At 31.2% G+C, this 72,089-nt stretch overlaps 3 protein-coding genes across 6 annotated transcripts; all 3 read left to right on the top strand.

Annotated features, from left to right (window-relative positions):
• Positions 1–1,695: 1,695 nt before the first annotated feature.
• On the top strand, positions 1,696–3,754 carry LOC132738549 (uncharacterized). The gene is made up of 2 exons (XM_060726054.1): positions 1,696–2,173; positions 2,971–3,754. Exons 1-2 carry the CDS (start codon positions 1,816–1,818, stop codon positions 3,372–3,374), a joined length of 762 nt encoding a protein of 253 aa, XP_060582037.1. The 5' UTR covers positions 1,696–1,815; the 3' UTR covers positions 3,375–3,754.
• Positions 3,755–8,137: 4,383 nt separating this feature from the next.
• On the top strand, positions 8,138–47,631 carry LOC132738551 (complement C1q-like protein 2). 4 transcript variants are annotated; one of them, XM_060726057.1, is made up of 2 exons: positions 8,138–8,595; positions 11,896–12,521. In XM_060726057.1, exons 1-2 carry the CDS (start codon positions 8,235–8,237, stop codon positions 12,321–12,323), a joined length of 789 nt encoding a protein of 262 aa, XP_060582040.1. In that variant the 5' UTR covers positions 8,138–8,234; the 3' UTR covers positions 12,324–12,521. The 4 variants fall into 4 exon arrangements, with proteins under 4 accessions (XP_060582040.1, XP_060582041.1, XP_060582043.1 ...); XM_060726058.1 differs by lacking the exon at positions 11,896–12,521 and adding an exon at positions 47,070–47,631 and having other exon boundaries at positions 8,139–8,595; XM_060726060.1 differs by lacking the exon at positions 11,896–12,521 and adding an exon at positions 35,440–35,900 and having other exon boundaries at positions 8,142–8,595.
• Positions 47,632–62,679: 15,048 nt separating this feature from the next.
• LOC132738550 (heavy metal-binding protein HIP-like) lies at positions 62,680–66,534 on the top strand. The gene is made up of 2 exons (XM_060726056.1): positions 62,680–63,056; positions 65,212–66,534. The coding sequence occupies exons 1-2, from the start codon at positions 62,741–62,743 to the stop codon at positions 65,634–65,636; spliced, it is 741 nt and encodes a 246-aa protein (XP_060582039.1). The 5' UTR covers positions 62,680–62,740; the 3' UTR covers positions 65,637–66,534.
• Positions 66,535–72,089: the final 5,555 nt, after the last annotated feature.

The raw sequence follows: 72,089 nt of genomic DNA on the forward strand, positions 1-72,089 counted from the left end.
TTTAATACATTATTATGTTTTAAAATATGCATTTGGACTTATTATGTAAAGAAATAAATATATCATAGACAGGACTGATTTTGAGAATTTGGCTCATAGTTTCTTACTCTTTTATCTTTAAGAAATGTATTTGTTACTCTAGGTACATAACCTTGGTTTTTCATTATAAGATCGATCTTCACTTTGTTGTCGCCCTGTTGTCGTTTTATGAAATACTATGTGAACTGTCTGCGAATTCAAAATATGACTAACAATTCAGTATGAAATGTTACTTTAATCGCCATACGGAGTAAAACGATACATATTTCGTTACATTTTTCAGTGATAATTTATACTATAAAAATGGAAGTAATCCGAATATATCAAAAAATTGTACCAAGTCTGACTGATAGACATATTATTTGAGTATCATTTGATACAATTAATATTTAGTCTGAAATAAAATTAAATGTACTAGACTGAAAAAATCTTAAGTTATACTAGTAATTCATACTAGCTAAAATGATATGTTAGAATATAGAATAATGTGGTATGTAATTTACCCAAAGATGGAGAAAAAAGAGACTGTTCCAAACTGTTCATTATATATGACTTATTAAGAAGTCTTGGGCTGGATCCTTAGCCAGATTGTCAATCTTTTAACAATATTGATGGGAAGAGTTTACCAAAAAAGCAAGTCTTCAAATCAACAATTGTGGACCATAATTCACGAAAAAAATCTCTCTTCAATGATTCCTTTGTATCTTGTACTTTGTCTTGAGCTTTATTTATATTGGCATCGTTTCTCGAACTATGCTCTCCATCTTTGTTAGCATGTCCTCAAGAACTGTCTGTCTTATAGATATGTAATTATTTTCTTTTAAAGACCAAACGTAAGTACGATTTAAGACAATAAACGCACTGGCGAGTTTAAATCTTTCATCAGTTACCATCATTGCTACATTTAAAGAAAATGTGTGCAATTTATTTTCATTTAGATGTTTTATTAGTTATCAAAAACTAAACTTTGTAGTTTAAAATATAAGATATATGATTTCTATACTGTTTTGGTGAGCAGAAAACATATTTATCTCGCATACATGGTCCAAGTCAGATTATATTATAATATTGACCATAAGTTCTATTCATTTTTATATTTTAGGCAATTTTAAATTATACCCTGAACATTTTTCAGTGTAAACTATTGGTGAAGTACCAAAATAAAAGTAAAACCTTTTGCAATATAAAGCTCATTTACTTCAACTTGAGAGCAAAATATGAGGTATTATTAAAATTGTCGTTTATGTAACATAATTCTTTTAAGATATATTAACATAAAAAATAAGTGAACTTAAGGTTAACTGTCCGCATATGATAACCTATAAACAGAATTGGCTATGCCTTAGGCTCATATTGAAGTATAGACCTCTATTTCTGAATATATTTAGTTTATAAATAAACATAAACCATATGAAATTCAATTTTAGGGAAATATCATCCGCAAACTTGAACAAGTCACTTTAAGAAGAAGAAAAAAGACAATTTCCTGTCGACATTTGATATGTACAACTGCGTATATATATACAAAGTAGGTATATTGATCAGCTGTGCTGAAACAAGATTTACAAAATACCCTATACTTTAAAGTTGACATGTAATAGATACCTAATTTTAATGTTTAAATTTTCACGGACGACAGAAAAGTACCCATACACAAAGTAATACAAGTTAAGATAATATTCCCTTGACAGCATAATAACATCTTAATATTAATTGATATTTATCAAAATATTTTTATCATTTAGACTTGTATCCCTGGATATTTTAAAATTTAAAATGGTGTTTTGTATAACAATTTTGCTTGTTTTATGTGTCTGTGACTGTTCCTTTGCAAATCAAAAGGCGGATTTGGTTGAGACAGTGACACAACTTGAACATTTAGCTAAGACAGTAAAGCAAGAAATGATTAAAGTGAGAAATAAAGTGGAAAAAAAACTTCAAGATTTGAAAAGTAAAGAATTTGACTGGCTGCAACATTACTTTGGACTAAAGAGAAGAATTCCAAAGGAAAATAAAGTTTTGAAAGAAGCAGAGAGAAAGGTTGGGGAAATGATTCATAAACTAAAAGATGACAGAACGGATATTAGACTCAAGGTTCATAAATATAAAGTGCTGAAAGTAGACATTAATCATGGTAGGTTTTTGTTTTATGATTGTACGTAAAATTCTTCATGAATTTATAAAATTAAGAATATGTTCCTTGTGCGACCTACGCACATCGTTTTGATTAATGTCAATAACCAGTGCCAATGAAGTTACCAGGTCTAGTTACAAAATAAAGTTTAAACATATTTATCTTAGCTCATTTCATATAAAAGCTTGAAGCTTATTAGAAGCACCGTAGATTCCGCTACCTGGAACTAACCTGTATGGGGGATTTATGAAGAAACGAAGTCCTGATCTTAGAAGACATCGAACCTATGAACCCTGGGTTAAGAGGAAGAAACTTTTACCACAAAACCATCGTTTACTAGCTTTATTTGACTGATAACCTTTATCATACTATGAACAGACTAGCTCCGTTGAATTTTCATAATTTTTTCTTCTTATATTCTCAAACCACTTGCCCCTCACCGCTGTGGGTTCGAATCCCGAAAGGGACTTTGGATTCTTTCATGTGAGGAAGCTATCTAGATAGCTTACGGAACGTCGGTGGTTCTACTCAGGTGCCCGTTCGTGCCTGAAATAATGCACGGAGGGGCACATGAGGTCTTCCTCCACCAGTAAAGCTGGAACGTCGCCAAATTACCTATACTGAGTCGGTGTGACGTAAAACCCAAAACAAACAAAACAAAATCTTCTTATATTCAAGTCCATAAATGTATCATGTATAAAATATATCAAACATCATTTTTTAAATATTAAAATAAAACCTTTTGATCGTAAATTTCAGATAGTTTCTTAATATTTACTCTGACTTTTTTACATCAGGTTCATCGAAATCCAAAGACGTTTCCTTTCGGTCTAAAGATCCCTTAAAGACATATCTAGAAGGTGGTGACAAATTCATATTCACAAATACGCCTGTGAACAACGGAAATACGTATGATAACATCACTGGGGTTTTTATTGCTCCAGTTACAGGAACTTACTATTTCGTATTACAGCTATGTCTTGGAGGAAATTATGTTGATTTGTCAATTCGCAAAGGCGAGAATTTATATAGCTGGGCCCGATTCTTCCCATATTATTTGTCGTGTCAGACTGTAGATATGCTGACTCCGTTACAAAAAGGTGACGAAGTGTATGCTTCCAAGACCTCCTCGTGGGATTACGATATAATGCATGTTGGCAATGATCTTTACAACACTTTCTCTGGAGTACTTATTGCTTAAACTGTTTATACTTAAGGATTTCAGAAGATTTCCACTTATCATTATGCAATTACAGGATGCAAGGACTTTCTTTAAGTTGTATTACACAGCCAATATACCGGATTATACTAATTCAAGCTAATGTGTATTAATTATACATGCATACAAATTTAAATGATATCGTAGTATGTATTTCAATTTTAAAGTTAGGGTTTTCTGATGTTTGACATAAATAAAGTTAATTTGACCTTATTATCAAAAGTATATTTGATTAACCAATAAAAACAGTTGAACCAGAATATGACTTTGACATTTTTAATTCAATTGGGATACCTATATTGTCATCTAGGATGCTTTTGATACATTGATTATGGTGAACACTTCAAAGCTATTTACAGTTTTAATCAGGCAAATCATATACGTATGCATTTATATAATTCGTTATTTCTGCTAGAAAGATAATTCATGTTTGTGTTTCATAAAAGGATTTAAGTTTAATTATTGAAAAGGGAAAGGGAAGCAAAGAGACAAATATCATTCAGTTGTTAATACGTTCATGTCTCACTGGTTTCAAGCACAAGAATATGCATTTTCAGTTGTTGTTGTAATTATATGGGTTATCGGTGACGACCAAAACTGTGACACAATTTATTTCTTTGCTAACCCTATTCGTTCTCAATAATCAAACTTTTTACTTTTGATGAAACACAAACTTTTATGTTTGAGAATTAGGTGCATATAATAACAATGAAATATCTTTTAATATTAGATTTGAAATTCCACATTTTAACTTGTCTCTAGATCTCATGCAAATAGATAAGCACAAATATTATCTTGAGATACATCATTTTTATTTTACTCATCCACAATTATATTTGAAGTTAACAGGAGTTGATTAAAAGGGCAATATGCCCTGTAACGCCGCATGGCAAATGTGAACTTTTTTTGACTTTCATCTGTTTATTCACTAAATACTTTTGGATGGGCATTGACCCCAAAGTGCGTTATATAGATACATATGCATTTCTTGACATCAGACAAACAAATGCACTTTGGGGTCATAAAATTCACCTTCTTAACAACATCTAAAGTGTATAAATATTTAAATGAAATTCAAGTCTTATTATGACAGGAATTATTTTCAATCCCGTATATTTTGTTATTTTCGGAAAAAAGATATCACGTCTCATTTCAAAATGGCAGCGGTTTTAGGTGATTCATCAAACAGACACGTTTTTCAAAACCTGAAGTATTACCCAGAATAACATGTAAGTTTATTTTGATTCAAATTATAAACTGTCTCGCGCTGTTTATTTACGTTTTAATCAAATTTTAGTCCTTTCAGTTAATTTGCCGTCTCAGGACGGCGTCCAATATGACCACAAATTAAAAATAAGTCTTTACGGAAATTAGTAGCAGTTACTTTCATAAAATAACATAACTGGTACCTGACAAACGCAAGATTATTCACGTTATCGGATGTATTGTTTTGCAATCCAACTGGAATATTATTGCAATATAGGGGTTTTATTTCAGTAATTTAATCGGATGTTATGATGATAAAATGACAGGTACCTTCTGTGATAAACTTAATTTACTAATTTTCTTTTACCAAGATAATATGTTTACAGATTTACGGGATGAAAATCAAAATTAACAGTAAGGCATTAACTGATGTGCAAAAGGCTTGATGTAACCGTCACGTGACTTCATTCAATTTATGATAAATTTCATTTCCAACTTACTTGTTTCAAGTCATTTAGATAGACATTAAAATGCACTGAGATGACATATTATTCGCATTTTATTACACCCCTTTCATATTACATATAGGGTTCAATATAGCACCAAAAGTCATCTACTAAATGGCTGTCAGACAGAATATTTTTCGAATTTGTAATTTAAGTACTATGGTAGTTTGTTATATAGCCGCAATTTTTAGATATTTACAGTGGTAAAATTAATAAAACAGTTACCACTTTAACATCAAACACATTAATTACTGCTACATCAGCATTTAAATGACACTTTGATGTATATAAGTATTGACCGTCATGTTGAACTCCACCTCAAACATTTCAGTATCGCAGATCGAAAATGAGTCAGTACTCAGAATTTAAGCACCTCCAGAACTCTGAAACCCAAAGTGCGATTCCTTTCGATCAATTTCTCGATTTTGACCCCAAGTTGCGTTTGACCACAAAGTGTGCTGTCAATTTGTATAAAAATCCTATATGACATTAAGAGGTTAAATCAGTACAATTCTGTCATTTTGAGGTTTAAAGTTTAGTCTTTTGCTGTGCTGATTGCTGTTTCATTTTAACATATATCAAAAGAAGAATAACCCCTTATGCATGTCATTTTAAAATAAGTCATTTATATTTCGTATCAGCTGTTTTGAAACACACGACTAAATATGATTTAGGTTTAGTTGGCTCGTAATGTATAAAATTTTATTGAGTTTGTGAAGACTTCTCCTTTGTTTAAAATCATTTAACATAAAATATATTACTCAAACTAAATGTCTTTCTAAAAAGTTTTACTTTTATTTTTTTTTACAAACAAATATTGATTTATTCGTGATTTTCATATTCTAACTGATATCATTATATAGTTCAATTTGTAGTGAAATCCAAAACCAATATGAATGACTTATCAAAATGATCTTCCGTCAAGCTTGATTTTTTAAAATGAATTTTACAAGATGTTAGCGTCAGAAATATTTTATCTAGTTGAACAATAATTCTTATGAGTTTGGAAAACATCTGGTGTGTAACGTGACAATGATTTAATGCTTCTTGCCCTTTAAAAGTAATTAATTGCATTTTCAACTGACACAAAGTGACACAAAATACCGGATTGGTTGTTGACGAGTTAATCCCTGTAAGGTTTGCCTCTTGAAATTGATGACAACGACAAGAAAAACCCCGAAATTGTTTTGTTACTAAGATATAAATTGTCAAACAAGTCAATCTGCTTCTATAGTATAAATAAACACTGTGAGAATCATAAACAAAAAAAATCACTGTCTCCATGTGTTTCAGTATTGCGTTCCATAAAAAATGTTAATCTGCTTCTGTAGAATTAATGAACACTGTGAAAACCATAAACACTCACTGTCTGCACGTGTTTCAATGTTAATATCATTATTTAAACAAGGTCTAAATCAAAGTAAAATGATAAACACTCAAAGACCACAAACATCGTTTCAGATTTCAGTCTAAAACTTAAGGAATACTGTTTGGGCCATCGTGGGATACTTTATAATCCAGAGGGCAACAATGCGACAGTGCAATGACGACAATACGACAGTGCGATGACGACAATACAGTAGTGCGATAGATAATATAATGAATTCTACATCTTACAAAACAATCAAACTACTGATGACCAATTAAAAATCTAATAGAAATTACTAAAGTGAGTTCAGCAGTATTTCTATAGTGAAAAAAGGGTTGACCAGTTAGATTTATTAATGAACATTATTTGGATTTATAGAGAAAACTTATTTACATATGTATTAGAAATAAAATGCGTATTCTTATTTTACGTATTTTCACTGTACAAATTAATTTTTTTATTGCAGTGAAACATATTTGCCGTATTTTTACTTGTGTCTTGCCGGACTACTTTCTTCTAAATTCAGCCAATATATAAAATTTTAGGGAAGGTCTTTCAAATTATAATGTCAAAAAAGAAAAATGTATAAAATAATACCGCAACTCATGAACATTTTATTTTCATACCACTCGACAAAATAAATCCTGTATTTATAGAAGAAAAACTTGAATATCCTCTATGTACAACTGACCAATTATTATTATTATAATAATCTTTTTTTTAATGTGAACCTAAAATCATTTTCATCTGAAATCTTTGAACTTTTTTTAATGTTTCACACAATATATTACCTTTTCCGTGTATATTAGATATAACTCTTTAATTATTTTCCCTTTATTTCGATATAAAATGTTTATTTTTATTAATTTATACTTTTATTTAGACGTTTTCAGTATAAAAAGAGAGACATAAAAAAGAAGAAAGATATATATTTACAAAAGTAAAATTAATTCCCCATATTCTATCATATAAAACACTATATAATCCAGAAGGCCACAATGCGACAGGGCGATGACGACAATACGACAGTGCGATGACGATAATGCGATGGCGACAGTGCGATAACGCGATGATGACAGTACGATAATGCGACAGTGCAATAATGCGATGACGACTTGTGAAAACGCAATGGCGACAGAACGATACCGGGATGGCGACAACGCGAAAGTACTATCGTATATTGTCACCATCGCATTATTACACTGTCGCCATCGCATTCTTGCCATCGCACTATCGCTTTGTCGCATTATCGTACTGGCGTCATCGCGTTATCGCATTACCGTCATCGCACTGTCGGTATCACACTATCGCATTATCGTCATCGCACTGTTGTGTGGGGCGTCCGTGGCCGAGTGGTTAAGGTCGTTGACTTTATACCACTTGCCCCTCACCACTGCGGGTTCGAATCCCGACAGTGACTTTGAATTATTTCATGTGAAGAAACTATCCAGCTAGCTTACGGAAGGTCGGTGGTTCTACTCAGCTAGGTACCCGTTCGTACCTGAAATAATGCATGGAAGGGCACCTGAGGTCTTCCTCCACCATTAAAGCTGGAACGTCGCCATATGAACTATACTGTGTCAGTGTGACGTAAAACCCAATAAAACAAACAAACAAACAAACAATCGCACTGTTGTACTGTCGTCATTGCACTATCGCACTGTCGCATTGTTGCCTCTGGCTTATTAAGTATAACCACGATGGCCGTAACGGTATTCCGTAAAAACTGTATCCAAATCAAAATTGTTTAATGCATAAAATATGGTGATAAGAAGCAAGTCGATTCAGTTGTTTTACGTTACCATCATGAAAACATATTTAATAATACTAATTGTGGTTGTTGTATGTTCCTCGGAGCCACACTGCTCCAAATTTCATTATGAGGAAAAACTGCTAGAAAAGATGATCAGGACAGAAATTCTTGTTGAAAATATGAAGAAACAAATAGATGACATAGAAGCTAGAGTAACCGGGGCAATTGCCAAGCTTAACGAAGATACAGCCAAGTGGAAAGGTGAAATAGAAACAATGCAGGAAAGCAGTAAGGCAAACCTTATCACATTGCAAGAGAAAGCAAAGAGCGAGTTAGACAAAAATATGCAAGCAGTGGAAGACCTTAAAGGTAATTTTTCTTATTAAGTATGCTTTAATTAGTTTGAAGAATAATTAATTTAATTTTTAATAAAAAGTCGAGCTATACAAAGATATGCAAGCAATGAATTAGCTGGAAGGTAATATGTCTTGTTTTACCTTTTAATGATTGTACGTTACTTGATTTAAACTGTTCTTCTATGGACTCAGTGTCACCAATACTGGCCTGTAAAGAATCTCGTTGAAAAAGAATTAAATTGAACAGCAATACTATTGTACATATATTTTTTTGTGTAAAAAGTGCATTGCATCAGCGATCGGTTTAAATATGCATCGATTATCATACTCGTGTAAGATACTAGATAAACTGTATTAATTATCATAACGAACCATAAGGGAATGTAGTACAAGATGTTTGGTCTTTAAAACGACACACGTACTGCATTTCAATGAAAATCAAAGTACTAAATGTAATGATGAACTATGGCCATCGGTTGCTGAGTGTTTGCCAGACAAAGTTAACCTTTTATTCGACATGTTTTAGAACAATAATAGGAATAAAAAATATTCATCTGCAATGGTGCAATGCAACTGAAATGTACAGATACATGTTGATTAAATGATAATGATTGAATGACTTCGTTACACTACCAGTTTGCAGTATAGAAACGAACAACACAAGTAAAGAATATTTTATACGGCATTTTTTTAGAAAACAGAAACTGTACCTTGTTGATAAATGTAGCATATAAAAACTGCTTTAAAATTTGATATGCATGTTAAAAGTTATACCGTAATATCTTTCGTTTGACAATGTTTATTGTCGTAAATCCTGGTAAATGAATGAGTATTGGTATTGGGACTTAATGACTTCGAAAATAAAAGTACTGATACTGAAAGGAAATCTAGTACTGGTACTGCACAAGTTGACAAATACTGGTACTGGTACTAGTACTACACTCCTAGTTCTGATGCATCTCTGACTTTTAAGGTGAATCTTTCTTTGTGTTCTTCAACGTACGGTGTTCCGTTAGGGCAACCGTGATTTTCTATTTCGTCCTTACTAGCGGTGCACGATGGTACGATGGTTAAAGTTCCTGTATGTTGTGATCAAAGTGGATAATATTTTAACACGCTATTTTAATAATAATACAATTTATAGAACTGACGCTTCAATGTTCTCATCTATTTGCTGGAAATGGTAAGACGAACATGATCGATAGGGATAACCGCAAATCCTGTCCCGCAGTACATATTTCAAGCTACTGATATTTAAAATAGATTCTATCGATAAACTACCATAAGTTGTTGAGTGTTGGCGGTAAAAGAAAGTTATGTTGTTTTTTTTTTTTCAAGAAATATTTACCTTTAATAAATATCTGAAGCCGTCAAAATAAGCTTCGAGTAATTAAATGAAAATTGGCTAATTTACTTTTGAAATATGAATAATATTTTCGTGATTTTATTCGAGGTTTGCATCGTAGAGCATGATATTATTACTCATCACAAGTATCTTTATTGATCACAATGCATGTTATATGTAAATATGTGTAATGTTTATGTTCAATAAAAATGTTGCATAAATGTAATTATCATTCAATGATAAATGACATAAAGTATTTATGCCGGCATGATGAACAGTCATAAATATTGTGATAAGGAACCGTCAGTTGTAAAATGGTATTGTGATCTTATAATGAACAGTCTTCATACTTGCTTGTATGTCATTTAATATTGACAGTTTAGGTTCTTCAAAATTTGCATGATTAACAGTCCGAATGTAGACCCTAATAAAAGTTCTGGAATATTGACAAAATGATTAGTCCACCATAATAAGCATATGAATGGATAAACAAGTAAGGATAAATAGCGCAGTGGACAGATCTTCTTATTTTGGTAATAATTGAAATTACAGCACATTTTAAGCAGAAAGAAAAGAAACTTTAAGTCTGACATAGCCTCCCAATCAGTACGTTCAGTGCTTTGGTTTTATTTGTGTTAATATAAAAGTTAAAATGTGAAGCTGGGATATCTTAAACAGGTCTGAATCAGGAGTTTTAGTTTGACATGTGTGTTCACATGTAAGCATGTTCAGGTTTATTTCCTTTATCAATATTTTGTGATTCACATATGATCCGCACCTGAATTGTACAGTCAACAAGTATTTATTTTCATTATACTCATTTTCTGTAAAATGAAATAAATATCTCGCTTTCACATGATAGTAGTATAACTTGTTACATCAAGATTAAGCTATAATGCAGTCATGATATTTTCTTGAAATAACTAGATAAACCGCCTTTGGAATTTGCATTATCCCATATCTGTGCCATATGTTGGTAAAAATCTTGGTTCCGCGCCTGTATTTGAAGTTGAGAAGTATTAAATTTCATCATTTTTTCAAACATTTTTTATGATAACGAGATAAATATTTCGTAACTATAAGAACACTTTCTGGTAATTACGAGATATAATTATAACAGTTAGTGAAGTTTGTAGTTATTACGAGATAGTGCTATATTGTTTGGTTTTATTAACCTGTCAATTACATACTGATTACGCGGTCGATGCACACAGTATGTTAATCTTCGGTAGATGTTCGGTAAGTTCCGTGAGAAGTACGCTGTACGATAGAATTTAATTTAGTGTGTATCTACTCAGCGTTATATAGCGCAATAGGGTAAATCACGAGTTTATAATCTAAGTGCCACACGTGTTTTAAGTTCGAGGCCTCGTTGGTCCATGTTTTTTTTTCTTATTAATACTTTCAACATTATTGAATCTATATATGATTATTTTATGTTGTTCGTTTTGTTTGATTATGTTTTACTTAATTTTGTTATGCATATACTCTTTTTAAATAACATGTTTTTTTTAAGAATTCATGTTTAAAATTAAAACGGATTAAAATCAATAAATGTCATTTCAATGCCGTAAAACACACTACAAATCTGTTCTATTAAAATATACTGCAAAAATAAAGAAAGAGTACTAAAACAATGGCAACAGTAAGAATCGAACCACAGACCTCTCAATTATCAGGCATTCTCTTTACCGACTGTCCTATTGTGAATTAACGAAAACTTTCACATAAAGCTGGCGTGACTTTCAATCGATGACTTATATACTCCACATTAATTCTCGTAAACTACACGGACCAAACCGAAGTGGGATCGAATATTTAAATGAGTCCTATAATGTATTCAAAATTGACAGGTCAATAAAATCAGACTATACCAGAAACACAAGATAATGTTTTGTTGTAACAACATACTTGATCGAATACCGTTATGTATGCGCATGTTATTTTACTTGTATACGCTTATTTCAGATAAAGTTGTGTCACCAAATATTGCCTTTCATGCGAAAAAAGTGAAAAATAAAAATCCAGCTGCTGGCGATACCCTTGTATTCACTGACATTCTCCTTAACCTTGGCGAGAGTTACAATACTAATACTGGAGTATTTACTGTTCCACTTGGAGGCATTTATCTGTTTACAGTTCAGTTATGTATTAGTCAAGGTAACCGTTTTGATTGTGGACTAATCGTTGATAACGTTTATATGGATGTTGCAATATACCAGGACAACTATAATGGCCATACATCCTGCTACAAAGTAACTACAATAGTCTCAGTGAAGTCAGGTAACAAAGTTTGGGTAAAGGTGATATATCGCTCGGGAAGCGGCCAGATTTTATATCACGATGACAGTAATTTTTGGAATTCATTTTCTGGAGTTCTTGTTCAGACAGATTAGTTCTGTATATTCAAATTGAAGTAAACATATTAAGGAATATAACGTTGACAATAAAACGATGACTTAATTATAGTTTAACGTTTGGAATGTATAAATTATAGTGTTTTAACTGAATTTACATCTATTTTGTTTTCGTTGGATTACAGTGCTTATTTTTATATAATACATGAAATATTATAATTAAGTGCAATAATTTAATATATAGTATATTTCCACACAAAAATAATGAACAATTATTTCAATGGACTAATAATTTTGACAGCGCAATAAGAACATTAATCATAAACAAATTGAAATGTCAGCAGGCCATCTCCACTTCATTAAAAGTATTTAATTGTCAACATTATTTTTTGTCCAATCACATTATAGTATTTTTCAATTTTTTTTTTTTTTTGAATTACGGCATTTGTATATCATAAAGGATTTATTTAGTTGTTTTTTTTTGAAAACCGAATATTTTTTGTCAAAACGATTTGAAATCTATTCTCTATTGTATAAATCTAATAAAGATAATGATCAATCGTAAAAATACTAACGTGATACTGAAGGAAAACAAGTGTGCACATTTCATTTCGCCTTTTTCGCAGTGAAATCATTCCTTTGCTTTATAGACAAGTAATTGCACTAAAATACTTCGTTACGTGGTACCAATTAATAAGCATGTATCAACTATGTTACGATCACAAATAGACGATGCGCTAGGTGGCAAGGTTAATGATATGCATGGGCTATTTTTAGATTACCTCACCAAGAAGTTGGATCTAAATATAACTCGATCTTTGAAGACGGAATACTACTACAGACTGCAGTCACCATTCTCTATTGTATAAACTAATACAGACAAAAAACAATTATAAAATAAACTAACTTTTGCGTCTTGAAAAACAATTGAAACGGAACAATTTCGTTTATAATTTATTACGGTTTAAACCGATAAATCAAGTAAAAATAGAAATCCTATTTATATAAACAAACTGGGATTACCGAAGTAACTAAAATAGCTTAGATTTCCGTAATATTACTTCGTCTGATTCCGCAGTATGACGGAATCGCCCGAATTGTCACGATTGCAATCGGAACTACATCGGCTATTATCATTAATCCGAAGAGTGACGGAAAAGGCCGAAAAGTTGCGATTGGCACGATTGCAGCTGGTTTCCTGTTTAATCATGCACCAACAGATGTAAGCAGGAAACCACCTAACCGGAACAAGTTTTCCATATGAAATGGCTTGCAGCCGTGGCTGCAAGCCAAAAAATAAGCGGGGTCAAGTGTTCTAAATGTGAGGATACATTCAATTAAATTATTACATAGATAAAACATGTGGGGCACGCAGAGACAAACTTTTTTATATCCTTTTAACTCTAAGAAAAATGTCTGTTATAAATTGCTGACTGTCGATAGTAACTGCATTAACAATCCTTGATATTACGAATACAGTGTTTACATTTTTGGCTGGAACGGACCCCCTCCACCTGTAAACCTAAATTGACATACAGAAAAGAAGGTCAACTGTTTTTCAAATGAGTAAATCAATAGGGATTTTAAATGTTAGTGAATATCTTGAAGCTAACAACGAATTTTTATTAACTCCATTGTTTTTACCTAATTGCATTTTATTCCTCGCTGTTCTTTTTCAAGATATTTTATAGAAACATGATAGTCTTACTGCAGATAAAGATATAAATTCTGTGACATTTCAGTAAAAAATGTGCCTGATTATTTGTTGAAAAGGCCATTAAGTTTGCTTTTCTAAATGTGACATGTTAGAAACTTGACAAGGTGTAGACATCTTTTAGAGCGAAAGGGTGGAGGTATCGGTGATTTAGAGAAATGCCTTGTTTTAGGTTGAAAAAATAATGTTGATCATTAAATAGGTTAATGTTTGATAATACACATTAACAAAAATAATAGGTCGCCTGCCTCCGGTAGGCTTGACGAATTATTTTGTCAATATGTATTATTAAACACTAACCTTTACGTTAAATGTGAAAAATATATTGCAAACACACACATATGTTTAGATGTAATAATAATTGTCAAATATTATCAAATTATTTTAATTAAACATGTATGTAAAACAATAGAAAACCTATAAGCACGTACCTGTAAAATCAAATTAAACATGTATTTCACTTATGAGCACCAGTAATTATTCATATTTAACACTTAAATTATAATCTTGAACAACAGAAGTTAATTATATGCCACTCATGAGCCCCAGTTGTTACATTTTTAAAAAAATATTGTTTCCGCTGCTCTTTTTTTCTACTTAATTTCTTTAATTTGTAAACCAGTAAAAATATATCCCTGATTCAATAAGGGAAGAGGGGTATGTGTGTTGGTATGATTTGTTACAACATACGAAAAAAAAGCCAAAATAATATTGGCCGTGATTATCAAACTTCAAGAAAAGATAAGTAATTTAACAGTAAACACAGGTAGTGGTCAACAGTAATTATCAATCCTCCCTAGGAAGGTTGATAATTGTAAGAAATATTTTACTGTCTACCATGAACATTATTTCCGGAAGTTCAGCTTGATTACTAAGTTTTTGTATCGTCAGCTTACATAATGAATTACTGAAGTACATTGTATCCTAATTTTACTTAATTAGATTTTGCTGGGTCAGAACCTCAAAAGATTATTATATAAATAACACATGGGTTTGTGGGTAACAGTAAAAATATCATTCCGAGGAAAATACTGTTACCCGAGGCGTAGCCAAGGGTAACAGTATTTTTACGAGGGATGATATTTTTACTGTTACTCACATACCCATGTGTTATTTATTTTATTACCCCGAACAGAAATACTGTGATGATCTAAAATTGTCAAGTAAATCTAACTGTAACAAAAATAAACCAAGAGTAACAATAACTTAAATGTCCTTACCTTTTAAGTTTTAAGTGTACTTTAGGCCTACTTGAGAAGTTTTCTTTTTCTTTTATTCTTTAAGCAAGTGATGATATCTACAAATCATAAACATATAATAAGCTAAGTTTTATTTAGAAAACAAAACTTTAATCCATTTACACGGTTATGATCTGTGAAATCTGATCCTTCTGTTTCTAGAATATTCTTAGCATGGTTTTTGACAAAATAACGATGATATCCTATGTCTGTCCGCCATATCTGTAACGTTTCACTGATTAAAATTGTTAAATAATCCTTTGTTGCATGCTTAAATCGTCTGCATGTTCCAGTTTGACATATAATTATTTACATTGCAATTACAGTACTTCCGTTGAAAACGGATGTTCACTTTTTGACTATTCAACAAAAAGATATTTTATACGCGAAAAGCACATCAGGGTGCGAACAACTAAATTTTATGAGTGTCATAGATACTCCAGAGAAGATTTGATGTCCTATCGGGGTTTAACGTCGAAAATAAGAATGACTCGAGAAAAAAATGGCGGCCCTTTTATTTCATTTTATTTAGAAAAAAGACCACGTGACCAGATTTTATACTGTTAAAAATACTGTTACCTATGTAACAGTACAAAATTCTTAGTCACGTGGTACACTTGCATTAACAGTAAGAATAACTCCCAGAGGCCTATGGGAAATTAGCATTACGAAAAAAGTGAGGGGTAAAAATATAATATACGTTCCTTTAAAACAAAAGGTTATTCTTCTAACTAGTCGTTCCTTTAATACAAAAGTTTATTCTTCTAACTGGTCGTATTTGACTATATGATACATGCATTGGATCAAGGAAAATATGTGGAAGTTATATAATACATTTACTAAACTTGCTAAATTTAAGTTAAGTTTAAGTTAGCTGGATGGCTTATGCGTCTATGTTTCATTAAATTTAACGTAAAGTCTAAAACAGAGGAGCATAAAAAGCTTTTATTAACAAACCATACAAAATTATGTATAAAAATATGAATCATTCAAGCAATAACAGACATACGGATGTAAAAAAATTCAGTTTCTAGTAAAAGATAGTAAAACACTCTTGGAAAAAATTGAATAATTTCAGAAAATGTGACAGCAGTTTTCTTTTTCCACACTTCTTTTCAGAGATGCTATCACGAATTTCAAATACTCAATTTTGGATACGAAATCAGTTATGACAGTTCAATTGGGAACAGAGATGTTTCATACATTTTTATTTAGCAAAATCACCCACACACTTATTCACTCACTCAAAGGATCTTGCACATTTATTATTTTTTTTTAAAACACAGCTGGTAGTTCTTTCACTGGTTATTTTAAAATCTTATATGCATCAACACTTAATATTGAATTTAATTTTAAAGGTTTTTGCCTGTTGGAGATTTATTTAACAATAAAGAATAATTCAGTCTAATGATAGTAATTAATGCCAGTTAAATTATAAATTATAAACATATGTTGTGATGTGTTTTTCGACGTATTTATGAACATATAAACGCTAACATAACATAGCACACACACACATACACGCACGCACGCACGCACGCCCGCACGCACACACGCACAAACTTTGTCTTTAATTCGTGAAGTTCAACGGTTGTTGTGGTTCTTTTCTCAGCTTTTTTTAAACATATTTACCGGTATTTAAGTTCGATTGCGAAACAAGTTCTTGCAACTTTTGTTAATCACTTTTGAGTCCGCTTCCTGAAACAAACCAGTACTGATGTCATATGAAGAAACATCATCGTGACCCGATTATGGTTCGATCCCATGATCCCTGGGTTGAGAGCCAGACACCTTAACCACTAGGCCTACGTTCCCCCTTTTTCAGTTAATGTATGACCACAAGTGCCATTCCTTCGAAACATAAATTAGTTTAAAACGTTTTAATTACCACATCAGCGGGCACAAATTTGGTATGCCTTTCGATAAATCATTTCACGATATATATCAAACTGTATGAATACATACATGTATATATGATTATATGTGATATGCCTCCGAGTAAATTCCGCTTAAGGGAATACATCTTTTAGTTGGTAAAACATTTACTATAATAATCTATAACTTTTTCTTATCCATCATTACAATCAGAAAAAACACAATCTAGAATAAATTGAATCAAATTCTGTTGGAAATCCTAATATAGGCGCATTTGTCAAAGCCTTTTTTTAGTTCATGAAATGACTTTTCACATTGTGTATTAAAAGCATACATTTTGCAGGAAGTGGGTCATGTGATGCAATGTTTTTGATGTCAAATTTCATGTCCTCCCTATACATAAGTTTCTCATTGTTGATGGTCAAAGTCGAATGTTTTAGAGATGAAATTTCTTTACAACTTTCAGTCTGATAAAAGAAAATTATGAACCTAGACCTGATTTCAGTCGAATTGTATTGATCTCCTCGGGGAGGTACTAGAACATTTCAGACGATTCAGAAGATTTCGGATTTTATATTTCATTCTTGTCCATTATAAGTCTCTTTAATAGTGATATGTCATATACGTTTTCTTTTGACAAGTTTTATGAAACGCCAATTAATATACAAATTGTGCCAAATATTGAAGGTTTGATATTTTTTTTGGTCTTTCAATATCATTGATTGAAGCACGTAAGTGATGAAGATAAAATACCACTTAAGCCGGTGCTAGAGGGCGTAATAGATGTTGCATATTTTCATAGTCTCGCATTGCCATCTGGCGTTGTCATCTATAAGTAAATCTTGAAAAGGGAGTTAGCCTGTGTTACTCAACCCACCAAAGCATTAATATTGAAAGGATTTTATTTTTTTGGCAATGTTTGCCTGAGGCATCTAAATGTTCCTTGACCTTTTTTCGGTATTTAGCGGATTCCGGAGTAAAATTTAAATATACCGAATTTTATGCATAGTGCAACGGTATATATTTATAACTTAAAAGAAACAATCTGTCACTTTCTTTACTAGCCTAGGTGACAAGGTGTTAGACTTTCAGTTACTTTCAAATTGAAGACTGTGTGTCCGATTCAAATGATGATTTTTTTTGGTTTAGTTTTTTTTCTTTGTATGAATTTGATTCACAAAATTTGACAATTATGTGTTATTCATGCGAACCACTATGTAAAGTTGTACATATTGATTAAATGAAATGGAAAAATATGTATTTATCAAAATTATGAAATTATGAAAATTAAAATATGCTAAATTTATCAACTCATTGTTCCCTTAATGTATACTATACAAAAGGTTTGTCCAAGATTGGAACTTGCAACTACGTGTTAACACTCGTGAGTCTCAGGTCAATAATGCCATACAATATCAATATAAAGATAAACAATGATATGTTTTATATATTTCTTAAGTTGAGTTGACTCTTATTGTTTTATTATGATTTACACGTATAAACACTATTATAGTACATCAGCTGCTGACATTTCTTGCTTGTGTAAAATAATGTATTATACACGCATTATGCGTGCATTTGTTTATCAAATGAGGTTGTGAGCTGTTTTGTTGTCATTTCAAAAATAAATATCCATGTTTTTTTTCTTTTTATAATCTTATTTATTTCATTCTATCCATCAATTTGTGATGAAATTGAAAAAAGACAAGAAAATAAATAACTTTATTTAAATGATCCTACATTTTATTAAATTTACACGATTGAGTGTCTGAAGGTTATTCTCTAGTTGAGCAATTATTCTGATGAATTCCGGAAGTCTATCTGGTATCCGTTCATTTCATGTATTTTATGAGACAGTGTTATAATGTCCATTGCAATATAAAAGCATTTAATCTCTTTTTATTCAAATAAAGTCATTAAATGAAGGATTTTTTGCGATCATAGCATTAACTCTAACATTTGCCTTTTAAAACCAACAACTTTAATTAGGAAAACAAACAATATTATTTTGTCTGAACACATATTACGGAGATATCAAATGCCAAAATTGTTAAATCGTTCGTATGATTTAGCTTAATAGATTGGCATGAACTCTGTGGCGACCGTAAAATTCTTAATTAAAGTAAATGATAGGCATTCTTAGACCACACGCTTCGGTACATATTTCAGTGTTAATCCGTGTTCAAATCAAAATTAATTAATACTAAGATACTGTGCTGAGAGGCCAATCGATTCAGTATTATTTAGTTGCCATCATGATTACATATTTCCTTTTACTTATAACTGTGATTGCTGCATGCTCCTCGGAGCCACACTGCTCCAAATTTTACTATGAGGAAAAATTGCTGGAAAAGATGATCGGGACATAAATTCTTGTTGAAAATATGAAGAAACAAATAGATGACATAGAAACTAGAGTTACAGGGACATTAGCCAAGCTAAAGGATGATACAACCATTTGGAAAGTTGAAATAGAGGCAATGCAAGAAAACAGTAAGAGAAACCTTATCACGCTACAAGAGAAAGCAAGGAGCGAGCTGGACAAAAATATGCAAGCACAACAAAACCTTAAAGGTAATCTGTCTTGTCTTATCTTATCTTACCGTGATTGCTTTACTGAAATAACGATTAACTTTAATATTAAAGCAAACCTTGAGCTAAACAAAATTATCATATGCAAGCAGTAAGTGGCTTGAAATTTCTTATTTTACCTTATAATGATTGTTTTGCTTAATTCAAACAATAAAGTGCATCCAGATTGTTAAAAACATTGATTTAAAAAATAAAATAAAAGATTATTTTTGCATAAATTGTTTTGTAAGAAGATGCATCAGTCAAGAAATGTAATAAAATTTTACAATATTATTTTTCAACAAGAACAATGTGACGCCATGTTTTGTTATGAACGAAAGATCATCTTGTTATTCAGCTATGATTTAAATCCCCTCAAACTTATAAAATAAATAGAACATTTGTTTCTTTACATGTAAGATCAAAATATATTTAACTCGCAAACACCAGCCTTATGTTTCCACTCTTGGCTACGACACTAACGAACATATACCATCTGGTGTTCACGAATGAAATGTATAGAGGATTATTTAGCTTTTTTTATAAATAAAGGCTATTTTTTTCATTGAGTGGTATGATTTTTTTTTAAATCACGAATGGCGGTAGCTACTTCTAAAATGTGAGGGTTTTCATATTACAATGAAAATATTCATGTATCTGTAGAACAAGACTTGAAATACATGTAGATCTATCTGATTATTCTGTACTTTTTCTTTTTTGTGACCATATAATTCAAACACCTCTCTTTATAAAATTGTGTATTTGCGTAATAAAGAAAAAATAAGTCTGACCAGACACAAATGAAAATACAGCATTCACTGCATTAAAAATATAGTTTTACTATGAAAACACAGAAAATGAAAATACATTTTTGTTCATCAATATTTTTCAATATTTCATTTATATAAGTATATAATAAATTTCGATCTTATATACAAAATAAACAAATATCTTCTGTTTAATTATTAAAACAAACTGTAAAAGAATGAGGTACATGAAATTTCGGGTCTTGAAAATGATGCATTTAAATTAAAATCAAAGTACCGCATATACTAGTAGACCATGGTTATTGGTTGCTTAGTATTCGCCACACAAATTACAGATATCGCTGAAAAATCAGTATTAATTGTTATTTAATATTAAGCAAAGTTTAGTTCGTGGGCTGTAACATATGTTTTGTTGTACAATATATGCATTTTACTATTTGACATAAAACAAACAATACACAATTGAAAAATAACAACAACAATAAAATATCTGTAATGACGAAACCATGAAATTTAATGCTCTCGAAGAAAATTCACAGTATCCTTCGTATATTAGAATGATAAGATAATGCAGCTGTTGTTTCAGATATAAACGATCGTAGTAAATGAATAAGTACTGGTAATGGTACTTTAATTACTTCCAAAATAAATATACTGGTACTGCATCGAAATCTATACTAGTATCGGTACTTGTACTGCACAAATTGGACAATACTGGTACTTGTACTACATCCTATTTCTGACGCATCTCTGACCATTAATGCGACTCGTTATTGTTTCTTGTGTTCTTAAACGCAATATATTTTTTGACTTCACGGTGACAGTCAATAACTGTCATTTACAAATGCTCATAACATTTGTTGAGTCATTTCTCTCATCTTTAAATAGTTGTATTCATCGCGCATCAAATTTTTAATTCAGTTTAACTCACCCATTGCTGGATCGCCCGTTTCTTGCTCGTAGAGTTCATTATTAACATGCATAGGTTTAACATACATGGGAAATTTTATTACTTATATGTACGACAGCATAAAGTATAGAAATAAACAAACCCTAAAGAACGTCCAAAACGGCTCAATAGACAATGTACAGGAAATTCGGTTGAACGAGAACTTCTTAAATAGTAATTGAATGTTAGTTGCCGTCCACGCCTCATAGGACCGACTGAAGCAGAAATCAACATTTTACATGAAAGTATAAAATTTTGAATTCAAAAACATCCATATATATGAGATTTTATGTATTAATTACCTAGGGAGGCTTTCTTATTTCGGATGAAAAGAACTCTATTATTATTTGTCTTACTATAAAAGTGAAATATGTGCTTTTTAACCTAGTATAATTGAAAGAAGTCTTAATCAGGGGTGTAAGCTTGTGTGTTCACATTTAAGCATGTTTAAAACATTGGAAGTAGACTTTATTTCCCTTTTTAATATGTTGTGATCCCCAAAGGAAAAGTCCGTAATCCGCACCTGTATTTTTATAGTCAACAAATATTCATTTTTATTATACTCATTTATTGTTTAAAAAAGAAATAAATTTCTCCATTTCACATGGTAACTACGACATGATAAGTTGTTACTATGAGATTAAACTATAACGTAATAATGAAATTTGCTTGTAATAACTACATAAAAACCCCTTTTGAATTACCCCATCTCGTAAAATCCTGGCTACGCGCGTTAATTTGAAGTCAAAAAGTATTAAATTTTATCATGCATTTTTTCATGATAACGAGATAAATATTTCGTTTCTACAACACAATGCTCTGGTAAATGCGAGATACTTTGTAGTTAATACGAGATGATACTATACCAGAAACACAAGATAATTTTTGTTGCAACTTCATACTTGATCGAAACAATATGTTTACTGTCACTACTTGCATTTTGTGAAAACTATTTTGCTGACCTATGTTTTTTTTACTTGTAAACGCTTATTTCAGATAAAGTTGTGTCACCAAATATTGCATTTCATGCAAAGAACATGAATAACAATCCCACAAATGGCGATACCATTGTATTCACTGACATTATCCTTAACCTTGGCGAGAGTTACAACACTAATACTGGAGTATTTACTGTTCCACTGGGAGGCATTTATCTGTTTACTTTTCAGTTATGTATTGAATTAACTACGGATTGGTTGTTGATGGTGTTTATATGGATATTGCAAGGTATCAAGACAACTATAGCAGTGTTTGCTGCTACAAGTTAACTACAACAATCTCAGTACAGTCAGATAACAAAGTCTAGGTAAAGGTGATATATCGGTCTGGAAGCGGCAAGATTTTATATCACAATGACACAGACTTTTGGACATCATTTTCCGGAGTTCTTATTCATATAGGTTAATTCAGTATTTTTGAATTGACATATTCATAAAGAAATACACGTACAACATTTGTTTGGTAACATTTTCAACACTTTTAGAATGTAAAATTTATTTCAATACTGCCAATTAAAAGTGAATAAAAAGAAGAATTGTCAAATTATACAAAATAGAAAACAATAATATCCATAACAATATCAATATAATACAATATAATCAATACATAAATTGTTACGTGTATTTACATTTAGATATTTTTTTACTTTTCATAGTTAAATTGTAAATTACTGTATCCGTAGCTGAAGTGTTTGGGATTATGCAACAATAACATCATAGATAAACGGTAATTTTTTAGCAGACCACCTTCAATCAATTCGAATGTGACACTTAATTGCAAACACGTCCACATTTGTGTAATTTGCGTTTAACCTTTTACCCCATGAGCATATTGCGAAAAATGGCCTTTTTCATTGAAAAGCCTCCTGTAACAAGTTCAAACTGCTATGAAACTATGAAAAATGCTTCAATGCTGATGAAACTTGGCACAAATGTTGACTAGACCATAGCCTCTGTAACAGCATGCTCAATCGTAAATTTCCTGTTACCATGGCAACGGGGGGACGTCTCAAAATTGCCAAAAATCACTATTTTGCATTGTTTTTTTCCATCAAAACTGATTTCAAAGTGCTGCAACTTCTCAATGAATTGAGATAGAGTAAAAGGCTTTTCAGCGTCGGTTACTAGTTACCCTAAGATCGACCTGAGGCCATTTTTAGCCTGTCACATGTCCAAAATTTTCTTGGCGATGAGGGGGACTTCGCCCCTCTTCAAACCTCCCAAACAGAAGGGGGCACATCCCCCTTCTGGCAACCCCCTGATGAAACATTTTAGATGGGCGACGGCGCCGAAAAAGTGGTCACTTTTTTTAACAACATTTCTCAAACGAAAAACAGTGTTTGGAGCCTAAATAGGGCATTTTTTTACTGTTTGAGACCTCAAAAGGGGGGGGGGGGCAAAAAACCGTCGAAACACGCTTATATAAGGGAAAAGGCTAAAGATAGTAATGATTTTCGACGATCTTTGAAATTATTCATAGCACGTCACTTTACTCTAGTTATTAGATTATTTTCATAATAATTATCTTTCGGTAGATAAATGACATATATGAAAAATTAAAAGAAATACTTGCATGTAAAAAGCATATACATTATTTACTTTCTGTCATTTTATAGTGGAGATTTTATCTGGCAACACTGTTGTATATACAAGCTTCATTAAGAGCATGTACACATTGTAGGAGAGTTTACTGTCCACAAAGATGTTAAATCCGATTTCCAAGTTATAATAGTTTCGTTAGCTTCTGAATGTCTTGATCTGAATAATATATTGGACTTTTATTAAGTAGGTTTTTGCCTGGCCAGAGTCTCATGATATGCGGAATAAAGAAGCTATTTTCTTTCTTGACCATGTGATTCATGCAGTAGATATACCAATATTTTAACAGATATATAATTGTTTACCTTGCTAAATGTAAGTTTATTTCAGGGTATTTGATATCAAATTATAATATGTATCATTAAAACAAATGGCCAGGAATAATATGTGTTTAAAACGCTTTTACAATTAACAAACCATACAACATCATGTTTCAAAATATAATATCAACCATGCAAACAATATTAAAGATTCTAGTGTAAAAAGTGTTGCTGTCAGTAGAAGATATACTCTTGTGAATATCAAAACAGTAAAGAAAATACATAAGTTATCAGAAGGCAGGACAAAAATGATCGGACATCATGAAGAAGAAGGTAGTGTTTTGACTTAATGTAAAACAAAGAAGTGGATTGGAAAAGAAAACCTAACCTTTAGTTTGTGTTCTAAGTTCTTACAATTTAAATGATAAAATGTTTCAAACGAGACAATGGGGCTAAAATCAACTAATGATGATCAAGGACGTTAATGAAATTTTTGGTAAAAAAAACTCCGATGTATATTGTATTTGTCAATGGCACTTCGTCATCTGCAGTCTTCTTCGTTGATTACCAACTTTCAGTTTGTCTGTATTTTGTTGATAAGCTGATCGCTCAGTGGACCTTAAAGATCCTGTATGTTTTGTGATTTATATTTTTACTGTATTTATAACACACTTGCAAAAAATTATATATGTATATAATTATGCAAATAAAACAATTTTCAAACATCAAAGAATATGTAAAATGTGTACCGCAAATATTTGTGCACGTTATATTTAATCAATAAATTATTTGCATTCATTTCTTATTAGAAAATTTGACTTAGAATTTATAGAAAAAAAAATTAATTACCTCCCTTTATTTACATGAAATATTAAATTAGGTAATATCTTTATAAATAATGCTTATTGGAACTTACAATTTTGACAAATCTTAATTTGAGCATCATATTTTATGAAATACCATGCAAAAATGTGTTGCAGGATCTTTAAAATTCATCAAAAGAAAGCATTGCATGTTATTAAAATAATTCCACCTTTCATTGAAACGCTTTTTCAACTTTCACAAGCGACCTTCTTATAATATTTATACTATTTCTAGAATATTTTCAATATAATCTTTTTTAGCAGCATCCTTAGTGCAGATGTTTAGTTTTTGTTAAAATTGTTCAAAACTAGTATGTGAAAATTTAAAACGAGGCACTTTTAAACCAACCTAATAACCGTTCTTGCAGGCGACAAATCACAGACAAAGACACATGGAGTAAAATACTTTAAAATAAACGAAAATTTCTTTTGTTTTCATTTTTCAATCTGCATGTTTAGATTTATGTAAACTCAGGATTCATGATGATGCTATCTATTAATCTAACTGTCGTGTAGAGCGTAATATAAAGAGTACATCACGCACTAAATTTGAAATGTTTATTGTGTGTCGAGTTTGTGTTTAGCATCAAATGATATCATACAAGTACAACAAAGTCAGTTCGTACACTTATTTGGGTTCAAGCAATTAAAGTAATTTGAGGGCTTTGACTTTATTGCAGTTGTCATATTTTGTTTGAATTATTAATAATTTTACTTACCTTAAACCTGTATTTACTTTGGCTTGTAAAATTATATGTATATAATTGTGCATATTGCAGTGCGTTATATAATTCTACAATATTTGTACAAAAAGCAGTATATTTTTTCTTATTTCATAAAGATAATTTAAATATTTGATAATCCAAGTAAATGATAATTTAGTGGAGATTTGCAAACTATATAACTATTCTTTCTTTCCAATGCTTTTCAATTTTATGTAACAATTATAAACATTTAAAATGTAATATATGTAAAATATTGAAAGAAATTAATTAAACCATAAATAGAAACTCGGCCATTTTTTATAATAATCTCGGACTAAATATGGATCGAAAGTAGTTCTACCATGTGGTTTTAGATGTAAACAAAAACAGAGATAATGAATAACGAATACAAATATTTGACGTCCATAGGAAAAAAGTCTATTTCGCTAAAATTATTATCGAAATTATGTCAGACAATCATAAAGAAAAAATTCAAAATGACCATTAATGTACAATTATAAATAAATTCAAATAAATTTCAACAGGTAGACATTTTGTAATTTCGTAATTGATGATGTATAAATTAGGTAATTTTTACTTTTATATCTTTAAATTTACTTAATTTAGGTGGACCTTTACTCGATATACTGGAATAAACGTTGTCAAAAAAACATTTAACTTGGTACGTTTTTGTTTACATGTTTAGTTTGGACCGAAATACCGTGAATACACTTCCGTGCATTCTTAATATTGTGTTCGAGGTCCTTATCCGAACTTGCGGAAATGGTCGAAATGTAGCGATTGCCAAAACATAAGAAAATATCAGTCAAATGAACATTCAAACAGAACAAAGAGTGTGCCACTCAAGTACTATTTTAGACTACGGTCATAGCTAGCCTGCTGACAATGTGAGCTTAACGGTATCGCCAATATTTTAAAACGTATCACTGTCTTGAAAAAAAAGACAAGAGATTCTTTACACAAAATTGGCTTAGTTGTGAGGTCGCAGTCTCCGAAGGGTTTCTTGAATGTGATAAATACACATAATGTAATGCGTTAGTAATTGTTATCATATATCTCGCTTTGTGAGACTCATATTTCAGGTGTGGTAAAAGCCTTAAATGGAGAGAAGAAGGGAGGATTATCAAAGAGAAATTTGATTTAAGCTTGCAAACAGATGGGGCCGTGAGGGAATCAATTAAATTTGTCTGCAGATTACCATTTTATGTTTATTGTACACGTTTGTATTTCCTGTTTGTAAGTTGTCACCAGATAATACTAAAGCTGTATTTTATAAATTTAATAAATATGTAAAATTATATTACCATCGACATAAATCCCAAGCATTCTATCTACAGTTTAATTAACCTTTTTAACCGTATTGTTGTAAATCTATTCCAATACTGTTCCGAAATTATTATTTGAAAAAGAAAACAGCACGGTAACACTAAAATATTCGTAAACGAATTTTAACACATGCATGCAAATTGAGACTTTGATTATGTATTTTATTGTGAATGCGCTACGTCACAGTGTTAATTAAAGCTGCAGGCCTCTAAACTAGCAAAAATATTTCAAGAAAAAAAAATAGCATGTACTAACTCTAAATTTATTATGTCTATTCCTCTTGCACAACTCAAGTTCTGTTGTATACAGCTATACAATGACATTTCGACACCTATGTGTTTAAGTTGAGTAACTATCTCGATAAGTATTACATAATCGTGTATAATACATACTCGTATAGCAGTAGCCTTAACAATTGTTTAAGGACTGTCAGAGTACACAAATGGAATCTGTCAATGCTAATGTATTTCGAAACATATTTCAGATGACACAGACCCGTTCCATTTTTGAGCGAACAAAACAATGTGTCATCCTACAATGATTGGACATATATTTCTGTCTCTGAAAACATACTCGCATTTCAGTAGCCTTTACAATGATTGGAAGAATGTCAGAGTATACAAATGAAATTCCGTCAATGTGAATGCAAATATTTTGAAGCATATTTCGATGACACAGATCCGTAATATCTTTGAGCGGACAAAATAATGTGTCATCATACAATTATTGAACATATAATTTGTATCTGTAGAAACACTTTTAAAAAGAACTAAGCACGTTCCTCATTGTCTCGTGTGCAGTAAAATAAATTTAAGAAGAAAAATACATCTATTCTATCCCAGTTTCTTCGATTTATTTTACCAATATCGCAAATTATTTATTAATTTTATTGTGCGAACGGTACTGTTGACCCTTGTAGTTTGTCCGTCTGTAAGTCAATCTTTATATGCCATGGAAAGATTGAAAGTGTACTTACTAAATAAGTTTATTGTTAAATCTTAATATAATAATTTTATCCTATAATAATGGTTTGTTCCACTTTACTTATATTGACGAATAACCAAATAATCTGTTTTTTTAGAATATGTCCCGAAGTAATTCACTGCCAGTTCTTTTGAAACTCATCACTGATATTGGTATTATACTCATGTCGAACCTTTGTCAGATCTTTAACTTACTCAGACTATGTGCGATAGGTTTCGGACGCACCACTTTCATGTCAATATCGCAGAAAAAGTAGACTTAGAATATTAAGTACTTGACAATTTTTGAGCCATTAAAATATTGGTATATTCACGAAATTTGTTGATAAATATTTACCTTATTTAGACGACACACTTAACTCATATTTTATGTAATCAATTTTAAATTGAAATTTGCAATTTAATTTCAAATTTTGAGCCAAAAAAAAAACGCTGCTTCCTCTAGATTTCCCGAAAAAGCAGAATTTAAAGGATACTCACTCATAATATGCACATTGAAAACGCCGCGGATTAACACGTATTTTTCATGTACATGCTTAGGATATTAAGGTAAGCACAAAGAATACGAGTTGTTTGAATCAACTAGTTTATCTCAAATTGAATATAAAAAACAGATCTATGTTGCAAATGAAGGTCAAATCCTTAATTCACAAGATAGTGTCCGTTACATGTCTTTTTAAAAGATAGGCATTATACTTAATTGTAACAGAGTTACCAACGTCCGCCGCATTGAGGAAGTTTTATGTGAAGCATAAAATTGTGCTATTTCAAAAGATTAAGTTATGGATCTCAGGACTTTCAGTCCAAAATTATTATCAATCCTAGATCTGCAAATGCAACAATAAATTAATCAAAGAAATACTAGTAAAATGAAACACGGAATTTAAAAATATATCATGTTAACCTTTGACCTCTAAGTGTGACCTTGACCTTGGAGGTAGGGGTGCAGGTGTTGTGCATGACATATCGTCTTATTAATATTACTATTTGTGCCAAGTATTTTCAAAATCCCTTGAACTATTAAGAAGTTATAGATCGGACACAAAATATACCCTATAACAGACTATGTCAATCTTTGACCTTGGAGGTAGGGACCCATGTTTTGCGCCTGACATATCATCTTATCGTTGTGACTATTTGTGCCAAAAATTTTTAAAATCCCTTGATCTATGAAGAAGTTATGGACGGGACACAAAATATTCCATATAACAGACTATGTTAACCTTTGATCTCAAAGTGTGACCTTGACCTTGGAGGTAGGGGTGCAGGTGTTGTACCTGATATATTGTCTTATTATTGTGATTATTTGTGCCCGCTCTAGATAATTGTCATTCTCAATTAGATTCTTGGCAATTGTATGCAACCAAATATGGAAATATTTGAAATATTTACATAAGAACATTAATCACCAAAAATAGATATGTTCTCGGAGGTAGTTAAATACTTTCCTGAAATAGCCATATTCTGAAACACACTAAAACTATCTTTATTCTGTGTGTTACCACGACTCATCAGCATAATAACAAAAGATTGCTATCAAGTTAAATATGAACAATGAATTATTTGATATTTCATTATGTTTTGCTGACTATTACTGTTTTCTTCTAATAACGCAATATTATATAGTAAGTGACATACTTCGCGTTTGATTAAAATCATGTAACTGTAGGTAATTCGCAAACATTGTATGATTACTAGAAGAGACCGTGTATTGCTTTGATGATACTTTTAAACAAATACTTATTTATTCATGCAATTCATAGTCATGCAAATTTATTCAATTAAATATTGAAATTCATCGCTTATTTACTATCCTCCAACCAGCTTGATTTCAACTTTATCTAAGCGTCTTAAAATGTCCTGTAGTTGATCAATTGTTCTCATGAATTCAGACAACTCCGCAAGTATCTGGTATTTCATGTTACGATGCCTTAATGTCCCATATCATATCAAAGCAATGAATTACATTTGAACAGGTACAAAGGTACAAAATGGCACAAACGCCAAGATTAAGTTTAGATATGTTTACAGTTGTAACAACTATGATAAAATAAATGATCTTGTTTGTACAAAAATGACTGAGATATCAATTGATAAAAATGTAAATCTGCTCCTTAACACTGAATGAATACCACGAGAGCTGCCTCCCTGTTTTAATATTCACATTTTTATTTAAACAAGATTTAAATCAAAGTAAAATAATAAACACACTAAGACCACAAACATTGCTACATATTTCTGTCTAAAATCGTATTCAAATTAATTTAATGCATAAAATATTGTGATAAGAAGCAAGTCGATTCAGTTGTTTCACGTTACCATCATGGAAACATATTTAATACTACTAACTGTGATTGTTGCATGCTCCTCGGAGCCACATTGCTCTAAATTTCACTATGAGGAAAAACTTCTGGAAAAGATGATCAGGACAGAAATTCTTGTTGAAAACATGAAGAAACAAATAGATGGCATTGAAACTAGAGTTACCGGGGCATTAACCAAACTAAACGAAGATACAACCACTTGGAAAGGTGAAATAGAAGTAATGCAAGAAAACAGTAAGGAAAACATTCTCACGTTGCAGGAGAAAGCAAAAAGCGAGTTAGACAAAAATATGCAAGCAGTGCAAGACCTTAAAGGTAATCTATCTTATTATCATTTCTTAACTCAAAGAATGAATAATTTGAATTTTAGAAAAAAAATACCCTTGATTTAAAATAACGGAAATATTGTACATAAATTCCTTTTTAGTAAGTAGAAGCATCAGACGTCGGCTAAAATAGGCATTGATTACATTTGTATAAAATTAACTGTATTATAACATGCTCTTTAGTGAATGAACAGTGGAATTATATTTTCATAATTTCACAATGAAATTATAAAATGTAAGTTTCACTGTAGCTGGAGAATATCTGAAGGCAGATGAAAAGAAAATACCTTATAAAGAGGAAAACGGGAAGCAAGCACATGAATATCTGCATGTATCATTTTAAAAATCTAAAAAAATACTGAATTACTTTCCAACAAGAACAATGTGACATCATATTTGTTTTAACGCGGTAAAGATTTATTAAAACCCCTAAAAGCATGAAGTAAATAGAAAATTTGTTTCCATGCATGTAAGATCAAATTATATTTCAGGCGTGAACACATGATCTATATTTTCACTTGTGGCTACGTCAATCGTCTGGTGTTCAGGAGTGTATTCGAGTTTTCTTTTCCTTAAATTAGAGTTTTATGAAAAATGTTTCATAGGTGGCGGCAACCAGGACTGAAATATGATAATTGTCATAGCACAAAAGGAAAACAAATCTTGGTTTTTTTATAGAAAAAAAAAACACACGGAAATTCTGATTATTATATACTTTTTCTCTTTTTTATACCTTACAATTCAAGATCTGTCATTTAGTAGTTTGTATTGTAATTAAGAAGAAACTTATATGACAAGAAATCAGTGAAAATATGAATAATATGTTTCACTGCAATAAAAAGGTATGTTTAAATTAAAATACGGGAAAGCGGAAATACGCATTTGGTTTCATCAATATTTCAATATTAAGATATTTTTTGTATTACATTATTATTTTTTTATCCTTTGGCAGAACAGACAAAACAATCTACGAATATAAGAGCACACAGAAATGTCTTTAATGACGAAAACACGGAATTTCATGCCCACGACATTACGTAAATTCATATTATCCTTCATATATTACAATGAAATAACGTAGCTGCAATTTTCAGATATTAACGGCTTAACGCCGTGGTTGGGGTCATGGTGGATATTTCGTTACACTTCGAGTTCGTAGTAAAAACGTACAGCACTTATCAAGAATATTTTTTTACAGCAGATATTTTTTCCAGAATCAGTATCTTGTTGATAGATGTATGATATAAAAATTGTTTCCGTTATTTTTATCGCTTAACAATATTTATTTACATAATACATGGTAAACGAATGTGTACTGGTAATGATTTTAATGATTTCCAAAATAAAAGTTCTGGTACTGCATCGAAATTTAGTACCGCTTATGCACAAGATGGCAAATACTGGTACTTGTACTACTATCACAACCCTAGTTCTGACGCATCTATGTTCTTCAACGTAATAAATATTTTGCCTCCTCGGTGACAATTAATAATTTTCATTAACAAATAATGAGACGTGTCTCGCAGCTTTGATGTGTTGATTTCATCGCGCATCAAATAAAATTAAGACCCGCATAGTTTCTTTGATACAGTTTAACTCCCCTAATGCCGGCTCTAACGTTTGTTGATTGTATAATGCATTATTAACATGAAAAGGTTTAGGTGATTATAATATGACTGCATAAAATATAGAACTAACCAAACCACAAAGATCGTCTAAAACGGCAAAAAATGACACTGTTAAATGATTGATTTGATTGAACATATTCATAAATGGTACTTGAAAGTGAAAGTGACCGTCCACGCCCCTAGGCACCGTCATAAGCAGAATTCAATATTATATTAGACAAAATTTTGAATTACGAAACATTCACAGATGAAACTTTATTCGTGAATTGCATAAGGAAGCGTTTTTATTTCGGGGAAAAGAAATCTAATTTCATTTGTGTTGATATCAAGGCAAAAATGTGAAGAATGTCATTTAGCAGAACTATAACAGGTATTAAGTACTTCTTATCAGGAGTTTAGTTTTGTGTTCACATTTAAGCATAGTCAATACAATGTAAGTACACTTGATTTCCCTTTGCAATATTTTATGATCCTCAAGTGAAAAAGTCTTGATCCGTACATGTATTTAAAAAAATAGAGAGAAAGGGAATCCCTTAAGAAAGTACAAAATGACACAATTGATAATGTAGCGGGCTTGGTTTCATTGAGATTGAGATAAGCATTAAACTGGCATTATCAAAAAGACTCTGTTTGCAAAAAACTAAATACAAAAATTGCCCTCTTCAAACATATCATTTTTTTACCTTACTGACGAAGTAAAAAAGATATATTACAACGCGTACATTCTTCCTGTGCTTGACTATTGTTGTACGGTATGGGGAAAGGACACATACTCATACATCAATAAAGTAAACTCAATTCAAAAAAGAGCTGCAAAAATTATACTTAATAGACCAATACGTTCACCAACATTAGATCTTTTTAATAAACTTAAATGGCTGAAATTCAATTTTAGAGTGAAATACCACACAGCAATAATGGTGTATAAATCTTTAAACAATCTGGCACCGTTATATATGAGTGAAATTTTTAGTTTCTCTCACAATAAATTACACAATTTTCGCTTAATCGCGCATAAAGATCTTGTTCTGAAAAGTATACCTCATACAAATTATTTAAAGGATTCTTTTTTCTTATTTCAGTATTGACGTTTGGAATTAATTACCTATTACTATCAAACAATGTTCGACTTTACATTCCTTCAAAAACACCTGTAAAATTTATTTTCCGAGTCTACAGTTAGATACATGATGAAAATTGACCAATTTATATTTTAATTGTTGTAAATGCTGATATGATTCTTTTTTCTCCTTTTTTATAAATCACTTCGAGTTTATCTACAATTACTATAATTAATATGAGTGTCAGTCGGATGAATAAATAAAAATATCTAACCTTTACATTCAAGAATATAATATAGATATTTTTGTTTTTGTTTTTTGTTTATACAAAAAGATTTTAAATTTTGTATAGATCTACCTTTTATTTTTTGTTATTGTTAAATCAGAAGGCCATACTGAAAATAAGTATACTTCTTACTGTGTAAACTTTGTATGTTACCTTCTATAAATAAAGATTTTATTATTATTATTATTATTATTATTAAAATACTAATTCACTTTAACTGTACTCATCACAAATGAAAAAGATGGTTCAGGTAATTGGCCAATGTGTATTTTTTGGATAATATAAAAGAACATCAAAATGAAGAAGCTTTTAAGAAAAACAAATAAAAGCATAATGGACCTTTAAAACGTTATTTTTAACCCTCTGGGGGATCGATACCCCACAATCCCCTCTATACCCCAGTGAGGATTTTACATTATTCTGAAGCGCCGCTCTTAATGTGCGACTACTTAAATAGTTGATATCTTTAGTACTGCCTATACTAACTACTACTTAAAGCCGCATCTACACCTAGTCATGTTTCTTATATGTCACATTTAGCTAAATAAATGGCTTTTTCAACATATTATCAGGAACATTTTTTACTGAAATGTCTTACTAAGATTTCCCAGAATTTATACCTTTGTCTATGCTAAGACATATCATATTTCTATAAAATGTGTAAATGAAAAAAGGGAAAATAATGCATTTAGCTAAAAACAATGAAGTTAATGAAATGTGTACATTCTTTTAAAATAAATAGAAAATTTAAGAAAAAATATTTTAAGCTTAAAATTGATTGGTGATTTATTTGGTAGAAGTTCTTCACTTACTAATCAAGATCATTAAATCCCTATTGATTCTACTATAATTCATGGCACATGTTTGTGTCTATTTTATACCTTGATTTTTTGTTTACCATTGTCTTTGACTACAGTATATTATTTAAAACATAATGAACATCAATTTTCTATGACCCCAAAGTGCGGTCGTTTGCCTGATGTTAAAAAATGCATATGTTCCTTTGGGGTTAAAATTGGACCCCAAAGTGCGTCACGCACTCTGTGTGTTTGACCCCAAAGTGCGATGTTACAGAGCCTGTTCATTGACAGTACTGGCAAATGTAAGCTACTGTCCCCGTACCCTAGCACCGGCTTAGGCAGTATTCAACATTTAAACATGTAATGGTAAAATTTTGAAGTCAACAAATATTTATTTTTATTGTTCTCATTATCTGGTAATAATTGAATAAATATCTCGATTTTTTTGTATGGTAATACGACACTACAGTTGTTACAACGAGATTAACATGAGATAAATTTCTTGTTATAACTTTACGAAGTTTCCTGTTATAACTTTACAAACCCCCTTTTGAATTTGTACTACCACATATTTGTGGCATACTCTGGTAAAATCCTGGTTCCGCGCCTGTATTTGAAGTCAAGAAGTACTAAATTTTATCATGGATTTTATTATGATAGCGAGATAAATATTCCGTTACTAAAAGATAATTTTGTGGAAACTACGAGATATTTTGTAGCTATTACGAGATAGTTCTATACTAGAGGTTTTTGTCGCAACAATAAAACTATTCCACACAATATGTTTTCTGTCTCTATTCGGTTTTTGTGAAAACCGCTATGCTGACGTTTGTTTTTTTTTACACATATTGGCTTATTTCAGATAAAGTTGTGTCACCAAATATTGCCTTTCATGCGAAGAACAGGAAAAATAGCAATCCCACAAATGGCGATACCATTGTATTCACTGACATTGTTCTTAACCTTGGCGAGAGTTACAATACTGATACTGGAGTATTTACTGTTCCACTTGGAGGCATTTATCTGTTTACAGTTATGTATTCATAATAATAAATATATTGACTATGGATTGGTCGTTGATGGCGTTTATATGGATATTGCAAGGTATCAAGACAACTATAGCAGTGTTTGCTGCTACAAGTTAACTACAACAATCTCAGTACAGTCAGGTAACAAAGTTTGGGTGAAGGTGATATCTCGGTCGGGAAGCGATCAAATTTTATATCACAGTGAAAACAACTATTGGACATCATTCTCCGGAGTTCTTATTCATACAGATTAATTCAGTATGTTAAAATTGACGGATACATAAGAAGAAATATAGCATTGACTTGATTATACTTAAACGTTTGGAATGTATCAATCATAGTGTTTTAACTGAAATTCGTCTATTTTGTTTTCGCTTGATAACGGTGCTTACTTTTATATAATATTTAAAAAAATATTATAATTACTTGCAATAATTTATATGGTATATTTTCACACAAAAAATGAACAATTGTTTCAATGGCGGTCGGACGAACAATTTTGATAAGAACATCAATCATAAACAAATGGAAATGTCAGCAGGCCGTCTACACTCAATTAAATGAATGTAAAAATGTGAAAAAATGTTGCAAACACACACATATGTTTAGATGTAATAATAATTTTCAAATCTTATCAAATTATCTTAATAAAAAATATGTATGTAAAACAATAGAAAACCTATAAGCCCGTACCTGTAAGATCCAATTAAACATGTATTTCACTTACGAGCACCAGTTATTATTCATATTTCACACTTAAATTATAATCTTGAACAACAGTAGTTAATTATATGCCACTCAAGAGCCCCAGTTGTTACATTTTTAAAACTCATAAAAATATTGTTTCCGCTGCTCCTTTTTCTACTTAATTTCTTTAATTTGTAAACCAGTAAAATATATTCCTTATTCAATAAGGGAAGAGGGGTATGTGTTTGTATGATTTGTTACAACGTACGAAAAAAGCCAAAATGATATTGGCCGTGATTATCAAACTTAAAGAGAAGATAAGTAATTTTACAGTAAACACAGGTAGTGGTCAACAGTATTCATCAATCCTCCATAGGAAGGTTGAAAAATGTAAGAAATATTTTACTGTCTACCATGAACATTATTTCCGGAAGTTCAGCTTGATTACCAAGTTAAATTTGTATCGTCAGCTTATAATGAATAACTGAAGTACATTGTATCCAAATTTTACTTGATTAAATTTTGCTGGATCAGAACCTCAAAAGATTATTATAATATACGTTCCTTTAAAACAAAAGGTTATTCTTCTAACTGGTCGTATTTGACTATATGATACATGCATTGGATCAAGGAATATATGTGGAAGTTATATAATACATTTACTAAACTTGCTAAATATAAGCTAAGTTTAAGTTAGCTGGATGGCGTATGCGTCTATGTTTCATGAAATTTAACGTAAAGTCTAAAACAGAGGTGTATAAAAAGCTTTTATTAACAAACCATACAAAATCATGTATAAAATATGAATCATTCAAGCAATAACAGACATACGGATGTAAAATAAATTCAGTTTCTAGTAAAAGATAGTAAAACACTCTTGGAAAAAAAATGAATAATTTCAGAAAATGTGACAGCAGTTTTTTTTCCAGACTTCTTTTCAGAGAAGCTATCACGAATCTCAAATACTCAATTTTGGATACGAAATCAGTTATGAAAGTTCAATTGGGAACAGAGAGGTTTCATACATTTTTATTCAGAAAAACCACTCACTCAAAGGATCATGCACATTCATTAATTTTTTTTAAACACAGCTGGTTGTTCTTTCTCTGGTTGTTATAAAATCTTATATGCATCAGCACTTAATATTAAATTTAATTTTAAAGGTGTTTGCCTGTTTGAAATTTATTTTACAATAAAGAATAATTCAGTCTAATGATAGTTATTAATGCCAGTTAAATTATAAATTATAAACATATGTTGTGAAGTGTTTTTCGTCGTTTTTACGAACATATAAACGCTAACATAATATTGCACACACACACGCACGCACACACGCACACACGCACGCACACTTTGTCTTTTATTCGTGAAGTTCAACGGTTGGTGTGGTTCTTTTCTCAGCTTTTTTAAACATATTTATTTATGCTCGATTGCAAAACAAGTTCTTGCAACTTATGTTAATCACTTTTGAAACCGCTTCCTTCAACAAACCAGTACTGATGTCATATGAAGAAACATGATCGTGACCCGATTATGGTTCGATCCCATGGTCCCTGGGTTGAGAGGCAGACACCTTTACCACTAGGCCTACGTTCTCCCTTTTTCAGTTGATGTATGTCCACACGTGCCATTCCTTCGAAACATAAATTAGTTTAAAACGTTTTAATTACCACATCAGCAGGCACAAATTTGGTATGCCCTTCGATAAATTATTTCACGATATATCAAATTGTATGAATACATACATGTATATATGGGATATGCCTCCGAGTAATCCGCTTAAGGTAATACAGCTTTTACATGGTAAAACATTTACTATAATAATCTATAACTTTTTCTTATCCATCATTACAATCAGAAAAAAACGCAATCTAGAATAAATTGATCAAATTATGTTGGAAATTCTAATATAGGCGCATTTGTCAAAGCCCTTTTTAAGTTCATGAAATGATTTATCACTTTGTGTATTAAAAGCATACGTTTTGCAGGAAGTGGGTCATGTGATGCAATGTTTTGGATGTCAAATTTCATGTCCTCCCTATACATAAGTTATCTCATTGTTGATGGTCAAAGTCGAATATTTAAGAGATGAAACTTCTTTATAACTTTTAGTCTGATAAAAGAAAATTATGAACCTAGACCTGATTTCAGTCAAATTGTATTGATCTCCTCGGGGAGGTACTAGAAAATTTTAGACGATTCAGAAGATTTCGGATTTTATATTTCATTCTTGTCAATTATAAGTCTCTTTAATAGTGATAGGTCAAATACGTTTTCTTTGGACAAGTTTTATGAAATCGCCAATTAATATACAAATTGTGCCAAAGATTAAAGGTTTGATATTTTTTCTGGTCTTTCAAGATCATTGATTTCAGCACGTAAATGATGAAGATAAAATACCACTTTAGCCGGTGCTAGAGGGCGTAATAGATGTTGCATATTTTCATTGTCTCTCTTTAACAGTTTCAATCAAATCAAGTATCTATCTATCTAACTATTCAACCTGGCCATCTGGCGTTGTCATCTATATGTAAATCTTGAAAAAGGAGTTAACCTGTGTGACTCAATCCCACCAAAGCATAATATGTTATTTTTCTTTGGCAATGTTTGCCTGAGTCATGTACGTGTTCATTGAGCTTTTTTCGGTATTTAGCGGATTCCGGAGTAAAATTTAAATATACCCAATTTAATGTATGGTGCAACGGTATATGTATATTAACTTAAAAGAAACAACATATCACTTTCTTTACTAGCCTAGGTGACAAGGTGATAGACTTTCAGTTACATGTTCTTCCAAATTGAAGACTGTGTGTCCGATTCAAATGATGATTTTTTTTGGTTTAGTTTTTTTCTTTGTATGAATTTGATTAGCAAAACTTGACAATTACATGTTATTCATGCGAACCACTATGTAAAGTCGTACATATTGATTAAATGAAATGGAAAAATATGTATTTATCAAAATCATGAAAATTCAGATATGCTAAATTTATCAACTCATTGTTCACTTAATGAATACTATACAAAAGGTTTGTCCAAGATTGGAACTTGCAACTACGTGTTAACAACTCGTGAGTCTCAGGTCAATAATGCCATACAATATCAATATAAAGATAAACAATGATATGTTTTATATATTTCTTAAGCTGAGTTGACTTTCATTGTTTTATTATAATTTACACGTATAAGCATTATATAGTCCATCAGCTAGTGTCATTTTTCTTGCTTGTGTAAAATAATGTACAATGCACGCATTATGCGTGTATGTGTTTATCAAATGAGGTTGTGAGCTGTTTTGTTGTCATTACAAAAATAAATATTAATGTTTTTTTTCTTTCTAAAATCTAATTTATTTCATTCTAACCATCAATTTGTGATGAAATTGAAAAGACAGGAAAAATAAATACATAATTTAAATGAGCCTACATTTTAATTAAATCTACAATATTAAGTGTCTTAAGGATATTCTGTAGTTGAGCAATAAGTCTCATGAATTCTGGAAGTCTATCTGGTATCCGTTCATTTCATGTATTCTATGAGGCAGTGTTATAATGCCCGTTGCAATATAAAAGCATTTAATCTCTTTTTATAAATAAAGTCATTAAATGAAGGATCTATTGCGATCGTAGCATTAACTCTAACATTTGCCTTTTAAAACCAACAACTTTAATTAGGAGGACAAACAATATGATTTTGTACCGAAACATCAAATGCTATAATTGTTAATCCGTTCGTATTATTTAGCTTAATAGATTGGCATGAACTCTGTGGCAACCGTAAAATTCTTAATTAAAGTAAATGATATGCATTCTTAGACCAAACGCTTCGGTACATATTTCAGTGTTAATCCGTGTTCAAATCAATTAATACTAAGATACTGTCCTGAGAGGCCAATCGATTCAGTATTATTCAGTGTTATTTATTTGCCATCATGAAAACATTTACTTTTACTTATAACTGTGATTGATGCATGCTCCTCGGAGCCACAGTGCTCCAAATTTCACTATGAGGAAAAATTGCTAGAAAAGATGATCAGGACAGAAATTCTTGTTGAAAACATGAAGAAACAAATAGATGACATAGAAGCTAGAGTTACAGGGGCAATAGCCAAACTAAACGAAGATACAGCTACTTGGAAAGGTGAAATAGAGGCAATGCAAGAAAACAGTAAGGCAAACCTTACCACGCTGCGGGAAAAAAAGCAAAGAGCGAGCTGAACAAAAGTATGCAACCAGTGCAAGACCTGAAAGGTGGTCTGTCTTGTCTTATCTTATCTTATCGTGATTGCTTTACTGAAATAATGATTAACTTTAATATTAAAGCAAACCTTGAGCTAAACAAAATTATCATATGCAAGCAGTAAATGGCTTGAAAGTTCTTATTTTACCTAATAATGATTGCTTTGCTTAATTCAAACAATAAAGTGAATCCAGAATGTTAAAAAAATAGATAAAAAAAAAAGATTATTTTTACATAAATTGTTTTGTAAGAAGATGCATCAGTCAAGAAATGTAATAAAATTTTACAATATTATTTTTCAACAAGAACAATGTAACGCCATGTTTTGTTATGAACGAAAGAGCATCTTGTTACTCGGCAAAAATCAGTAAACATGATTTAAATACCCTCAAACTTATTAAATAAATAGAACATTTGTTTTTTTGCATGTAAGATCAAAATATATTTAACTCGCAAACACCAGCCCTATGTTTCCACTCGTGGCTACGACACTCACGAAAATATACCATCTGGTGTTCACGAGTGAAATGTATAGAGAATTATTTAGTATTTTGTTTATAAATAAAAGCTATTTTTTTCATTGAGTGGTACGATTATTTTTAAAATCACGAATGGCGGTAGCTACAACTAAAATGTGAGAATTTTTATATCACACAATGAAAATATTCCTGTATCTGTAGAACAGGACTTGAAATACATGTAGATTTATTGTGTACTTTTTGTGACCATATAATTCAAAAACCTCTCTTATAATGTTGTGTATTTGCGTTATAAAGAAAAAAGAAGTCTGACCAGACACAAATGAAAATACAGCATTCAATGCATTTAAAAAATTAAAGTTTTACTATGAAAATACAGAAAATGCAAATATATGTTTGTTCATCAATATTTTACAATATTTCATTTATATAAGTATATAATAAATTTCGATCTTATATGCAAAACAAACAAATATCTTCTATTTAATTATTAAAACAAACTGTAAAAGAATGAGGTACATGAAATTTTGGGTCTTGAAAATGATACATTTAAATTAAAATCAAAGTACCGAATATACTAGTAGACCATGGTAATTGGTTGCTTAGTATTCGCAATTTTGAACAACATAACGTTCTAAATGCACCCATATTTGAACACACCCTTAAAAACGCTTACCAAAACATTAAATAGCACAAACTATGGATTACATGTATTATGAGCATGCTGCTTATGATGATGATAATGAAGATGATGACGGCGATGATGAAAATAATAAGATGACTAGGATGACGTTTAGTATAGCCAGAAATGTTTTGTATACTAAAGTTGTCTTCATATTTGTGATTTTGCAGTCTGAACCATTAAAATGGCTACAAATGAGCACAATTCTGTTCGACAGATTGAAAAGGCTATCATAGCTAAACATTACTCATATTGTCCTTCCTTGTTGATCTTGTTTTCATGTCTTATTATAATCTATATAGTATTCAGCCAGTGACTTTTTTCGTTTGAATAACATTATGTATTATGCACGCATTATGCATGCATGTGTTTATCAAATGAGGCTGTGAACTGTTTTGTTGTTATTTCAAAAATAAATATTAATTTTTTTTTGTGTATTCTTTAATCTAATTTATTTTATTATATCCATCAATTTGTGATGAAAATGAAAAAGACAGGAAAATAAATAACTTTATTTAAATGATCCTACATTTTAATTTAATTTACAAGATTAAGTGTCTGAATGATATTCTCTAGTTGAGCAATTATTCTCATGAATTCCGGTAGTCTGTCTGGTATCCGTTCATTTCATGTATTTTATGTGACAGTGTTATAATGGCCATTGCAATATCAAAGCATTTATTCTCTATTTATTAAAGCCCAGTCTTTAAAAGAAGGATTTATTGCGATCGTAGCATTTACATTAACATATACCTTTTGAAACAGACATCAATTACTTAGAAACAAACAATATTATTTTGTCTGAACAAACATTACCGAAATATAAATTGTCACAAATGTTACCCTATTTATATAATTTAACTTAATAAATTGAAATAACCACTGTGACAACCGTTAAAAATCTAAATTAAAGTAAATAATAGACATCCTAAGACCACACACAGTTCAGTCTTAATCCGTTTTCAAATCGGAATTGTTGAATTCATACGATACTGTGCTGAGAAGCCAAATGATTCAGTATTATTAAGTTGTCAACATGGAAACATATTTAATAATACTTCTAACTGTGATTACTGCATGCTCCTCAGAGCCACACTGCTCCAAATTCCACTATGAGGAAAAACTGCTAGAAAAGATGGTCAGGACAGAAATTCTTGTTGAAAATATGAAAAAACACTTAGATGACATAGAAGCTAGAGTTACCGGGGCATTAGCTAAGCTCAAGGAAGATACAACCACTTGGAAAGGTGAAATAGAAGAAATGCAAGAAAACAGTAAGACAAACCTGGTCACCTTGCAAGAAACCAGTAAAGCAAGTCTTATCACGTTGCAGGAGAAAGCAAAGAACGAGTTAGACAAAAATATGCAAGCACTGCAAGACCTTAAAGGTAATCTATTTTATTATTATTTCTTTACTCTAAGAATGATTAATTTTTATTTAAAAAAGAAATCTTGATTTAAAAGAACGCAAATATTTATATAAATTCTTTTTTTGCAAGAAGATGCATCAGTCATTGGTTTGAATAGGTATCGGTTATCATATTTGTGTAAAATAAACTGTATTATAACATGCTTTTTAGTGATAAGTGAAATTACATTTTGATAATTTGACAGTGAAATAATAAAATACAAGTTTCACTGTAGCTTATTTAGATTCTATATCTAAATGCAGATAAAAAGAAAATATCTTTATAAGAGGAAAACAAGAAGCACACACATGAATATATGCATATCATTTTAAAAATTAAAAAAGAGTAAAATTTTGCAGAATAATTTTTCAACAAGAACAATTGACTTTATGTCTTGTTGACGTCATGAATGAGAGCTAATGTTGTTACGCGGCAAAAATCAGTGAACATGATTTAAAACCCCTAAAAACATAAAATAAACGGAAAATTTGTTTCCCTTTGCATGTAAGATCAAGTTATATTTCACTCATGAACTCAAGATCTATATTTGCACTCGTGGCTACGGGACTCATGAAAATTTTTACATCTGGTGTTCAAGAGTGCAGAGGATAGTGATTTTTTTTATGAATAAAGGATCTATTTTCATCGAGTGTTATGAAAAATGTTTCATGAGTTGCGGGACTGAAAATTGATAATTTTCCTAGCACTAAGGAAACTAAATCCTGTTTTATAGAGAAAAAAACGTGGAAATTATGTTTGATACATACCTTTCCTTTTTTATAACTTACAAAATAATCTATCAATTAGTATTTTGTATTATAATAAAGAAGAAAGTTATGTGACAAGAAATCGTTGAAAATACGATTAATATGTTTTACTGCAGTAAAAAGGTAACTTTAAAATAATATACGGAAAGCGAAAATACGCATAATGTTTCATCAATATCTCATTTAGAACTGTAACTTAATTTTTAATTTTGGCAGAATATACAATCAACGAATTTAAGAACACATGGAAATGTCTAATGACGAAAACACGGAATTTCATGCCCACGAAATTAAGAAAGTTCAGATTATCCTTCATATATAAGAACAATTAAATGATTCATCAGTAATTTTCTTTCAGATATAAACGCCGTGATTGAGGTCATTGTTGATATTTCGTTACATTTCCAGTTCGTAGTAAAAATTAACATCACTTAATGGCTTAACATTAATATTTCTTTACGTAAAACATGGCAAATGAATGAGTACTGGTAATTGTACTGGAATTTTATGACTTCCAAAATAAAAGTACTGGTACAGCATCGAAATGAAATCTAGTCCGTACTGGTACTGCGAATGTTGGCAAATTTACGTCCCTAGTACTGCTGCATCTCTGATCTTTTATTTATTCTTGTGCTCTTAAACACAAAATATATTTTGTCTTCACGGTGACAGTTAATAATTATCATTTACAAATACTCAAATTATTCGTTGAGTCGTGAATCACAGCTTCGAACTGTTGGTTTCATCTCACATAAATTATAATTAAAAATCTGGAAAAAAATGTGATCCCTTGGAAGCATAAATCATAACAAAATTACATTAAAATTGCAGACTCGGCTTGATTGAGTTGTACATGAGGGATAATGAAAAGTTGCAATATCCCTCACGCCCCCCCCCAGCACTGTATTTGGCATGTATATGAATGGTACTTGAAAGTGGAAGTTACCGTCCACGCCACTAGCATCGGTTTAAGCAGAATTTCACATAATAAAATTTTGAATTTAAAAACATTCGAAGATGATACTTTAATTATCATTTACATAAAAAAGCTTTCCTATTTCGGGTATAAAGAAATCTATTTTTATTTGTGTTAATATCAAAGTAAAAATGTGAAGCATATTCTTTAATCTAGTATAACTAAAACAGGTCTTATTAAGTAGTTTTATTTTGACATGTATGTTCACATTTAAGCATGTTCAATACATTATAAGAACACCTTACTTCCCTTATTAATATTTTGTGATGATCCCCTATTGAAAAATTCCTTGAACTGCACCTGTATTGTATAGTCAACAAGAATTATTTGATCTTGTTAACCTGTCATTTGCATACTTATTACACGGCCATTGCAAACAATATATTAATCTTCGATAAATGATCGGTAAACTTCCGGAGATGCACGCAGTAAGATGTGATAAAATTTTATTTCTTCCGATGAAAAAGTTAAACTGACCGTTATAGCGCAATAAGGTTAACTACCGGTTTATAAGCAAAAAAAGAGCATCGGAACACGAAGCTATCTGATTTTTATGAGGGGGCGTAGCCCCTAAGTATTTATCAGATTGCCGAGTGTTTTGATGTTCTTTCTCTTTTGAATCATAGTCAAACATAAAACCCGTTCCCTGACTGTTATTACAATATGAAACCCCAGCAAAAAAAAGACCAATGAACGAGCATTTGAATATGACATTTCTATCGCTTTCCATTTCTCTGCCGTCACAATAAGTAAACCCAAGCAAAAATGAGCCAATCAATTGGCATGCTATGGAGTGCGGGTACTAATACCTGTACTCCAGTTAACGCACTATATATATAACATTTAGTCATATACTCAAATTAATTCTCGTAATCTATACGAACGAATCGAAGTGAACTCGAATATCTAAGTGAGTGCTTTAATATTTTCATAATTGACAGGTCAATATAACTAGATAAACCGCCTTTTGAATTTGTATCGCATGCACCCCATATTTGCGAGTGTAGGACAAAAGCCCTCCCGGACAAAAGCCCTCCCGTCAAAAAGTGACAAGGCGGACAAAAGCCATCCCGTGAAAATGACAAGGCGGACAAAAGCTCTCCCGTGAAAGTAACAGGGCGGACAAAAGCCCTCTCGTAAAAATGACTTGGCGGACAAAAGCCCGCCCGTGAAAATAATAGGGCGGACAAAAGCCCTCCCGCAGCAAGTACATATATGTAAGGTGAATAATAGTTGATATTTTCATTTCAATGCACTCAACAAATTTAAAATTGTAACCATGGAAATTTTTGTTTTCCATTGGCATAAGCGTGTTTGTATGACCTTCAGCGCATTCCTGACATGCATCTGAATAATAAGTGCTAAAATCTGTAAGTGCATATTTATTCACGAAGATACGAAGGATTGCTCCCATGTAAAGTTAAGATTAATAGAGTAATAAATGATGAAAAGAAGTTAAAATTATCTAACTTGAAAGTTAAAGACATATATAATGTGCCTTGTAATGAGTCAATTACTGTTAAAATTGACTTTGTTTTTAACGGCATTTGTGTAAAAAGATACCTTGTTTAACATTTCTGGAAGGTATATTCAGATTAAAAGGTGGTTCTAGCTCATACACATACTAAGGCCAATTGAAAACAGCAACAAATATATATGTAATAATTTCAATGTTGAGTTCATTGAAAAAAAACACAGGTATTCAACATTTCAACATACATATTCATTTTTGTTACGGGGGGGGGGGGTGCTTTTGTCCGCCTTGTCAATTTCACGGGAGGGCTTTTGTCCGCCCAGTCATTTTAATGGGAATTTTTTTGTCGCCCTGTCATTTTCATGGGAGGGCTTTTGTCCGCCCTGTCATTTTCACGGGAGGGCTTTTGTCCGCCTTGTCATTTTTTGACGGGAGGGCTTTTGTCCGGGAGGGCTTTTGTCCGTTTCCCCATATTTGCGGCATATTCTGATAAAAATCTTGGTTTCGCGCCTGCATTTGGAGTTAAAAAGTACAAAACTTTATCATGCATTTTTTAATGATAACGAGATTCCGTAACTATTAAATAATTTTCTGGTAATTACGAGATGCTTTGTAGTTATTAAGAAATAATACTATACCAGAAACACAAGATAGTTTTTTGTTGTAACTACATACATGATCGTAACAATATGATTATTGTCTCTATTTTATGAAAACTGTTATATTGATGTATTGTATACGCTTATTTCAGATAAAGTTGTGTCACCAAATATTGCATTTCACGCGAAGAACGTGAAAAATGACAAACCCGTTACTGGCACTACCATCGTATTCACTGACATTCTCCTTAACCTTGGCGAGAGTTACAATACTAATACCGGAGTATTTACTGTTCCACTTGGAGGCATTTATCTGTTTACTGTTCAGTTATGTATTGATCAAAGTAAATATATTGATACTGGATTGGTTGTTGATAATGTATATATGGATGTAGCAAGGCATCGAGACAACTATTATAGTGTTTGCTGCTACAAATTAACTACAACAATCTCAGTACAGTCAGGAAACAGAGTTTGGGTGAAGGTGATAAATGAGCCGAATAGCGGCTCTATTTTATATCACAGTGACACAAACTATTGGACATCATTTTCAGGAGTTCTTATTCATACAGATTAATTTCGTATGTAAAAATTGAAGAATACAAACTAAAATGTACAACTTTTACAATTATATTTAAAGAGTGGGTTGTATGACTTTTGTGTTTTGGTAATTGCAAACACATCCACATATGTGAAAGTTAATTTCTAAAGGTAATAAACAATTTCAAATAGTGTCTTTCGTTATATATATTGTCACCGCTGCTCCTTCTTCTACTTAAATTTTAATTCAAAGTCAAACTGAATAGAAAATATTCCTACTATAACGATGAAAGAGGGGAAGACGCTATTTGTGTATCTATGGCTTGTTACAGCGTACGAAAAACAAAAACAACAACAACAACAAAATTTATATTGTTCATGTTTATCAAACTTCTAATGTAGATCAATAACCAAAGCAAACATAGTTAATGCTTAATGGTCAACATAGCTCATCAATCGGTCATAGGTCGTCTTACATTCAAATGAGTGTGAGTATGGACAGTTTTATTACCTTACAGTACTGCCAGCCTATACATTTTAAAAATATTTTAATCTTTAACTTGTAACAGTGTGTATTTGCTGGGTCACTGTCTCAAAAGGGCCCCGAAAGTGCCCCGTGTTAAACGTTCTACTACAATGCAAAAATATAAAAAACGAGTACTTGATATCATTTTCCAGGTCATATTCTACTGTGTGATTCATATATTAAACATGGCTTATATCTTAAACCATATAAATGATTTAAGCTAAGTTTATGGTAGTTTGAAGCTTTATGAGTCTTTGTGTTATTAAATGAAATGCAAAGTCTAAAACAAACGTGTCAAACAAGCTTTTATTAACAAACCATACAAAATAATGTATAGAAATATGAGTCATACAAACAATAACAGACAAACGGGTGTTAATTAACTTCATTTTCTAGTAAAAGGCAATTCTCTTGATTATATCTAATAATTTAAGAAACTGTGGAAACACGTTTTTTTAAATTTATTTTCTGTTATGTATTTGATTTGATGAACGTGTTATATTCAATTTCGAAACGGCATTAATTTTTATTGAAAATTCATTTTGGTACAGAGATGTTTCTCCATTTTTACTCTGTTATATGTTTCATTGACACACTTGTTCACTTACCAACTCACTCAAACACTCTTACACTAACACACTCAGGCACACGCACTTCCACATGCGTTTAATATTCAAATAAATCATAGCTAGTTGTTCTTGCTCTTGTTAAAGAGAAAGATGAATTCAGAACTGAAATATTTCGATCACTATCTATGTCATTCCTTATTACAAAAATAAATTGTGAACTGTTTCTTGGCTAGATGTAATGAAGGCAAGCACACCGATCACATAAATGCTTACATAGAAAGGCACATTTACACAAGTGTTTTGTCAAATCGTAAAGCTCAAAACGTTAAAAATGTGAAGTTAAATTCGTGAATATTAGGAGCTGAAACTGTTTAAAACACCAAACGAGAAGAAGATCAATGCCTTATTGTCCACATATTAATTTATTGATGAGTATACATGCATATAAATGTATTTCCAATTAAAGGCATCTGAACATTCAGTTGATACTGTAGATGAAAGAATCATAACATTGAAATCATGCTGTGTTTGCTTTAATTCGTACCGAATAAACGTTCATAAGCTCAGTGAAGAAATAGCTGTAGTAACTTCTTTAGAGTGTAATCCTATGTAGTGAATGTGCTGAATTTGGTAAGTTAATTCATTTTTCAATTGTGGAAATGGTCACAAAAAGGACAAGCGTTTAAGATTTTATATTTAATAAGAATATGTTATGTAGCAAAAAAAAAAAACAAATTTCAGCTTTGTTTGAAGCATGTATAGAGAATACTTGGTCTTGTTCTTTATAAATACCGAATTTATTTTCATCGATTGGTATGAAAATAAATCGTTCACGTGTAGCAGTAACCATGAGTGAAATATGACAATTTTCAAACCATAGTATTTATAAACAAAATCCTATAATTATTTCTTTTTTAAATCAATTTTCTGTTAGTAATATATATTTCTCTCTTTTTTGTGACCTGACGACTCGAAAAACTTCCCCTGTTATGTTATACTGGCGGAATTTAGAAGAAAGAAGCCGAGCAAGATACCAGTGAAAATACGGGGAAAATATGTTTCATTGCAGTGAAAAATGAATTAACAGTGAAAATAAAGAAAATGAAAAATATGCATTATAAATCATAATATTTCTTTACATCTATTTATCAGTTTAAAATAAATTTCTATATTATACTCTGCAATGTTAAAAAATGAACTTATATGTGTATTCAGATTTTGGTCACGGTAAATATATGTAAAAAGAAGTGATACCTCGGAAGAGTAATCAAAGGGCTGCAGCTCTATGGTATTTTCTGATCTTTGCAATCTAAATCATACTGACTATCTGTATGTATTTTTCTATATAAGTTAATTTTTATATACTATAATTCATCTTACGCAGCGACAGCGTTTAGATTTTTTTCTATAACAGTTTGAGATTGATACATATGGAATTTTGCATGACTAGAGTTGCATCAAAAAATCATTTTTCATTTTTTTATGACAGCCACACTTTATCCTTGCATATCGTGGCTACTTCCTTAAAAAAGACACTTCAAAAAAATAAAATTGCCTCGACTAGGATTTGAAACATAGGCCTCTCACACCCTAAACGAGAGCGCTTACCTCTGCACCACGGTGAAGTAATACATAATTATGTACCTTGAGTAAAAACGAATACATTATGTAATTCTAAATTGAGATTTTCCATTTTGTGTTTGTAATCCTTATTAATTTCGAGGTATTTTGTTCACGATAAACCTGTTGTTTAACACTGATGAAAATAATTTAGCGAAAATCTTCTCGCCAAAACAGTCCGACATTTATATATTCCACTACTCGACAGTCAGATTTATTTGTGTACTACGCTCTGGAGTATTCGGTAATCGACATAGCTAAAAATAGCATTTTCATTGATTAAGAGTCCATTCATGATAATCCGAAGCTTAATGGAAATAGCCGAACATTTTTCATTGGGTAAAAAAGATATTCATCCGCGAAATTTGTGATTGAAACCTCATATTTCTATTGACTAATCTAAACTTTTAATGCACTGTAATTCGTTAAATGCCTACATTAAAAATTATTCTTTCTTTTAAATTGCTGGTTTTTAAGCAGTTTTGAGTGAGAACTACTTTGCGTTGTTAAGTCTGTAAGGAAATTTTGTGTTAGACCGTGGATGTTAGCTTTGTATTTCCTGATCTTGCGATCAGAAAATACAAAAATCATAAAAAAATACATGAAAATTGCAGTCTCGGTTTTATTGAGTCTGTACATGAGGGATAAAGAAAAGTTAAAGTGAAAAAAACATTCCACACGCACCTAGCACCGCCTTGGGCGGTTCTCATTTCTCAACAATTATAAGTGCTGGACTCAATGATGCCGAAGGACCAGAAAAAATATAACAACAGTATATCATACAGTATCAAATTATTAACAGTATAACAACAATATTTTTAAAGATCCCCTCAAATAGCGCAAACTGTTTTTGAAAAAATGATAATGCGAAACAATTCTGTTTAATTAAGTGAAGAAACATATATATTCATTTAATTCTACGAATAACGAAAAGACAATATAATAAAAATTTATCTGTTATAAAGACACAAAAGGTAGAAGTAGAGCGAATTATCAGTCAACATCTAACAATGTAATAAATGTGAATTCTGGCAATTTAAATCTGCGTTTTAACAAGAAAACAATCATTTAATTTTATTCGGTAAACTAAATATGAAATGTGATGATCAAAACCGTTAAATAGTTTATATAGTTTTATATTTGCGGTCAGAAAATCATTATAAATTATAGTCTTATTGTACACAATTTCTTAAAAACCAAGACATAAAATCATTAACATTTTCACATATGTTCTTGCAAAAACATGTTCTTGTTCATAAACTTTTGATAGATTGTTTTTCTCTCTCTGTAATTTTGAAACATTTTCAGTTGCGTTGACAGTGTAACGTGGCTGTATTTAGACTTATCAGAAGAATTCTGTAAAAATTAATCAATAAAAAAAGTTTAACATGGCAGCTTATTAGAATACTTCTCACCCCATCCCATCCTTCGGTGTAAAACGTCCTTAACAGTGCATTTACAATCCCTAAGACTATAAAACTTTCCAAATTTATTTTTCTCAAATACAAAAGATATACTTCCGTTGGTCGTTCTTCAACAAAGCACAAGAGCAACATTTTTTCCAAATCGATTGCTATTGGAATGTGTCAAGTTTTGATCTAAATATGGCTGCTCCTTGCTTTCGTGAGGCTTATGGCTGATGTTCTGAATCTAAAAGAGGTCCTTTCTTTCATGGAACACTGCCTTTTTTATCATATTTTACTTGTCTCGAGCATGTCAGTACTTTGACTTTAAATTGCAATATATATACACATAAAGACATTAATTTTCTTGTTCACGGAAGTAACGACTGGTCTAATAATTAATATTTAATACATATTCCTACATTTTGTGTATTGAAAATCCATAGTTACCAATTTTTTTATATAATTCTAAAGCTTTACACACTTTAATTGTATAATTGTCAGTACATAGCTGGAATACCATTAAAGTTTTATACTCATTACTAAATATGAATGTCATGGATACGACGTGTTCACTAATTAGGGGAGAAAGATGTGTAAGCTGCCGGATAGCTCAGTCGATAGAACAGCGAAACGGTATTCCGAGGGTTCGAGTTACGGTCAGGCTGCACATTTTTTCTCACGCTGTGACATGAATGAAAAATTCAACAAAATTACTGTATCATAAACTAAACAAGTCTACAAATCATCAGTTGTGGTCAATAGTTAACGAAAAAATTGTTTTGAATGTAGCATAGTAGGTATTATGATCAGCTGTGCTGTAATAAGATTTGCAAAATATCCTATGATTTAAAGTTGACATGTAATAAAAATGTTATTTTAAAGTTTTAATTTTCACGGACGACAGAAATGTACCCGCACACAAAGTAATACGAGTGAAGATAATATTTCTTTGATAGCAAAATAACATCTAAACATTCATTGATATTCATCAAGATATTTTTTTTTAATATTTACACTTTTAAAATTCATAATGGTGTTTTGTATATCAATTGTGCTTGTTTTATGTGTCTGTTCATTTGCAAATCTAGAGAATGATTTGATAGACACATTAAAACAACTTAAATATTTAGCAACGACAGTGAAGCAAGAAATAATTATAGTGAGAAATTAAGTGACCAGAGTTAGATTTGCAACAACTGCTTAGTTCTCACACGAATATTGTCTTGCTGATAACCTGGCCAAAGCAATGCATTCGTTATTTTCATGAATCCCTATATATAAATGTTAAAGATTTTGTATTCGCCGTTTCTAAATTGATAGTATAGTGGAACCCCATTGTATCGTGCTATTCATTGTATCGATATATTTACAAATCATTCGATTTATTTGCAAAATGAACTAGCTACTGATTGTTTACATTCACAACAGTATCACGAAAATCTTTCGCATTTGTTTTGTGCCATAACAATGATCAAAAACATGTTTTCAGTACCGTCAGACTTTGTAGATAATAAAAAGACTTATAAATAGTATGTTCTTAGTATTAAATGTACATTAACTGTCTGTTGAAAGTTCCTAAATTTATGCTGACATTTTAAAACAGACATCCTTAATTCTAATTGACTGAAAAATCTAGCAAACACTAAAAAAGATGGGTCAGGCTTCCTAATCTTTGACTAACTGAGCGATTCTCACAATGCATCGATATAATGGCGTGACCTAATTCTTCAACCTGTTTGACATGTCTGTAAATATCCATATATTCTATAGCTAAAAACTATATATTAGTGATGTTTGCCATGTAAATATTATGACAAAAGAATCAAAATAAATGATACAAAATAAAGATTCAGGGAGATTTAAATTTTTTTAACTGCAGTTGTGATTTATGGGTAAATAGATCGATACAACGGGGTTCCAGGCTACCAGCTGAAAACGAGTGTCATGATTGCAGGATAATATTCCTTTCCTAATTTTATCATATTGTATGTATCTGAAAGAATATTGCCAATTTATTGGCACAATTTAACGATGGCACGAATTTCTGTTTGTTACCGAGTGCCATATTTCTATATTTAACGCTATGACCACAGCTGGTCAAGACTAAATAATTATGCCATTTCATGTCCGAATGATGTCAAATTTACATATGATGTAACTGAATTATACATAAATGTGTTGGTGGAATATAAGGACAAACAAAGTATAAATTATGAATAAATTAGAAGTACAACTTAGCTACAATATTTATTTTGATGTGCTGCGCCCGTGTTACCATGGTTATTCAATATCACAGGAAACGCGCGTTCATCACAATAAATGAATAAACTTATACATATATTGTAGACAACATTTTACGATCCCTATACATATGAAAATATTCTAAATTGGATGAAATATAAATATTCGAGACTCTCAGTCCTATTACTTTTTGAACAACTCGTATAAAGCTCTTACAGCTGAACCTTGAAGTAATACGTCCCTGCTAAAGGCGTTACAAATAAGCCGTATCTGGGGTTATGTCCATCTCCAGTGTTGATTATTACTTCAGGAAATATTAATGTTTCCCCGTCAGAGTATCGACGTTTGTTCTAACGTACAGCCATGAACTTAATTCTAGATTCTGAAACGTAAATGAGAAAAGTTGTCTTTTTGAAAAAGTTTGCTACAAAAAGCAACAGATAATTTTACAAGTTAAAAAACTCTCATTACTAAAACAGCTTGTCTTTATTATAAAAGATGTTTTATATATTTTATATAACGATACGTATATACAGCTGCGTATATATATAGTAGGTATTATGATCAGCTGTGCTGTAACAAGATTTGCAAAATACCCTATACTTTAAAGTTGACATGTAATAAAAATGTTATTACAATGTTTTAATTTTCACGGACGACAGAAATGTACCGGCACACAAAGTAATACGAGTGAAGATAATATGTCCTTGATAACAAAATAACATCTAAACATTCATTGATATTCATCAAGATATTTTTTTATTATTTACACTTTAAAATTCAAAATGGTGTTTTTTTTTTCGTTTTTTGTTCTTGTTTTTTTTTTTGTATAACAATTGTGCTTGTTTTATGTGTCTGTGACTGTTCCTTTGCAAATCTAGAGAATAATTTGATAGACAAAGTAAAACATCTTAAATATTTAGCAACGACAGTGAAGCAAGAAATAATTATAGTGAGAAATAAAGTAGAAAAAAATCTCCAAGATTTGAAAAGTAAAGAATTTGACTGGCTGCAACATTACTTTGGACTAAAGAGAAAAATTGCAAAGGAAAATAAAGTTTTGAAAGGAGCAGAGAGAAAGGTTGAGGAAATGATTAAGAAACTAAAAGATATTTGACTAAAAGTTCATAAATATAAAGTGCTGAACGGAGACATCAGTCATGGTAGGTTTTTGTTTTATGATTGTACGTAAAATTTTCATCAGATCTTATAATTAAAAATATGTTCATTGCGCTACCTACGCACATCATTTTGATTCATGTCAATAACCAGTGCCAATGTAGGTACTTAATAAAGTTCAAACATATTTATCTTAGCTCATTTCATATAAAAGCTTGAAGCTTATTGGAAACACCGTAGAGTCCGCTACCTGGAACTAACCAGTGTGGAGGATTTATGAAGAAACAATGTCGTGATCATAGAAGACCTCGAACCTATGATACCTGGGTTAAGAGAAAGACACTTTTACCACAAAACCATCGTGGATTAGCTTTATTTGACTCTTAACTATTATCATACTATGAACAGACTAGCTCCGTTGCATTTTCATGATTTTTTCTTCTTATATTCAAGTCCATAATGTATCATGTAAAAAATCTATCAAACATCATTTTTTGAATATAAAAAAAAACCTTTGTTCGAAAATTTCAGGTTGTTTCTTTATATTTACTCTGACTTTTTAACATCAGGTTCATGGAAATCCAAAGACGTTTACTTTCGATCTAAAGTTCTTTTAAAGACACATCTAGAAGGTGATGAAAAATTCATATTTACAAACACGCATGTGAACAACGGAAATACGTATGATAACATCACTGGTGTTTTTATTGCTCCAGTTACCGGAACTTACTATTTCGTATTACAGATCTGTGTTGGAGGAAATTATGTTGACTTGCCAGTTCACAAATGCGAGAATTTATATAGCTGGGCACGTCTTTTCCCATATTATTTGTCGTGTCAGACAAGAGATATGTTGACTCCGTTACAAAAAGGCGATGAAGTGTATGCTTCCAAGACCTCCTCGTGGGAATGTCGGCAATGATCTTTACAACACTTTCTCTGGAATTCTTATTGCTTAAACTTTCGCACATAAAGATTTCACGCGATTTCCAAATTATCACTATGCCATTACAGGATGCAAGTACTTTCTTAACGTTGTATTACACAGTCAATATATAGATGTTGTATTCATATAAGTTAATTTGTATTAATTATATATAAATTATATCAAAGTGTGTATTTTAAATTTTAAAGTTAGGGTTTTCGTGATGTTCGACATAAACAAAGTTAATTTGACTTTATTATCAAAAGTATGTTTAATTGAACAATAAAAACAGTTGAACCTGATTATGACTTTGGCATTTTCAATTCAATTGGCATACGTATATTGTCAGCTATGATGCTTTTGATACATTGATAATGGTGAACATTTCAAAGCTTTTAACAACTTTTATCAGGCAAGTAAAATACTTATGTATTTAAATAATTCGTTATTCCTGCTAAAAAGATACTTCGTAATACGTGTAATTCATGTTAACTTTGTGTTTCATAAAAGGTTTTAAGTTTAATTATTGAAAAGTGAAAGGGTAAGCAAAGAGATAGAGGATATTTGTTTAGTTCAGTGTAAGATCGGAATATATTTAACCGAGTGAGCACCAAAAGGAATATTTCACGAGTGGCGCAGCCACGAGTGAAATATGAACTTTTGGTGTTCACAAGGTGAAATATATTTCAATCTTACACTAAACTAATTAAATTTTCTTTTTATTACATGCAAAGAAGCGTTTTAAAAAGACATTTAACCTAATACTGAATGAAAAGCGCGACAAATAATAATACAACGTGACGTCATTTACGACGTCACGTCATTAAGCTGGTATCCAGTACTGTGCACGCTGGTATTTCACTGAAACAACGTAAGGAGCTTAAATTCAAAACAGTGAAATTATCAAAGTGGTAATTTCACTGTTTCAAACAGTGAAATTACCAGTTTTATATCACTGATATATTTCTATAAACCACCGAAAAGCATGTAATAAATAAATATCATTCAGTCGTTAGTACGTTCATGCCTCACTGGTTTCAAGCACACAAACATACATTTTCAGCGCTCTGTATTTATCCTTAATTAGTCTTCTTTTGAAATCTTAAGTTTCCTACTTAAACTGTATACACAGTCTGTACATTTGAGTGAAGTATTTGCTGTTGTAATTCCTTTATGCATGTTATAAAGAATGTGCTTGAGATAATCAACTTGAAATATGTTAAGAAATGAAATATATCGCTCTAAATTAAATTTGATTTGCATTTTAAAACTTTTGACCTCCCCGCAGCAACAGTATTGATAAAAGAAAATAAATAAAGCAAGGGTGTGTGTTGTCTAGATGGGTTTCCGGTGACGACCAAAACTGTGCCACAATATATCTCTTTGCTTACCCTATTCTTACTCAGTAATCAAACTTTTTATTAAACACAAACCTTCATGTGTGAGAATTAGGTACAGTGCATATAACATTGAAATTTCTTTTAATATTAGATTTGAAATTCCACATTTTAACTTCTCTGTAGAACTCATGCAAATAGATAAGCACAAGTATTATATTCAGAAACATCATTTTTACTTTACTCATCCACAATAATATTTGAAGTTAACAGGAAGTGATTCAAGGAGCAATATGCCCTATGACACCGACTTATTTTGACTTTCATCTGTTCATTCACTATATACTTTTTGATGGGCATTATAACACCGCACTTTAAGGTCAAACGCACTTTGATGTCCAACCCCAAAGTGCGTTACGCACTTTGGTGTCAAAGTTAGACCCCAAAGTGCGTTACACATGTACATGTGCATTGTTTGACATCAGACAAACGACCACACTTTGGGGTCATAAAAATTTAATCAATAGGACCAAATTATAGTGATATTTTAAAATAATATCTTGTAGTTGATGCCAATCGTAAAACGAAGTAGGCTAAATGTATTAAGTTGGTTAACAATAGCGGATGATTGATTATTTTAATTTGTTATATCTAATGGTTGCAATTTGTTATATTTATGTTTTATATACAATTAATTGTCTCATAGGATATTGGCTTAAAAGATATGAGATATATTGATATGTTTGATGTGTATTGTGTGTAATAATACATAAGATAACATATCCATGAACTAGAGATAATTGTAGAAATAACAGGTCATACATATTTCCATCTAATTAAATTCCAGTCCCTTATCGATATTATCTGTTCAGGACCCATATAAAATCTAGATTTACCGTATTTCTTGTTATATTAAACGGAGGTAACCTTTCTGAATTGATTCATAATAGCTTTTCTATGTTAAATGTTGTAGAAATAAAAAACTTGCATTGAAAGAAAATCAGGCTTTGTCAATCTGCCACTACTGGAAAAATGAACCATTTAAGATGGCTTTCAAGATGGATGCCATATTATTTGAATTCACCATGCTTAACAAGAGCATAAGTGTATAATTATTTAAATGAAATCCACGTCCATTTATGGCAGGAATTATATCAATCACGTATATTTTGTATTTTCGGAAAAAGACATCTCGTCTCATTTCAAAATGGCAGCGGTTTTCAGTGGTTCATCAAACAGACACGTCTTTCAAAACCTTAAGTATTATCAAATAACATGTAAGTTTATTTTGATTCGCAGTATAAACTGCCCCGTGCTGTAAATTAACGTGTACATCAAATTTTAGTCCTTTCAGTTTATTTTGCCGTCTCAAGACGGCGTCTAAAATGGCCACAAATTAAAAATAAGTCGTTGCGATATATAAAAGTATATTTTTAAAAAGTTGAAATTTATTTATAGTATCAGTTGCTTTCATAAAATAGCATGACTGATACCTGACAAACGTAAAAATCATGAAGATTTACGGGATGAAAACCAAACTTTACAGTAAGGTAAGTAATGATGTGCAAAAGGCTTGATGTAACCGTCACGTAACTTCATTCAATTTATGATATATTTCATTTCCAACTTACTTGTTACAAGTCAATTAGATAGAAATTAAAATGCAGTGAGATGACATAATTCGCATTTTATTACACCCTTATCATATTACATATGGGGTTCAATATAGCACCAAAAGGCATCTAGTAAATGGCTGTCAGACAGGATAGATTTTGAATTTGTAATTTAAGTACTATAGAAGCTTGTTATATAGACACAATTTTTAGGTATTTAAAGTGGTAAAATTAATAAAACACCACTTTAACATCAAACACATATTTTATGACTGCTTTATCTGCATTTAAATGACACTTAGAAATATTGATGTATATAAGTATCGACCGTCATCTTGAACTTCACCTCAAATATTTCAGTGTCGAGTCAATACTCAGAATTTAAGCACCTTCAGAACTCTGAAACCCTAGGTGCAATTCCTTTCTTTCAATTTCTCGATTTTGACCCCAAAGTGCGTTGTGAAGTTTACCGAACTTTTGGGTCGGACCCAAAAGTGCGATGTTACAATGTACATCCAGAAGTACATAATGAATTGTTAAAAGTCAAAATAAGTTCACATTTGCCATTATTCGTCTTAATTTAAAAATTTACTTTGCATAAAAGATAAATTACTCCAATAGCCCTAGGAATTATCTGTTAATATTCAACAATATGTATCTGTAGCGTTCAATATATAATAAGAGTGGGACAGTCTTTTATATTTTAGGCAGATTTAACATAATTTTATTTCAACTATTGGTCATAAACAATTGTTTGAAATACATGTATATAGTCAATTCAGCTTAACTTTACAATGAAAATACGAGCATACAATTCCTTTTTGTTTGTATTTCTTTTCCGGTTTTGAGGTTTAAAGTTTACTATGTTGTTGAATAAATTTACTTTGATGCCTTAATACATTTATATCTATCAGTCTCTTGCTGTGCTGATTGCTGTTCCATTTTAACATATATCAAAAGAAAAATAATCCCTAATGCATTTCATTTCAAAATTAGTCATTTATATTTCGTGTCAGCTGTTTTGAAACACACGACATTTTTTTTATTTTTCTTAGGTTAAGTTGGCTTTTGCTATTGACTCGTAATGTATAAAATATTGTTGAGTTTGTGAAGACTTCTCCCTTGTTTGATATCATTTAACATAAAATATTTTACTCAAACTAAATGTGTTTCTCAAAGGTTTTACGTTTATTTTTTTATTATATTTTTTTCATTTTACAAACAAATATTGATTTATTCGTGATTTTCATATTCTAACTATTCAATTTGTAGTGAAATCTAAAATAAATATGAATTACTTATCAAAATGATCTTCCAACAAGATTAATTTTTTTAAATGAAATTTACAAGATTCTAGCGTCTGAAGTATTTTACCTTGTTCAACAATAATTCACATGAGTTTGGAAAAGTCTGTAAACATCTGGTATGTAACATAACAATGTTTAAATGCCCATTGTCCTATCAAAGCAATTAATGGCATTTTAAACTGACACAAAGTGACACGAAATACCGAATTGGTTGTTGACGAGTTAATCCCTGTACGCTTTGCCTGACAACGACAAGACAAACCCCGTAATTGTTTTGTTACTAAGATTGTAAAAATTGCAAATCTGTAGAATAAATGAACACTGTGAGAACCATAAACACTCACTGTCTGCACGTGTTTCAATGTTAACATCCTTATTTAAACAAGATCTTAATCAAAGTAAAATGATAAACACACAAATACCACAAACATCGTTACATATTTCAGTCTAAAACTTAGGGAATACCGTAAGGGCCATCGTATAATTGTCGCCCTCTTGATTATATAGTGTTTTATATGATAGGATATGGGGATATAATTTTACTTTTGTTAATAGATTTCTTTCTTCTTTTTTGTTTCTTTTTTTACACTGAAAACGTCAAAATAAAATTATAAAATAATAAAAAGAAACATTTTATATAAAAAAAGATCGGGAAAGTTCTTAAAGAGTTAAATATAACATACACGGAAAATGTTATACATTGTGCTCAACTTAAAAAACAAGTCGAAAGATTTCAGATGAAAATGATGTTATGTTGACATTTAAAAGATGCAAAAAGTAATAACTTGGTCAGTAGTACATACAGAATATTCAAGTTTTTTCTTCTATAAATACAGGATTTATTTTTATCGAGTGGTATAAAAATGAATATTTCATGAGTTGCGGTATTATTTTATACATTTTTCCTTTTTTTGGCATTAGTATTTGAAAGACTTATCCTAAAATTTTGTATATTGGCCGAATTTAGAAGAAAGTAGTCTGGCAAGACACAAATGAAAAATACGGAAAATATGTTTCACTGCAATGAAATATAATTTTTTACAGTGAAAATACAAAAAATGCAAATACGTATTTTAATTCTAATAAATAAGGTTTTTCTATAAATCCAAATATAGTTCATCAATAAATCTAACTGATCAACAATGTTCAGATAAACTCACTTAAGTTATTTCTATAAGATTATTAATTGGTCATCAGTGGTTAAATTGCTTTGTAAGATATAGACTTTATCATATTAACTAACATTGTAAAAAATTAAAAAAATTTACGTCTAGACATAATGTTCTCTTTATATCTAATTTAGTATTTTCACTGTAAAATACGAAAATACTCGTATTTTTCATTGCAATGAAACATATTTTCCGTATTTTCACTTGTGTCTTTTTCGTGTGTCAAATTGTAATGTCAAAAAGAGAAAAATGTATAAAATAATACCTCAACTGATGAAATATTTATTTTTATACCACTTGATAAAAATAAATCTTTGAATATCCTCTATGTACTACTGACAAAAATCTTGAAACAAAGAGATCCCTCGGAAGCATTAATAACAGCAAAATTACAAAAGAATGGCAGACGCGGTTTGAATGAGTCTGTACATGATGGATAATGAATAAGTGCACGCCCCCTAGCAACGGCTTAAGCGGTAATAAAGTAATTATCAAAAAGTAATATTTTTGCATCTTTTAAATATGAACATAAAATTATTTTTATCTGAAATCTTTCGAATTTTTTTAAAGCAGCACGCCTCCACATGTATCCTTAATTTCCTGAAAGTATTGAAATTTGTGAAGTGAACAAAGACAGTTCTTTACATATTGCAAAAAGTAGTTACAATCCACGTAAATTACCCCCCAAAAAGAGGTAAAAATATGTATAAATATCCCTTACTGTCTTAGTAACTTAGTAGAAATATGGTGATAAATACTACAATATCAGTAATTGATAGCACATAAGATATCAATTATTACTTGAATCTAAAATCTTGTTACCATTCTTACAATCTTAGTAAGTATTCCAAAGTTTTATGGTTTTAAATTATTTGGGCTAGTCTGTAGGTATGCAGTTTTAATGTTTCAGACAATGTATAACATTTTCCTTATATGTTGTATATAACTCTTTCAGTATTTCCCCTTTCTTTTGATATAAAATGTTTCTTTTTGTTAATTTATAGTTTTATTCGGACGTTTTCAGAATCAAAAAAGAAAAAGAAACAAAAAAGACAAAAGTAAAATTATTTTCCCATATTCTATTATATAAAACGCTATATAATCCAGAGGGCGACATTGCGACAGTACGATGACGACAATGCGACAGTGCGATATCACGATGACGACAGAACGATACCGCAATTGCATCAATGCGATAATACTATCGTATTGTCACAATCATATTATCGCACTGTTGCCATCCCATTATCACATTGTCGTATTATCGTTCTGTCTTCATCGCGATATCGCACTGTCACCATCACACTATCGCATTGTCGTCATGACTATAAAGTATAACCACGATGGCCCTTACGGTATTCCGTAAAAACTGTATCCGAATCAAAAATTTCTAATGCATAAAATACTGTTATAAGAAGCAAGTTAATACAGTTGTTTTTTACGTGACCATCATGAAAACATATTTAATAATAATAACTGTGATTGTTGCATGTTCCTCGGAGCCACATTGCTCTAAATTTCACTATGAGGAAAAAATGCTAGAAAAGATGATCAGGACAGAAATTCTTGTTGAAAACATGAAGAAACAAATAGATGACATGGAAACAAGAATTACCGGGGCATTAGCCAAGCTAAGTGAAGATACAGCCACTTGGAAAGGTGAAATAGAAACAATGCAAGAAAGCAGTAAGACAAACCTTATCACATTACAAGAGAAAGCAAAGAGCGAGTTAGACAAAAATATGCAAGCAGTGCAAGACCTTAAAGGTAATCTATCTTATTTAATATGTTTTAATTAGTTTGAAGAATAATTACTTTCAATGTTTAAGAAAACAAAGAGCTTTATAAAGATATGCAAGCAACGAATAACCTGGAATGTAATCTGTCTTGTTTACCTTATAATACCTGTTTTACAAAAACTGCACATTATGTAAACTGTTCTTCCACAAAAACTTGCCTGTAAAGAACCTCGATTAAAAAAGAATACAGCAAAAATATTGTAAAGTACATGTTTTTTATTGTGTGAAATAGTGCATTGCATCAGCGATCGGTTTAAATATGCATCGATTATCATACTTGTGTAAGATAGATAAACTGTATCAAAGCGAACAATAACGAACCATAAGGAAATAAGGTACATAAAACTTTGGATCTTTAAAAAGTAACACTTACTGCATTTCAATGGAAATCAAAGTACTAAATATTATGGTAATCTATGGTCATCGGTTGCTGAGTGTTTGCCAGTCAAAGTCAACCTATTATTCTGCATATATCAGAACATATTAATTTGCAATGGTGCAATGCAATCGAAATTTGCAGAAATCCGTGGCGGTGTTGATTGAATGATTGAAAGGTTTCGTTACGCTACCAGTTTGTCATGAAAACCAACAACACATGAAAAGAATATTTAACACGGCAAATAATTTTTAGAAAAAAAGAAAAAGAAAATGTACCTTGTTGATAAATGTATGATAAGAACTGCTTTAAAATTTAATATGTAATGTAATACTGTTATTTCTAGTCTTTGACATTATTTCTTTACGAAAATCATGGTAAATGAATGATTACTGGTATTGGAACTTAATGACTTTCAAAATTAACAAACTGGTACTGCATCGTAACAAGTACCGGAACTAGTACTGATCAAGTTGTCAAATACTGGTACTGGTACTGCACAAATTGACAAATACTGGTACTGCGCATACTGGCAAATACTGATACTGGTACTGCACAAATTGACAAATACTGGTACTGCGCATACTGGCAAATACTGATACTGGTACTGCACAAAATGACATATACTGGTACTGCGCATACTGGCAAATACTCATACTTGTACTGCACAAAATGACATATACTGGTACTGCACATACTGTCAAATACTGGTACTGGAACTGCACAAAATGACATATACTGGTACTGCGCATACTGGCAAATACTCATACTGGTACTGCACAAATTGACAAATACTAGTACTAGTACCACATTCAAAGTTCTGATGCATCTCTAATCTTCAGTTTGATTCACATTTTTTCTAGATGTATATATTCTTAATTGTGTTCTTCAACGTACATTTTGACTTTACGGTGACAGCTAATAATTATCATTTACAAATGCTCAAATTATTCGTTGAGTCGTTTGTCCCAGCTTTGAAGTGTTCAATGCATCGCGCATCATATATATATATAATTAAAACCCGTATATTTTCTTTGTTGCTGGTAGAATTCATTATTAACATACAAAGGTTTAGTAATATTATTACTTATATTCATGACTGCATAAAATATAGAAATAACCATACCCGAATGAACGCCCAAAACGGCATAATTGACATTGTATGGGGAAGTTCGACTTGATGAGCATGTTCATGAATGATAAATTAAAGTGCAAGTTATTGTCCACGTCCCCTACCATCGGCTTAAGCAGAATTCAGCAGTTTACATGAAATGATAACATTTTGAATTAAAAACATCCACAGATGAGACTTTATTTATACATTACATAAGGGAGCGTTCTTAGTTAAATAAATATCTCACTTTCACGAGAAAATTCTATAGTAACTACGACGTGCTAAGTAGAAACATCGAGTTTTTACTAGATAGCAGTCATGATATTTTCTCGTAGATAAACCTCCTTAAGAATTTGCATTATCCACTATTTGTGGCATAGTCTGGTAAAAATCTTGGTTTCTCGCCTGGATTTTGAAATCAAGAAGTACTTTATTTTATCGTTTTTTATGATAACGAAACTACAATGTATAAGATAATTTTCTGGTAACTACGTTATTACGAGATAGTACTATACCAGAAACACAAGAAAGTGTTTTGTTGTAACTGACAAAATATGTTTACTGTCTTTATTCGGTTATTGTGAAAACTGTTATATTGATTTATGTGTTTTTACTTGTATATGTTTATTTCAGATAAAGTTGTGTCACCAAATATTGCCTTTCATGCGAAGAACATTAAAAATGGAAGTCCCGCAAATGGCGAAACCATTGTATTCACTGACATCCTCCTTAACCTTGGCGAGAGTTACAATACTGATACTGGAGTATTTACAGTTCCACTTGGAGGCATTTATCTGTTTACTGTTCAGTTATGTATTGATCAAAGTAAAAGAATTGATTACGGATTAGTGGTTGATGGTGTTTATATGGATATTGCAAGGCATCAAGACAACTATAGTAGTGTTTGCTGCTTCAAGTTAACTACAACAATCCCAGTACAGTCAGGAAAGAAAGTTTGGGTAAAGGTCATATCTCAAACAAGTAGCGGCCAGATTTTATTTCACACTGACACAAATTATTGGACATCATTTTCCGGAGTTCTTATTCATACAGATTAATTCAGTATGTAAAAATTGACGAATACATATGAAGAAATATAGCATTGACTTAATAATACTTAACCGTTTGGAATGTTTTAATTAATGTTTTAACTGAAATGTCTTCTATTTTGTTTTCGCTGGATAACAGTGCTTATTTTTATATAATACTTAAAAATATTATACATGTAATTAATTGTAATGATTTAAATTATGGTATATTTATGGTATATTTTCACAAAAAATAATGAACAATTGTTTCAATGGACGAACAATTTTGATAGCGAAATAAGAACATCAATCATAAACAAATGGAAATGTCAGCAGACCGTCTACACTCCATTAAATGTATGTAAAAATGTGAAAAAGATATTGCAAACACACATATGTTAAGATGATATACTAATTTTCAAATCTTATCAAATTATCTTAATAAAAATATGTATGTAAAACAATAGAAAACATATAAGCACGTACCTGTAGGATCCAATTAAACATGTATTTCACTTATGAGCACCAGTAATTATTCATATTTCACACTTAAGTTATAATCTTGAACAACAGCAGTTAATTATATGCCACTCATGAGCCCCAGTTGTTACATTTTCAAAAATCATAAAAATATTGTTTCCCCTGCTTCTTTTTTTCTATCTATTTTCTTTAATTTGTAAACCAGTAAAAATATATTTCTGATTCCATAAGGGAATAGGGGTATGTGTGTTTGTATGATTTGTTACAACGTTCGAAAAAAAGCCAAATTAATATTGGCCGTGATTATCAAACTTCAAGGGAGTATAAGTAATTTAACAGTAAACACAGGTAGTGGTCAACAGTAATTATCAATCCTCCATAGGAAGGTTGAAAAACGTAAGTCTACCATGAACATTATTTCCGGAAGTTCAGCTTGATTACAAAATTATTTGTTTGGTCAGATTAAAATGAATCTACTAGAAATGCATTGTATCAAGTAGATTGTGCTGGATCAGAAGGCTATTATAATATACGTTCCATTAGAATACAAAAGCATATTATTTTAACTGGTCGCATTTGACTGTATGGTACATGCATTGTGTCCAAGAAAATGTGTGGAAGTTATATAATACATTTACTTAACTTGTTAAATTTAAGTAAAGTTTAAGTTAGCTGGATGGCTTTTGAGTCAATGTATTATTAAAGTTAACGTAAAGTCTAAAACGTAGGTGTATAAAAAGCTTTTATTAACAAACCATACAAGATTATGTATAAAAATATGAATCATTTAAGTAATAACAGACATATAGATGTATAATAAATTCAGTTTCAAATAAAAGATAAAAAACACTCTAGGATGAAAATATTAAATCATTTTAGAAAATGATTGTGGCAATAGCTGTCACGAATGTCAAATACTCAATATTGGTAACGAAATCAATTATGAAAGGTTATTATGGTACAAAGATGTTTCTCCGTTTGTTTTCTTCCATACATTTGCACTCACTCACTCACTCACTCACTCGAACACCGTTCACTCAAAGCTTCCTTTATATTCATCCACTTTTTGATTTAACACTGGTTGTCAAAAAAACACTATACACATTAATACTTTCTATTCATTTAAGGGCGATTGCTTATTAGAAATGCAATCTACAAATAAAGGTGCTTATTAACTCAAAACTGAAATAGGTATAATATACTTGATAATTTACAATAATATTTTGTGAACTGTTACTCGATCACATACACTCACCCAGGTCTGCAAACACACATAAGTGAATGTATGAAATTTATCGGTTATTGTTGAATTTTTCTTTACAAAAAGGTTCAATTACAATGTACTACGTAAGTGGGCAAATAATTTCATGAAATACCAAGTTATATGAATACTAGTATATACATGTATATATGTGATATGACTCCGGGAAAATACCGCTTAATTTAATCCATCTTTTAAATCAGTTTAATTAGTTAATTGATATTCAGTACTCAGTCATTTTGGATTCATATTCGTTATTAGGTTAACATCTCTGACTTTGGGAAACACATGAATTGTCCAATCTCAAATGATAATATGAATCATTCATTGCAGCAGACGTGAAAAGGAACGTGTCATCCGAAAGTTGTTGGCAACCACACTTTTCAGGCGTACTTTCGTTATCTATTGCTCAAATAATGCTTTGTAGATATTTGACACAAAAAGAACACGTCTAGTTAGCACATATTTCGAAAGTCAATGGTATCACATAATAAAATAAAATAATGTACATAATGACGTCAGCAACAAGACGATACCGGGAGAAGCCCTGGTGGCGCTGCTGTACCATCTGGTTGAGTTGGCTGGAAAAGACAGAAGTATAAAAGTACTTGTAATGCTCGATCTAAGAAATTTCATACTGGAATATTTTTTTTTTTTCAAAATATTTTTTAGAATGAATTAATATTTAAGCGATTGGATATAAATTTAATTTCTGTTATAAATTGTGTGCATCAAAATGTTATGGTAATTATATAACTTTCCTTGTCACGAGGACATATATGCACGTACATTTGGCCGATTAAAATTAATCTGTAATAATATTACTCTTTTCTATATAAATATATAACAATTTATAGGATAAAAAAGCACGTGACGAAATATTCCTATAAATTAATTGCTTTCGACTGGATTTGAAATATAATTTTAAACTAAAATCAATGAATTTGTAATTGCTCATAAATTGCATGTAATTTGATTACAATGGTATTACTCATAACAGGGTACATTTTTCATGTTGAATGTACTTATATGTAACCCGGAGATGAAAAATATGAGAGCAAGACTACTACTTACACAAACTGAACTGGTTTGTTGTATCTACTGTAATTGTGCCATATTTCTGGGCAAATTTTCGGTGTGGGGTACCACTGTACCACGGGGACACTGCATCCTCTGGCAAATTACATCCTGTAAAAAAGCAAAAAACTTTTAAATTGTTTAAAATGATATTAACACATTTAACGACTTTAGACTTGCAAGAATAGAATTAACAGTACAATTCAATTGTCAATCAACGAAATGATTTGGTTGCAATAAGCTGTTTAAATGTTGTTTTGTTTTGATTTTATTTCTATTTTATATGATATACAAAACTATATGCACATGAAATTAAATGAACTTATAATTGTTGCACTGCATGTATCAAATACATGTACACTAAATACTTTACAGCTTTATCAATTTCATCAGAAAAAGGTCCCATCTTAAGACTACGAGTGACATATATAATAAAATGTTATTATTTTGATACTTAAATGAAACTAGAATAACAAGAATTTAATCATCAGGTATTCGACTTATTTATTTATTTGGTCAGCTTGATTTCCCATAAAAGGATCATTTGGGGTAAAGTTGGGATTGAATCCTAGGGGCACCTGTTGGCGACCACTCACTAATCCGAACTGATCTTTGCATAACATAGAAGAAGATCTTAAGCCTGTACCGAAAATTAACAACAATACATTGAAACAACCATTAAAGAAAAATAAACAAACAAAAATAAAACAACAACAACAAAAAACAAGAAAAAAACCACGAAAAAAAAACACAACAAAACAAACAAACGAACTATGTTAAAGTATATTTGGTAATTATATAGGTAAAATGATGATGATGATTATGATGATGATAATAATAATATGAATAATGAATATAGGTACAGAACTATCACTAATAGTCTTACCTGACAGTTCATGTATCTGTAGTCTCCTATATACCGAAGTTGACCGTCGGGAGTTTTTGTTCGGCTTGCAGGAGAAACCCCTTAAATTGAGCATTGAAGCGCCTCCTACATCCTCGAATATGAACTGAAAAACTGGCAGACACTGTCATAAAATAACATGATAGCTATAATTAAAGCAATAAATAACTCGAAAGCATGCGACGTTTTTGGTAATTCCAACACGACTATATAGAAGACAATAAGGTATTTTTCACTATAGGAAGATGCATATACACGCGTTAATATTAATATATGTATTTTCATGAGATTCGACATTTATTAAGTTGATGTGAATTTAGAAGTATCAAAAGTTATTTTCATTGAAAAATAAAATTCATATGAAAATGACTAAAAATTCAACATTTCCAAAGTAGTTGTGATAGTATACTTTATACATTAGATTCTTACCATACGCTTCTATTGATCTTAAAAGTCGAAGAGTTCCTTATGCTAGAAATTTACGCAAAGTTTCGAAATTTTTTGTTTGTGTTTTATAAAAGTTTTAGTTTGTAAAATAAGATGCTTACATATGCCATTCTGTCATAAATCCAAAAACCACTTTTAACTTTTTTCCCTCATATAGACGTGTTTTGACGGCTTTTTGTTACCTCCCTTTTTGAGGCCTCAAACAGTGCAAAAAAGGCCCTTAATGCCCTTACTAGGCCCCAAATACTGTTTTTCGTTTGAGAAATGTTGTTGAAAAAGTGATCTTTTTTTTTCGGCGCGGCCCCATATTAAAATGATACATCAGGGGGTTGCCAGAAGGTGGATGTACCCCCTTCTGTTTTGGGTGTTTGAAGGGGGCAGGTTGTCCATTTGGACATGTTACAGGCTAAAAATGACTTCAGGTCGATCCAAAGTTAACGTGTAACCAACGCTGAAAAGTCTTTTACTCTACCTCAATGCATTGAGAAGTTACAGCACTTTGAAATTAGTTTTTATGGAAAAATCAATATAAATAGTAATTTCTCGCAGTTTTGAGACGTCGCCCGGTTGTCATTGTAACAGGAAAATTAAGATTTAGCATGCTGTTACAGAGGTTATGGTTCAGTCAACATTTGTGCCAAGTTTCATCAGAATTGAAGCTTTTTTCTTAGTTTTATAGCAGTTTGAACTTGTAACAGGAGGCATTTCAATGAAAACGGCCATTTTTCACAATATCCTCATGTGGTAAAAGGTTGATAATAGAACAATTCAATGTTAATATGGGGTGTATCGCCTACCAGAGCATACAACAGGTTTTTGTTTCAAATGCAATTATGTTTATCACGGAATATCTATAACAAAAAGCAAATTTGTAGTTTGATAAGTAAACGTGTAAAGTTACAAAATTCCTTGGGTGTCTCAATATGGCGGAATGGCATATTTGCAAGTTCGTACACTATTTCTTATGGTGGTTGATTTGGTACACTTTGCGCGTTGCGTTGACAATAGCGACAGCACAACCTATCTCATTATCGCGTTTTCGTCTTGTCTTCCTGTCGCTAGAAAAGCGCACCAAACGCGATGTCGTTTATCTTATACATATACTAAAAGCCAATTCTTCGATTTGAGCCGAACGAAAATGTGACATCGCGACAACAAGCCGCTCGACAACGCGCCGTGTGGCGTACATCGTTAGCGACAGGGCGACAAGACGAAAGTCCGACAACGCCCCGTTTGGTGCTTTGTCTTGCTGTCGCTTGCGGCAACTCGTCGAACAAAAGTGTTCCAAATCAGCCACCATAATTTCTTTATAATTCAGCCAAATTTTCTGTGCCGTTTGTTACGTATGGTGGCTAATTTGTGCCATTCATGTTTTCGCCCCGAGACCCCACCAAGCGAATGTTTGAGAACAACTTACAATTTAAAACGCTGGGGTCGCGGAGCGAAAACATGCTTATTAGCGAGGGCGCGTGGCAAAGTTTAATAAATAAAGCTTCACAATCTAGAGAGATTTGTATAAGTTTAAGGCGGAATGCCGCCAATCCGGAAGTGTCAATATTCTTTAAATGTGACCCGAGCTAAGGCAAAGGTCAAGAGTAAAAGTGTCCAATACTTGATTGTGTGACATGTATTAAAGTTATGATGTTCTGCAAGTAAAACTGATCAACCCCACTGGGCGTCGCTGAACGACAAGGACGACAAGAAAATGAAATATGTTAATGTTTCGACGAACTTTCGTCACTCTGGCACATGGACTACTTATCTTATATTGATAAGTTAACACTTTGAATAACTTTACAGGATGCTTTTTGCAACACACGATTCATTCAAGTTTCTAGATTTTAATCTTATTACAAACAGTTGATATTCACGATTTTGTTCGTAAACATGTACCTTATTAAGACGACGCAATTGAACTCATATTTCATACAGCTTGCAGTTTAAGTTCTAATTTTGAGCCAAGGAAACGCTGCTTGCCCTTGATCTTTTCAAGAGGCAGAATTTTAAATATGATTCTCATTGAATGAATTCACATTGATTACACCCGGAGTAACACGGTTTTAATATTTTATACCTTCTTTGAAAATTTCGGATGAAACCTGCCACATTACATTTCATGCTCGCTATAGAAATTTGTCATCCTCCTTACAATGACAAATGTACTCCGTAATTCAATTCATGGTCATTTTCGAATGTTTTGGTCATCGAATTACTATCGTCACAAAATATATAGATATATTGTACATTAATGTAGACAAATGTTGGAATATTTTAAATATTTACCTAAGAACGTTTAAATTACCATATAAATTTT

Source organism: Ruditapes philippinarum, unplaced genomic scaffold (assembly GCF_026571515.1).
Source record: "Ruditapes philippinarum isolate M1 unplaced genomic scaffold, ASM2657151v2 ctg3422_1_1_1_1, whole genome shotgun sequence".
In the NCBI taxonomy this organism is placed as follows: domain Eukaryota; kingdom Metazoa; phylum Mollusca; class Bivalvia; order Venerida; family Veneridae; genus Ruditapes; species Ruditapes philippinarum.

What these genes read in the sequence shown, in the direction of transcription:
- LOC132738549 (XM_060726054.1), top strand. Translation starts at nt 1,816, where the DNA reads ATGGTGTTTTGTATAACAATTTTGCTTGTTTTATGTGTCTGTGACTGT. An exon ending in GAAAGTAGACATTAATCATG is followed by an intron (nt 2,174 to 2,970) that starts GTAGGTTTTTGT and finishes TTTTTACATCAG; the next exon opens with GTTCATCGAAATCCAAAGAC.
- LOC132738551 (XM_060726057.1), top strand. Translation starts at nt 8,235, where the DNA reads ATGGTGATAAGAAGCAAGTCGATTCAGTTGTTTTACGTTACCATCATG. An exon ending in AGCAGTGGAAGACCTTAAAG is followed by an intron (nt 8,596 to 11,895) that starts GTAATTTTTCTT and finishes CGCTTATTTCAG; the next exon opens with ATAAAGTTGTGTCACCAAAT.
- LOC132738550 (XM_060726056.1), top strand. Translation starts at nt 62,741, where the DNA reads ATGAAAACATATTTAATAATAATAACTGTGATTGTTGCATGTTCCTCG. An exon ending in AGCAGTGCAAGACCTTAAAG is followed by an intron (nt 63,057 to 65,211) that starts GTAATCTATCTT and finishes TGTTTATTTCAG; the next exon opens with ATAAAGTTGTGTCACCAAAT.